The following is a 72,089-nucleotide window of genomic DNA, read 5'->3' as shown; positions in this document are numbered from 1 at the left end:
AACACGTTGTGCCATCTTAGGGAGGTTAGAGATTATTGACTAGTCCAGTAATCTCTCCCTAGGTAATGTGGGACTAAAGTTTACATACCTTCACCGATCTCCCAAATCATATGGTATTTGTTGTATTCTTGGTGGGGACACCTCACTGATCTCCCTGGTAGTCTGGTACTTGCCGTATTCTTAGGTGTCACAATTTTCTCCCATTTTGGCACAGCATCCCCGCTGTGGCCTCACGCATTATCGGGGTCTACTCTGATACCATATATAATGCCTCGGCCCTATTAACTTAACACAATATTGTCCTCTTTGGCCTATGGGCCTCAAGACTTTAGAACCCATTGTGCAATGTTAAGGAGGTTAGATGTTGTTAACTAGCCCAGTAATCTCTCCCTAGGCGATGTGGGACTAAAGTTTGCACACCCTCACCGATCTCGCAAACCCCCTGGGACTTGTATTCTTGGTTGGGGACACCTCACCAATCTCCCTGAAAGGTCTGGTACTTGTCGTATTTTTGGGTGTCGCATAAATTATTTGTGCCCATGAGTGCTCTTGTAAATGCACACGCACGCCGATGCACCCGTGCACGCCACACACGCATGCACGAGAGAGAGAGAGAGAGCCAACAAGTGAGAAATCTTACGTGTGGTGATTACACATGCACACACACACAATGCAAGCACGTATGAGAGAGAGAGAGAGTGATGTAGGGGATTTCCTAGAAGACTAGGGTCCCTACAAGAGTGACTCAATTAAAAGTAAGACAAACTTAAGGGGGGATCTCGGGATTAGGTTGGGGTTTAGGTATGCTCAACAAAACAAGATTCAACATGCAATAAATAAAGACAAATCAACATGTAGCCAGGAGCAATATCAATCTAAGTGGAAAAACACATAATAACTCACTAAGCTTTAAGTGGGGACATGGGAAGGAAACAAGCGTCATGCGAATGTTAGGTTCAGCACAAATCAATCTAGACACCAAATAAGATATGCAAAACAATCAATGTCCTCTAGCAGCCAACTAAAATAGAAACTCAGCAAGGGTCTTAGAGATATAACAGTGAAGAAAAAAGACTTAAAACAGTAGGTAAATTAGGCATAAACGAGGGGACAAGGGCTGGTTTCAATGCTAATGGGCTACAACATATAACAGGGATTAATGGAGGTGGGGGGGTTTAGTTTGATTACTTACCTTGTTGCTGTCCTGGTCTAAGGAGAAAAGAAGAAGATGATGTCCTCCAAGGATGAAAAGCTTGTTGTCCACGCTGTTGTTGAAGAAGAAAATCCATTGAATGTTCAAGAGTTCTTGGTTAGTTGTTGGAGAGGCCAGCAGCAGTCTTGTATCGAAGAGGAGATCAACAGCAGCCCAGTTATTGTAAAATAGACCAGCAGCAACCCAGTTATTGAAGAGGAGGTCTGCGGCAACCCAGGTGGGGATCTATCCAAGGAGCATGACCTTCAGTTGTGCAAACAGTGGCTGCAATAGTGCAGCGGCAGCGGCAGCGGCAGCAGCAGCAGCAGCAGCAGAGAAAAGAATGGAAGAAAGAGGGAGGCAAGACGAGAGAAAATCGGGAAAGGGAGACAAGAACGAGACAGAGAGAAAAAAAGAGAGACGAGATTGAGGAAGGGAGGGAAATCGTGGGGGGGTTTAGGGCTGTTCTTTGTTTTCAATAATCTCTATTCATTCCTTTGAACCGTGGCCTAGGCCATTACATAAATATTAACATAGTTACTAAAAATAAAAAGAGCCAATTGGCAAATAAATGAAGACTTCCTAAAAACTAACAACTAATAAAGTAGTTTCCTAATTAATTAAAAGATTAACAAGGAAAAGAATATTCTACAAATAAACTACTAAACTAATAACTAATGGGGCCCACAAGATCTGCTGAAATCTGGAAAGAGAGAGGGACTCGATCCAGCATTGGAATGGCTGGATCGAGCCTTCCTTTCTTCCTCCTTTTTCTTCTTCTTCTTTCTTCTTCTTCTTTTTATTCTTCCAGCCACAAAGATGGTTGTTTCTTCTTCTTCTTGCGTCTGTACACCTTGATGTCTCCATCAGAGAGAGAGAGAGAGAGTCAACAAGTGAGAAAGCTTACATGTGTAGTGACCATGGATAGCAAAGGGCAAAAGATGCTGCTATTGTGCATATTGATATTGCATCAGGAATTCCATGAGATTAAATGTGATGGTCATAGGTGATCACAATATATGTTAGTACAGGCATTAATGATATTGTGTGACTTCTTTTGAACTTGGAAACAAGATATTTGGTGTGATATCTTTTCCTCTCCTTTTTTTCCCTTTTTCTTTTTCTTGCTTTTACCTTTTTCCATATTAAAAAGGAGAGGATTGTGCATTTTTGGTCATACTAGAGTCATATGTTTTCTTTTACTTCCCAAATCTATTGTTGACTGCAAAAATTCTGCTGCTAGTTCTGTATTACAACTTCCCCATTTCAGGAACCTGTGGTTTTTGAAGAAGATATTATCAAGTTTTGTGAAGAAACTGGTTTACCTGCCGCTTTAGATGAAACTATTGATGGTATGCATCAAGATCTTCTCAATAAGCTTTCAGTGTACAAACACCCAGGCATAGTTGCTGTTGTAAGTGAAAAACTGTTTCTTTGGAAATGATAAGATCATTGAATAGGGATTTATTCTGTAATATTTCTGTGGATATGGCTTTATTGCTTCATTCTGGCACCAGGTAATCAAACCAAATGTTGTTGGTGGGTTTGAAAATGCGGCACTGATTGCAAAGTGGGCTCAGCAGCATAACAAGATGGCAGTTATCAGTTCTGCTTTTGAAAGTAGCCTTAGTTTGTCGGTATATATTCAGTTTGCAAACTATCTTGAGCAGCAATACACACACATATGCAGAGCTAAGTACAAAGAAACTAAGCCAACAATAGCTCATGGCCTTGGGACTTATCAATGGCTTAAAGAAGATGTCACTGCTGAACCACTTAGGACTTGTGTTCATTCCCATGGGGATAAGGTTGAAGTGTCGGTGCAAGATGCAGCTTTGCTTCTTCAGAATTTTCGGATCAATAATGAAATCATCCAGAGAAGCTACAAGGAAGAAGAAATTCAGACATATCGAGTTTCAGTCAATTGTCAGGAGTTCTCCTATTCCCTCAAAATTCGAGAAGCTGGAAAATACATACATGTAAGTGTCTCAGCAATACAAGTGGAACTTTTTCTAAAGGAGTAAGAGTTGTTAAACAGAATAGTGTGAGGATATAAAAAATTATGTGATTGCCTGTTAGTCTAGAAAACTAAAACATGTGTGTAATGTGAACTATATCACCATTGCTCACTTGGAAAGCATTGGTTTCTTATGATATAAAACATGATTTTGAATTGACTTGATCAATCTTCCTCACTGTTCTGTGTGGTCCTTTTGTAGCCTATGCACTTATGGTGAAAATGTCGATGTGAATATTTTAGTAAGAACTGCCAAAAGATGCTTTTGTCTGGGTAGATTGAAACTACATTATAAAGGGTCTGTACAACCAATCATAGTTGATTGCTACAAACTTCCACCATGACCATTGACCGACACTTGTATTGAGATATAATAGCATGGAAAATGGAAAAGGTAGCTTCAACAGTAAACTTCACTCTGAAATGTCAGTGCCTTCAGTCTTCACTTACAGTGATGACTTTGACTATCAGTATTTGGGGGATACATGGCATGGACTATTCATACACCAAAGATAAAAGAAGTAATGGGGCATCCAGTCAGTCCTGTAATGGAATTATCTTATACTGCAATTAGTATGATTTGTAAATATAGGGAGAGGGATCTAGGCACTAGCATCTTTTTAACTGTTGGATGGAACGACTACCGTTCAATCCATCCACTGCTGCATTTCTCTCCCTCCACCACCACTGCACCCTGCATCTCCCCCTTTCGCTCTCTCCCATACTTACCGCCCTGCATCTCTCTCTCTCTCTCTCTCTCTCTCTCTCCCAAACTGCCCCACCCCCTGCTGCCACTTGCCTCCTACTATTTCTGCTTTCTCTATTACTCTCTATTGCTAGTCTGACCTCCACCAAAACTTCTCTAGAATCCTTTGTGTTTCGTTGAAGTGCTAAGAAGTCTCAGACAAAAACCACGAAGATTCCTAATTGAAAACTTAAGTAAAAAATTTCCAAAAATGGATTGTCACTGGAACCAATTCAAACCTTAAAGGTAAATCTCAATCCCATTTGTTTAGAAATAGTATGTCAGAATTTCCTTCCATTTCATTCAAACTCAACAGAAATCGCTTCTTATCCAAATAACCAAAGGTTAACATATATATGACCCTGAAATTGTTCTTTGCAAGTTCTCAGGAATTTCCAAATACCAATTGCCATACCTAATTCCTTAAAAAGAGAAACAAAAACAAAAATGTTTCCTGTTTTAGAGGGATTTCCTATCCAAAATTTCAGTTCAAATTCTTTCCAAAGGAAAAAAATTTCAAATTCTAAGTGAAATCACAGAAAAACTTGATGAATTCACTTGTTAAATCTCCTTAAAACTTGATTATTTGCTTTTAAATTCATATTACAGCCTCTTATGACTTGATTGTGCTCATGTAATCATATTCATATTCTGATAATCGTCTTTGAAACATCAAAGGTTGAAAGTGCTCAAAATAAGAAAGTAATTAATGTACCAATGAACCTGAGAATTTAACTGAAATAACTCTGCCACAATTTAAATGATGTTCCTTTGAGGTTCTCGTCAGATTCAACCACGTTCTAACCTGTATGAAGTGGAAGCCTTTGTACTTTCTGTTTGTGCATGTGCAAGGGTTCTGTTTGTTCAATTAATGAGCATTACTCATACCATAATTTAGATGATGCAGGACAAGGTAATCATATTCCTTCATGGCCTTCTTGGAACTGGAGAAGACTGGATTCCTATAATGAAGTCCCTTTCAGTCACGGCAAGATGCATTTCAGTTGATCTTCCAGGCCATGGGGAATCACAGATACAAAATTGTGCCAATAAGGAGGGAAAAGTGGAGTTCGGTGTTTCAATTGAAGTGGTTGCAGATGTGCTGCATAAGCTTATTCAAGAAATTACTCCTGGAAGAGTTGTCCTTGCAGGATACTCAATGGGAGCTAGAGTTGCACTATACATGGCCCTGAGATGCAGCAAGAAGGTATGTCACTATTCTAATAATCTATTTTTCTTTCTCTAGCTTAATTTTCTTAGAAAAATTGTATACTCCAATCGCTAACAACCCCATGCTTCTTTAAGATTGGTGGAGCAGTGATAATATCAGGAAGTCCAGGATTGAAGGATGTGGCAATGAAAAAAATTCGCGCAGCACAAGATGATTCAAAGGCACGGTACCTTAGAGCTCATGGTTTACGGAGCTTCTTAGACATGTGGTATGCAGGAGATATGTGGAATAGGTGATTATTTACTTTCCTTGTCAAGTTCTTAATTTAATGCTATCCTCATGGGTACACGCTTTAGAATGGATGAAGATAATCACTGTACAGAGTGTGCAGGTAGCCAGTAGTATATGCAGAGATGCTTCTTGTTTCTTTAGTCAGTTAAAGGTCATGCATAACTGTATTTTCTTGTGACAGCTTACGAAATCATCCATATTTTGGACAAATAGTTGAGAGCCGTGCACATCACGATGATGTATCTGCTCTTTCAAAGGCTATGTCAGGTTTAAGCGTTGGGAGACAGCCGTAAGATTACTATATTCTTTTGAAGTTCTTATACAAGATGATTTTTTAATGTAACCACTAAAGCTTAAAAGTGAGTTTCGAGTCTTTTGACAATTTTTTCCTCCTAGTTTTCTAGTGAATACATCTTTTGGAAGTTGAACCACCCTTCAGGCACCTGGAAATGTTGAGGCTGGAAAATTATCACTACTACAATGTCCATTAACCTCTACTATTTCATCTATTATCAGAATTCAATGGATGTTTGGTTTCCAGCCATAGAAAATTTTCCTGTGCCACCACGTTAAAAGATAGGGTTTGTGCATCCTTTATAGTGATGTCTACACCTAGGTGGTACAGCCAAATATGCTCAGGAGAAACACATACAATAACTGTATCATATTTTTTTTTGGATGAAGAAATAATGCATTACCAAGCTAAAAAGGAAAAAAAAGATTACAGCACCTAGAAAGAGGAGGAAGAAATCAGAACTATCTCAGAGGAAACTACTATTCCTGATGGTGGAGCTGGGGAGCTCCTAGGAGTTTACAATATGACAGTTTCTAGGAGAGGGATTACAAGTGGAATTATTCCGAGAGATTTTTGCTTTAACATCAAAGTAGATGGAGCCCCAAATCTTATCAAGCGGGTGAAAGTTGGAGGTCCATTTCCTATGATTTCTTTCCATCCAGATCTGGTTTATTGTAGCATAGAAAGCCAATCTTCCTACAATATCACATATAGTTTTTCCCTGAAAAGTCATATCCATCCAAATCCACTCCCTTTGAAAGGGAAGGATTCTCTTGTTGTCAGACCAGCATTTGTGAAGGATCCCTTTGCAGATGGATGAAGAGATGGTGCAAGCAAAGAAGAGGTGCTCTATAGTCTCCATCTCATTGCCACATAGGATACACATAGGGTCAACATAAATGCCTCTCTGTATAAGGAAGTGGTTTGTGGGCAAGGAGTTGGTAAACACTCTCCAAGCCATGAAACTCGGTCGGGGGATGCAATGCTTGAACCATATGAGACGATGCCATGGAGAAGCCGGGCCCTGAGTCCTGACAAATTCCCAAGCCGCCTTGGAAGAGGAGGGCATCCATAGAGTAGTGTTGTGGCCTTGCTGCTGAGATATTGGGATGGCTGGCAAAGAGTTCCATTTATCCGCAAGATGAGTCAAAGTATAGGTCGGGGGAGACCAGTTCCCTAAAGAGAGAATACTCGCCACAAGGGTAAACTTGGAGAGGCCTGGATTATAAATTCTTCTGGCACTTATAGTGTGGTAAAGGACTCCCTTGATGTGCCAAGGGTCAAGCTAAAGGTAAGTGTTGGCTCAATTGCCTATTTGGGAGGAGCAAGCTAAAGATATAGAGGGTCGGAGAGCAACGATTTTACCCCACACCCATGAGGCATCTGCAAGGATTTTTACTGTCCAAAAAGAATCCGATCTGAGGGATTCGAGTAAACCCATTCGACCCATATACTCTTCTTAGAGATGATCTTCCAAGCCAACTTGATGATACCGGCCAGATTAACATCCTTGATCCTTCTTAAACCAAGTCCCCTTTCAGCTTTAGGAAGACAAACTGTAGCCCAACTGATAGGACGAAAAAATCTAGAAACATCACTTCCTTTCCAAAGGAAAGAGGCAAAAATGGACTCCAACTTGAAAATGATGGATTCCGGTAGACCACAAATACCCGACCAGTAAATGTAAGAAGCTTGAAGAACAGATCTAATAAGCTCAAGATGACCTACAAAGGATAGAAGCTTTCCTTATCAGAGCTGGAGGTGCTTCCTAATAAGGTCAAGCATAGGAGTGCAATGATGGGCAGAGAGCCTAGCAGGAATAAGAGGGAGCTCCGGATACTTTACTGGAAGATGCCCAATGCTGAAACCTGTTAGCTCTAGCAGGGATGCTTTGGCAATCTCAGAGATCCCAACCAAGAAGATAAAAGATTTTACCAAATTGATATGAAGCCCAGACATTGCAGCAAATTGAGACATGCATAACATAATGTTCCCAAGAGAAGGAGGATCATCTTTGGAGAAGATCATCAAGTCATTAGCAAAAACAAGGTGAGTAAGCTTCATAGCCTCGCACTTAGGGATGGCAGAGATGAGGTGCATGTCAGTAGCCTCTTACAAACTTCTAGAAAGCTTCCATAGCAAGGCAGAATATGTATGGAGAGAGAGGGCATCCCTGCCTGATACCCATTGAAGAAGAGAAGTAACCAGTTGGACTACCATTCACCAACACTGAGAATTGGGGAAGCAATGCATTGATATACCCAATTAGTGAAGACTGGGGGGAACCCCATGCTATTGAAGACCAAGACAATGTAATCCCATCTCAGAGAATCAAAGGCCTTATGGATGCCTATCTTTATAGGGGCAGTTGAGGGGTAGGTTTTTCTATCAAACCCTCTAACAATTTCATGGAAAAGGAGGATATTATCCTCAATACTTCTCCCAAGGATGAAAGCCGATTGGTTGTTGCTAACAAGGGAGTCAACCACGAGCTTGATTTTGTTAACAAGGATTTTAGCTATAAATTTGTAGAGGAGATTGCATACAGAAATTGGCCTAAAATCCTTCATCTCATTAGCTCCTTTCTTCGGAATAAGGCAAAGAAAAGTGTACTGACCCCTTTGATTTGGCCAAGGTTGAAGAAGAAGCTTTTGACTGCTTTAATCATGTCCACATTGATGAGATCCCAAGAAGATGAAAAGAATCCCATGCTAAACCCGGAGCTTTGCTTGCCTTGTGGGAGAAGATGGCCGTGGTGATCTCCTCCTCGGTGGGGATAGCCATTAGAGGACCCGATAAGTTGCCAGGGATGAACTTGTTTAACAGACCTGCAGGAATAGAAGGGGGAGGGCTTGGATCCATCCTAAACAGGTTCTTAAAGAAGTCAACAACAACACCTTTTATCTCATCCACTTTGTGCACCTGATTACCATCTGGGGAAGTCAACTTGGTGATAAAGTTGAGATTATTTCTTGCTTTGACTGATCTGTGGAAATATGCAGTGTCTGAATCCCTAAGCTCTAACCAATTGATCCTAGATTTCTATCTCACAAAAATTTCTTCCTGAGCAAGGAGGGTAGAGAGGTTAGCCGCTTGAATTTTCTCTTCGTTTGCCAAGGAGAGATTGAAATGATCAGACTGCAGCTGAATCTGGATGGAGGAAAGTTTGTTCCTGCATTCATTAACTAAAGAAGAAATATTCCCGAAGGAGTTAGTATTCCAGGCCTTGAGGGCAATTTTGACATTCTTCAACCTTCTTGCCATGGCAATAAGAGGGGAGGAGAAGGCTTGGGTGGGCTTAGCCCAAGCTTCCCTAACAATGGAGGGGTAATCAGGATGGAGGTCCACATATCAAAAAATTAAAGGGTTTAGGCCCAAAGGAGGTGTACAGATGGATTAGGAGGGAGATGGGGTTATGGTTCGAGATGTCTTGGGTTTCAAAAGTTGCATGAGAGGAGGGGAAAGTAACAAGCCTTGCTTCATTGACTAGGACCCTATCTAACTTGCAAACAATGTGAGCCTGACCTGATCTTTTATTGTTCCAGGTGAATTTTATTCCAGACCATCTAAGGTCTTCAACAACAATATCCTCAATGCAAGAATTTAGATGGTCTACGTTAACATTGTCCAAGGGACCCCCTCCTTGCTTCTCATGGGTGAATCTAATTACATTGAAGTCTCCACAGATTCCCCAGGGAAGATTTCCAATCTGGTTGGCAATATGCCTGAGGCCATTCTAGAGAATGTCCCTATCTGCCACTCTGATAGAGGCATATATAGGAGTGAGAAAAAAGGTAATAGTTGCAAGCAATATCCAAATAGATAAATGGAGGAGCTAGATGGAGGAGGAAATGAGAGTGATATTTAATTTTGAACTGTCCCATATGAAGCAAATGCGGCCATTGGAGTGGGCAGAGTGGTGGGACAGAAATTGCCCACCTGGAGTAATGGTGGCGACGATTCTGCTCATGTTAGATTCTTTGAAATAAGTTTCCAGAAAACAAAAAGAAGACCTGAGCTCTTTGAGGAGCGACCTTACAGCAGCATTCTTGGAAGGGGAGTTGAGACCCCTGGAATTCCACACAATGCCTTAGGACATTAGGCACAATCAAAGGAGGGCAACAAATGCTCCTGAGAAGCGGGGCCAAGGGAATCAGGGGTAGGTTGAGATCTGCTTTGCCTCTGGTAGGAGCAAGGAGCAGATTGGAAGGAGGTCGCAGGGACAATAGGTTCGGCGGAGCAGTAGGTTTCCATCTGCCTTTTCTCTGGAAACTCTTGGAGTTGGCTGGGAGAGAGGGGCTGTCGGGCAAGGAAAATGAGCCAGCAGTGATGTGGGTTAAATTTTTATCCAGATTCGGGTCTAACAGAGACTAGCCTGGGCCGAGGACTGGCAGAAGGAGTTGTGGGGCTGAGAAAGGTTAGGAGGCTCAAAAGGGGGGTTCAAGTGGATGGGCTCAATACTGGGCTCAGCCAGGCAGGACGTCTTCACAGAAAAAGGCCCAGAGTCATGGGACACATCAGCAGGAGTAGCAAGAGGCAAAAGGCTTGTGACAGAAGCACGTGCTTCCTCCGGAAAAGCAAGGCAGGTGTTGTCGAGGACATCCGTTAAAGGGGGAGAAGGAGCCCTTTTAGAGGACGTCAACTCCGAAGCCTTCTTCAACAGTGAAGGAGATGCGTCAAAGCTAGATTGTCAGAATAAGAGGGGTTATCATCAGTAAAACAGCCTGAAGAACCAGAAGAGGACTCCATAGAAGAGGAACTACCATCGGAGCTTCTCGAGGAATCCTCATAATCGCAGCCTGCAGACGTAGCAGGGTAAGTTCGCACGTCACCATCAATCGATTCTTCAAGCAATCGAGGATCACCGATGTTGTCGGTCTCATCTTCCAAGACAGCAAACCTATTGTGACCAGCATGTAAGGACCAAGCCATATCCGAAGGATTTCCGACGGAGGATGATGCCAGGGCAACAGCAACATGCAAAGTAGGTTTTCTTCTACGATTCCTCCCTCTTCTTCTCGTTGGTGGCCGGAAAGAAGATCCATGGCCAGTCTCAGTCTTCAGGGATCGATCACAACGATTCATGGGCCCGATAAATTCGCCAGCTTGCGAGTCGACCAATGGGGCAGGGGAAGTTTTCTTCAAGCTTGCCCTGGTATCATGTCCAAATACATTGCAAACAAGGCATTGGAGGGGCTTCCAGTCATAATGGACTTGACTATTGGAAGGAGAAATCCTCACCATCTTGGACAGATGGAGGAGGGAAGAGCGTCCGCAGCAGCAACCTCTAAACATATTCGTGTGAAGGCAAGGCGATCTTTCCTATTAGTTCTGACATCGGACCAGACAGGGGTTCCCAGAAATGAACCAATGGCATTTAATCCTTCCAAACACCAGAAATGCTAGGGCAATCTAGGGAGGGAGACCCATAAGGGAATGGTGGAGAAATCAACTCGATTGGGCAGCAAATGGCGGTGCCAAGGTCTGAGAAACATTGGAGTACGCCGAACAAATCATGGTACCCTTCCAGAATTCTCACCTTATCCTGCTCCTCAGAGAACCAGAACAAGAAGAAGCCATGGTCAAGAAGGAAAGTATCAACCGAGCCCATAGGACGCCACTGTTTCAAGAGGGACACCTTGACCAGGTGGAAGGGAGGTCACTTTCCTAAGAAGTGTCTGACGAGTGAGTTATTCCATTGGGATTCTTCAGAGTCCAGAAGGCCCTTGGGACAGACAGCAACAAGTGATTCTCCAAGCTTGGTAGGGGGGACGAAGTGCAGAGAGAGGCTATCAACAGGAGGGGAGAAAGGGTGTTTGAAATGGGCATTCCAGGGGACACCAAGAGGGGAGGCTAACGGTGAAGGTGGTGCAGGAGAGGTAACGATGGTGGGGATGGAAGTCTCCTGGCAAGAGGGGAGCCCCAGCCGGAAGGCCGGCCATCAAATCAGGCCAGGGGACACAAGAGGGGAGCAAGGAAGACATGCCTTTATTATCTGTTACAATTGGAACTCGGAAGTGTTGAAGTCCTTTCATAATGTAGGAAGTTTTGCTTACGAACTGAAAATTTTGACTATTTTTAACTTCATTTAATCACAGCCAAAATTTCCAATATTTAAAGATACAATGGTTCAGTTAATTCTGTTCCACCCAGAACCACTAGGCCAGCTAAATAGTGGTATCCAATTCCACAAAATTATTATAAAATCTCAGAAGCAGTTATTCTTTTCCTAAGGCAGCAGTGTACTCAGATTTCATTTGTTCTCTTTCCCATGGTAGGTCCTTGTGGGAAGACTTACAGCAATGCACAAAGCCCCTACTGTTCATTGTCGGAGAAAAGGATGGAAAGTTCAAGGAAATTGCTCATCAAATGTGCTATGAATTAAGTAATAATCCAGGTAACAAGGATAAAGAAGGGAAAAAGATCCATGAAATGATTGAGGTATCAGACTCTGGCCATGCTGTCCATGTGGAATGTCCTCTTTCGGTGATCAGTTCATTGAGTAAATTTCTGATAAATTTGGAAGAGTCACCTGTTTGATAAAGAGAGCCAGCCTCATTTGGTACCATGTAGTTCAATGCTGTATTTAGAGTGCAGGGGGAAAGGACATGGATAACCTCATGACAACCTTGGGCGCCTTCATTCTCATGGCATTTCGGATGAAATTACAGTCACAAATACCACCTTGGAGTGAAGAGAATAAAGTTCCTTATTGCAGAACTGCAGGCTGGTAATGTCCAACTATACACTATCTCAAGATTCTCAATGTAGTAATATCCAACTGTACACTCTACATTTAGAGTATAGAGTGACCAAACCAGCTTAATTTTATCACCAGTAAAAGGATTGGTGTTGGTTTGTTTTATCTAATATGTATTATAAATGAACAAGGGGGGAAAAAATCATTTCTTGTCAAACAAAAACAATGCTTATTCATGTAAACCCAGTTACTCCTTTTGCTGGCTCAACAAAAATGCCACATCCTATATTCATTGAGTAATCAAAACAACAAAGTCTTATACCTTCTCACCAACTGTGAGAACTGTGAGCCAATAATCATTAAAAGTCTTTTTTATTTTTATTTTTTTGGGTAGAAAGAGTTTGTTGTCTCTTGGGAAAGAAAAATAGGGAGTTGCCACCATCTAGATTAAGGTCTAGAACTTGCAATAAAACACTTACTCAATTTTTATATTGGCCCGACCAAGAGGTTGGGTTCATGTCAGGTTATGGGTTGAAATCGTCTGCAATTCCGATCTCGTACGATTCTGTGCAATACCACCTTCAGGCGGTGACACGTGTATTGATACCAATACAATGGCCCAAATCTGGTACAACTAATAAAACATTAAATCCGTGAAAAGGCATTTAAATCAGATCTAGGCCATTGTATTGGTATCAATACACGTGTCACCGTCTGAAGGTGGTATTGCATGGAATTGTACGAGATCGGAATTGCAGACGATTTTTTTCCGTCAGGTTATGGACCTAGCAAGGTGTTAAGCATCCTTGTCTCCACCCGATTAAAGTGGTCTTTCAATTTTACATGGTTATTTATGAAATAATAAATATTCTGAACCAACAAATCTATCATAATCAAAGCTAAAAAAAAACATGGAAATGATCAAATTAAAGGGTAGGAAGAAAGACTGCAAAACAAAGTGAGATTAAGGTTTAATATTCTCGCTAATCAACCCTAAATTCAAACAAGAATGTTAAAATTATGAAAGGGCCATTTTATGTATGAATTAACTATAAGCACCAAATAAAAAGGAAATAAATTAATTCAACATGGAAACATTCTCAACTGATGCCACATCATCCTTAATAGAAAATAAAAGTACAATATAAATTTTTAATTTCACAAAATGTAAAAAATTACTATAATTCCCAGCTATCGATAGAACCCTAAATTGCATGAAAATTCAAATCAAATCACAAAATACATTATATACCTTCCCGATGCTAAAACAATCCAATTGCAGCTTCTGAAATGCGTATGAAAATGGTATGCCAAGAATTACGAGAATGACATCCAAATGTAAATCCAACCCTAAAATGCAAAAATATGCAGGGAAAAAATTATTCTATGCAAATCAGAATTAAATTACCTTAAATCATCTACGAAACATACAATTAAATAAAATAAAATGTCAAAAAAAATCGAGTAAAGCATGAAAAAAAATATTAAAATTTTATTTTAATCAAGAACTGACCTATTATAACATGATTTGTTCTAAAATCTTGAAAAAATAAATTAGAAAGTATAAGAAATTTTCATAAATTATTATTAATTTTTTTAATGAATAAATAAATTCATTACTAAGGAGAAGAATATACAAGGGAGGGGGAGGGCCAACAAGCCCGAAGGAAAACGAAACTACAAATCAGCAAGCCATGGCACAACACCGGAGGAGGCTCGAACAAAGTAAACTAGCCTAGGGAGGGGGATTGGGGAGATGATAGATGGAAGAAGACCCCAAGAGACAACAATGAGATGAATAAATAAATTGATTACCAAGGAAACAACAATCACCGTAAATTATTAAAACGCCATTATGATGAAAAATGATTAAAAAAAATAAAAAAACCCTCTAAAATGATGCAATATCTAAAATGCCATTATGATGAAAAATTATTTAAAAAAAATTTTTTTTTAAATAAGATATAAAAAAAAAAAAAAAATTCCATGAACATCAAAGACTAAAGAATGATCCAAGTACGAGATTTAAACCTGAAAACTATTATCCTAACATGCGAAAAATGATTTGAGATAAGTATACCATTTTTTTAATAGAAAAAAGAAAAATGAATATATATTAGAAGCGTTTAATTACATGCACAGAGGTTCCTTTTCAGAAATCTTAATGTTTATGTGCATAACAAAATAATTTAGGTGCTTAAATAGAAGCACAAGATTGTTCAAAGGTTAGGGCCTAAAATAGATCAAAGAAGTGGACTTATAGACATCAAATAATAAGGGCTCCAAGGCCACAAGCAGCTGTTAGTATTTGTAACTAGGTTATGCAAAATCTCTAAGTCGCTCCAGACTTCAATCACATCTCATCCATCTTCCTTCTCTTTCTTCAAACCGTGGAGAAGGCTCCTAGTATCTGCCTCAATAGCTTTTCTGTTATCAAATATTCTGCATGGATCAAGACAGATTACCCTGAGAGAGAACTTCATATGCCCAACCTGAAGTATCAAAAACATTGTTAAAATACTTGTACAAACTAAAGTTGGATGGTAAAAAAAAAAAAGGCGGGTTTTGGGAAAAAGATGGATTGTGAGGGTTCAATAATTGTGATTGAATTTCATGAGGTTTTGAGAAGTCATTGAGAAATGACGATTCATTAACCCATCAATTAATGTTGGTTAGGATTTGACAAGGGTTGGGTTTAGTTTTAGAGTGCATGACTTGGTTTCTGTGAGCCCAAATGAAATAGTAGGATATTACAAAAATGCTAAAGAATTTTGGGTTTATCACAGTCATGAATCAGAGTAGAGTTAAATAAATACATAATAAGAGCTGGGAAAGAGTTATCAGTCTAGGTATTCTTAACCCCAATAATCCAGCAGCCCAAATTCATTTTGTAGACTCGCATGAAAGGAAGACATGCCAAATAGATCCACTTTGAATCTGACAAAACCCATAGGTAGGGTCAATGTCAATCCATTTCCTAAGGATATCCTTTGTGGGAATGTCGTCAAGGATAAGTTTCCAAAAAAAAACTTAAACATAGGATGGATATTTAGTGAGTGGTCTCAGTTTTTTCTAACTAAATAAGAAAGGCCTGCTAAAAATGAAAACCATAGAGTGCCATACCAGAGAAGCGTACATGTTTGCATAACCTAACTTCCACATCCAAAAGTTAATTTGCCCCAGTTTCAGCCAATTAATCTCCTTCAAAATGATTCTAACTGATATGACCAAGTTCAAAAGGGCATAGAAGGCGTTTGCCTTTGAGCTAGAACCACAAATAACTATAACAGGATGGGATCATGGAAACCCAGTAATTATAGTAAGATTTCATGGATGCACATCTCCAGTGTTGCATTTAGATAGAATTCAGACTTCATACCAAAATGCTTATACTGAGGATCCATCAGGAAGAATTTGGACCTGTATGAGATGTCTTATGTTCTGATCACTATTTATTGGATCATAGATTCGACGGTGCAAGCATCACTTTTGACACATGCCCAAGATAGTGAATAAATTCTTGACAATATCAGCATGTCCAAGAACGAAATACCCTACAGTGGCACTGCAGAAACACATTTGCGGAATTATCGGAAGTACCCTCCTATTTTACAGTAACTGTGAGATTCCAAGTTTACAAATTGCTACAAGATAGCTTGAGGGGGGAAAAAAGGTCAGAGTCCATCTGAAAATATTAGTCTAAATAATTTACCAAGTTTCACCCAAATCCTAATTTTCTGTGGATAAATATTGCCAATATTTTTTATCACTTACATTGGTAGTCACTTTTTAAGCGATAACTTTAAATTTTCTGATGCATGCTTAATCATATGAAGCCATATGGACTACCAAAAGAATGCAAGCTCTTCACACTGCTCATGTTGTTCCGCTTCCTCATCGGCAAGAACAAAATCAACATCAGGTACATAACCAACCCACTTCATCTCTCTGATCAGCTCATCAAGCATCTCATATATCTCTTTGCATTTCGGATGAGCCTTGTCACCAACAAGAAATATATTCATCTTGCTTTGTACCTCAAGCCAACTGCAACCAGGCTCCTTCTTTAGCCTGTTCTGTTTCATCATCTTCCTTATCTTTGAAACCTCACCCCACATTCCTGCTTCAGCATAAATATTTGAGAGGAGAACATAAGCAGCAGAGTCTTGAGGGTCCAGTTCCAGAATAGATCGGGCTGCTTGTTCTGCCACTTCTACATTCCTGTGGATCTGGCAAACACTCAGAAGAGTTCTCCATATAACAGCATCAGCTTCAAATGGCATCTCAGATATTAGCTTCAATGCCTCATCAACCTTTCCTGATCGTCCAATTATATCAACCATACATGAATAATGCTCCAACTGAGGATCTAACCCATAATCCTGAAGCATCAAATGGAAATAGTGTAACCCTTTCTCAACCAGGCCAACAAACCCACAAGCTCGAAGGACTGCAACAAAGGTTGCATGGTTTGGTTTTACATTCTCAAGTTGCATCTTTTCAAATATCTTCAGAGCCTCTTCTCCCAGACCATGCTGTGCATAGCCAGATATCATAGCATTCCATGAGACAAAGTCCCGCTCGGGCATCTTCTCAAACATAAGTCGAGAATCTTGCATGTTTCCACACTTCGAATACATGTCAACGAGAGTGCTGGATATGAAAACATCGAAGATTAAATCTTGCTTGATAATCTGAGCATGGATTTGCTTCCCAAGTCCAATGGTGGCCAGATTGGCACAATTATCAAGAACAGTTGCATAGGTAAAGTTATCAGGCTGCAGGCCCATTTCTAACATCCGAGAAAAGAACTTCTGGGCTTCCTCACTTTGTTTCTGCAGTGAGTATCCAGAAATAATAGAATTCCATGATACCATTGTTTGATTTTCTATTTTGTCATGGAGCTTCTCTGCTTCGTCCATAGTTCCACATTTAGAGTACATGTCCACAAGAGCACCTCCAACAAATAAGTCCAAGCCCAACCCTGACTTGATGACTCTACCATGGATCTCCTTCCCATAGTTCAGGGCTGCCAACCTGCACATGCCTTTAGTATGCTGCCATAAGTGAATTCATCGGGTTCCAACCTTGAATGGAGCATTGAACTGAAGAGAAACAGTGTTTCCTCTTCACATCCATTCTGCTCATAAGCAGCAATAATTGCATTCCAAGAGATAGCATCTCTTCTGTCCATCAGATCAAACACACCATGTGCTTCGACCAGAGCTCCACATTTCCCATACATGTCCAAGATCGCATTTGTCACACAGATATTGGACTCAAAACCACTCTTAATTGCTAACCCATGAATTTGTAGCCCCTCGAGCAACCCTTGAGTCACTGCACAAGCACTAAAGACACCGGATAGACTGATCTCGTCCATGCCAACACCAGACCTCTGCATGAGCTGAAATAGTTGTAAAGCTTCAAAGCCTTGACCATTGCGTGCATACCCAACAATAATGGCATTCCAAGACTGCAAATTATGCATTGGCAACCTGTTAAACACCCTTCGACCATAGATTAGAAAATCACATTTCGCATACATATCCAAAATGGCAGTTCCAACTATGACATCGTATCCAAAATTATTTTTCAAAGCATGTCCATGCATTTGAGAGCCTAGTCTCAATGAAGGCAAACCTCCACATAACCTAAAAACACTAGCATATGTAGACTGACTGGCCCCAATTCCAGCTTTTTGCATCTCCTTAAACAGATGTAAACCATCAACAAGTTGATCATTTTGAACACAGCCAGCAATTATCGCACTCCAAGAAACCCAATTCCTTTCAGGCATTGCAAGGAAAACTTTATGTGAATCATTCAAGCTCATACACTTCGCATACATATCTACAAGAGAACTACCTGTCACTACATCACAGTCAAAACCCATCTTGATGATGAGACAATGAATTTGAACGCCAAGATCACATGCCTCCAAAGCCGAACACGATTTAAGAACAATGGCAAAAGTGGTACGATCCAGCACCATTCCCATTACTCTCATCTGTAAGAAGAGATTAATAGGTTTCTGAAAGTTACCATTCTGCAAGTACCCAGAAATCAAGGAATTCCATGAGATGACATCTCTATGGAGCATCAAGTCAAAAATGGACTGCGCAAGGGCCATGGCTCCAGACCCGGCATAGCCAAAGATCATTGCATTCCAAGAAACTGTGTCTCGTTGACGCATAAGTTCAAATACCTTGGAAGCATAATCTATATCGGAGCATTTGATGTACATGTAAATCAAACAATTGGAGACAAAGATAGTCGGACTGAAACCAGAGGTGATCATGTACGCATGGGCTTGTTTCCCTACGTCCAGGGATCTCTGGTCTGCACAATCTTGGAAAATATGAGAGAAGGTTTTCTTCTTCGTGGGTGTTGACTGGTTTGATGATAATGTAGAGAGTGTGGTGAAGGGAAGGTTGATTTGTGGAAGTTTTGGGCAAGGGCAGAGCACCCTGAGTAGAGAAAAGCGATAGACGAGATGTGCCATGAGCCTTATAAGTCATATTGTCAGTGGCTTGCGACCGTTGTAGCAAATGTAACTTTCAAATTTCTGTTACCAGACATGGCATCCAGAAGTCCCTTAGTCAACCATCGTTTAATATGTGGTTCTCGTAACTTACCTGTTCTTAGGCAGAATAACAAGAATCTTTTGTTCGGACCTGGTTTTGGACCGTAGTAATTCAGGTACAGCAGAAAAAAAAGGATATGGATACATACATGTATTAAACAGACCAAGACGTCAACAATACTTAAAAATTCGGAAAAAAAAATATATATATATATATATGTATGATAGTCAAATAGTATACATTTAATATTAGATAATTTACAGCGCCACCCTTAGAGAATGCCAGTATTATAGGAATATCCCCTTTCTTTCACCAAGTTACAACCCCTTACTATCAGTCTCCGTTAAGTAAGGATTTGAAATTAACTAAAACAAATAATAAATCATATTTTACCTAAGTTATTTCTCACTGACCGTCCGCAGCAGCAACTACCACCGGCGGTTCCAGCTTCTTCTCCGGTTGGACCTCTCTCTCTCTCTCTCTCTCTCTCTCTCTCTCTCTAAACCTCGAGGTCGACTATCCCGACAATTGGGTCTGGGCGACCTCGGCAATGACTTTGGTCATGGCGGCCAGTAGTTGTGGGTTCTTTAAATGAGGAATAGGGTTTTAGAGGGAGATTTTCACAGGTTAAAGAGAGCTTTTCAGAGAAAGGAGATCGGGAGTTAGAGAGTTTCAGAGGGGGAGTTCGTTGGCCAGAGAGGGTTTCACCCCAGATTCGGCGGGAGAGACAACAAAGAATGAGAGAGTGAGGTTGAGAGAGTTTAGGAGAAAGAAAATCGCTGATTAGAGGTTTCAAAGATGGGTTCTTGCTTGTTGGAAAGAAGTTTCAGATATGGAAATCGCTGGGGGAGGGCAAGAGTGAGAGTTAGAGTCAGAGAGGAGGTCTTCTTCCTTTGTTTTTCTTAAGGTTTTTTCCCTGTTCATGAGTTGCAAAAGGAAAAGGAGAGAGGTTTTTGTTCTTGTCTGGGTTGTTGTTGGATCTTGATGCTATTAAGAGCAGGAAAGGCTAATGCAGTTGGATTGGGGGATCTTTTGCTTGGGAGCTTATCAAGAAGCATTCAAGGAGTAATCGACCTCTCTTCAATGCATATAGATTTCGTTGTTGTTGGAGTTTCTGGCTGTTGCAGGTAAATCCTTATCCCTTCCTTTTCCATTAGTTTTAGCTTCGATTCCAAATCTGATATTGATCCCCCATGTGGCTGAACCTATTTTTCTTTCCTATTCCACGTTATTCTGGCCATGATCAAATCCATTTTCTTTTCTTTTTTACTGAAATTGTTAGTAACCGATTGCACCTTGCCTCATTAGTTCTTTAAATAAGGCATCTCCTCCATCAACGGCAGCGGTGGTTGTTCGATGTCAATGTGGAAGGAGGTAGACTCAGAGCTAGAGCCAGAGGCAGAGCCGGAGTCAAACATGCCCAACCCTCATCGTCACTACCGGCCTCTCCAATGATGCCACCATCGTAGATCACCTCCTCGCCGCAAGTTCCTGTTGGGACTTATTACATGGCATTTTAGGTACTTCACATCTAGTAAGGGCATTTTGGTATTTAAAATAAAATATAGTAGTTGACATCAACATATAAGGTATATTCCTTAACGGAGACTGACGGTAGGGGGCCTGAGTCTAATTTGATGAAAAAGAGTGGTGTTCCTATAATACTGGCATTCTCCAGGGGTGCCGCTATAAATTACCCTTTAATATATATGTATATATATATATATATATATACAAACGTGTGGCTTTAGTTGGTGTGTTTGAAAGAGAGAGACTCAACACGAAGTATAATTTTACAATAATTAATAATAAATTAGTCTGTATTTTAATTTCACCGATCAATGTGTCCTTAGTCAAGATCAAGTATAGTAGTTATTCTTCCCACCTTTTATCATTTGTGTAAATTTCAACTTCTAGTCCCTAGGCTAACAGATAGAATGAAGCAAGGATCTCAAGATCTATGCTTATTTTCAATTCCCCGAAGCATTTCGTAGCTTACTACTCCCTTCCTCATCTCTAGGTGCCTAAGTATCCACTGTAAACCGGCACCTTTCGCAACATTCCGCAATGCTGAAGAATAAAAATATTATTTCGAATAAACTTTGTCTAACTTATTGAAGTGTTGAGCTTATTTGGTCTAGCTCATTAGTTAATGTCGTGGTCTGTAGTAAAATTGTAAAAATTCAAAATCAAATCCCTCATGCAGAATTCAGTTAGAAATTGCAATGTTTTTCCTATCTAAAAACCAAGATATTCCCATGACATTACCATTGAGATTTAAATGAAAATATAGATAAAGGACTTGGCGGATTCAAACCACCATCCTCTTGAGTTATGGAATCATTTCCTATACCACAAGTACTCTACTAATTGAATTAAAAACCCATATTTAAATAATAAAAGCCATGATGAAAAAAAAATATGAAGAAAACCAAATTGAAATATAATATTCCATAGCTAATAAAGCCTTTTGTTTGTTTTTTTTTTTTTTCACTACGATACTTTTATTAAGGGGGAAATGAAAATACAATCAAGAGTAGTGAATTTACTACCCTACCTAATAAAAAGATACAAGAAGCATCCACAACCACCATCAAGTGATTCCAAACTTTGATTTATTGAAAATTTATATTGAACGTTGAAAGCCACAACCTCTATGATTTGTGATACTTGAGAAATCAGGAGAACAAGTGTTATAAATTAGATTCCACCTCCCTGGCCCATCCTGAGTTCTGAAAGCCAGCAATATTAAAAGAGAAGTTAATACTCACCAATTCATAGACAATGAGATGTGATGATGAGAAGAGAATGTAAAGGAAGCAGAATTCCCCTAACCTGTTCACATCTTCTCAAGTTTTTCTTGTCTCACTTGTATAGCTATGAGCATGTTATTACAAGTACATTATAAGGTTTTTACCAAAAAAAAGTACATTATAAGGTGAATGGAGTAAAAATCCTATTTAGTCTTGACCACAAAGATAAATGATATAATGGATGGAATTGATACGCCCATGAGTATATCAAAAACTTAACCCTTACCTAATAAACATAATAATCCTTAAAAATACTAATAAGGATATTGTAATAACAATGATTAGTCAAAAATTCTTCCCACCTTAAGCAGTCGTATGTCCTCTTTTGTTGGACAAAACTTAATGAGGTTATCAACCTGATCACCATCTAATGCTGAGTAATCCAACATAAGAACTAAACTCAGTAAAAATCTATAAAAAGGCAAAAGTGAGAGGAACCATGAAGTAAAATTCTCTGCCACTACATGATCTGCTCAGTAATTTAACATAATTTGTATTTATTTGATTGCAATAACATACATCTCAGCTTCTGACGACAGCAATTGTAAGAACAATGTAGTAAGAGGGTTGAAATCGTCTACAATTCTGATCTCGTACAATTCCGTGCAATACCACCTTCAGGCGGTGACACGTGTATTGATACCAATAGAATGGTCCAGATTTGGTACAACTAATAAAACATTAAATCAGTGAAAAGACATTTAAATCAGATCTGGGTCATTGTATTGGTATCAATACACTTGTCACCGCCTGAATATAGTATTACACAGAATTGTACGAGATCGGAATTGCAGACGATTTTTTTCCTGTAGTAAGAATGAGACACAAAATCAATCAAAACTCAGATTACCAAATCATAGACATTAAAGAAAGACTATTCATAGCTTTTAAAAAAAAAAAAAAAAAAATGTGATCACTTTTACATTTCACGAATCCCAATTCAAACTAAAATGGTCAACTCATTTAAGCCTTTGTAAACCTAAACAAAATATATAAATGAATGTACAGAAGCACTTGTTCAAAACTGGAAAAAGAATCTACTTTCTTACCAACAGATCAGGCAGTGGCACCTTAACCTTTGAAACCATGATTTCACAACAAAAGAGCATTTTGTATTTAATATTCACAGTGGAAAAGAACAAATTAAAGAAATTAAAAAGCGGCAAAGCCAGTCAAAAATAAAACTAATAAGGCCAAGGTTTAAATTCTGATTTCAAAAGATCCTACCTACCGTTTCATAAAAATAAAACTAATAAGCAAAAAAACTGATGAGTGATGAGGTTTAAGTTTAATTAATGTATTAAACAAGAAAAGTTAGAAACGATATTTCTATGGATCTAATCAACTTGAACATAACAAAACTACCAATGCCAATTAACATACCACAGAAACACTCAGCTCTACGCCTCTACCAGAAACTTAGAGATCCTCTACTAGGGGTGAAACAAGGTAGGGTTGGGCCGGGCTTCTTAAAACCCGAATCAACCCTAAGTCCTCAAAATTTAACCCAAGCCCAATCCAACCCTGCCAAGTTCATATTCAAACGTCAAACCCAACCCTGTCGGGTTCATACCAACCCAGCCTGGTCCTAATTGACCCTGTCAAGGCCACATTAGGTCGGAGTGGGCTGGGTTGGGTTGATCTTAGCTTCTGCAAGGTTGGATTAACTTTGATTAACCTATTTTTGTCATTCATATATTATACATTAAAATATTATAGAAAAATAAAATACCAATAGGAACTCTCAATTTTAATATAAAAATTCAGGGTTAAACTTCGGGCCAGGTTGGGGCCTCAACCCGAGCCGGCCCAGCCCTGACCGAGGGTTGGGGTTTTTCAACTCTAACCCACCCTCAGGGCCAAAAAACTTGGTCTAAGCCCGAATCCAAACCCTATTCGGGCTCAGGGCAGGTCAGGATGGGTTTGGGTTGTCTGGCCAAACTTTCACCCCTATCTTCTTCTAACCACAAAAGAAATAAGATGTAACCACTACCCGGGGGTAGAGTAGATGATCGATCAGGCAACAAATAAAACTAAATTCAGGGCATTGGTAAACGACTTAAACAGAACCCTAAGAATTCAGGGGCATCGCTAACCGACTCAAACAGAACCCTAAAATTCAGGTCATCGCTAACCGACTTAAACTGAAACCTAAGAATCAAGAAAAGCAACAGAAGATCAAACATATTGCTTGCGAACTCAACAAAAGTAACGAAATGGATAGAGATTAAATTGATGAATACACAATGTACCTCCAAAGCTTCAACGAGCCATGGTTCTTAGCTGATGACGGCGACGAAAGGCAAGACTAAAGAGAACCTGACTCCAGAGATTACGTAACTCAGAAGAGGATTTGTAGATAACAAAAAAAAAAAAAAAAAAAACCACGCACACACAATTGCAATTAAATATATACCTACATGTACATATTTCTTGCTGGTAGATTGAATTTGGTACACAAAACAGAGCGATCCAATTATTTAAGAATCCAATAATGAGTGAGAGAGATACCGGAGCTTCGATAACACCATCGAACAAGAACGACTTGATTTCCCTCTAGAGGAGAGATGCAATGGAATGATTTCCCTTTTGGAGGAAAGAAAAAACAAATAAAAGTCCATCGCTAGAGAGAGGGGTAGAACCCACAAACCAATTTTACATTTAGTTTGTGAGAAAATCCATAGTTCTAAAGCTATATAACTAGGAGTTACTGGAAGTTTGACATCTTGAAAGGACTATGAAACTGGGTTATGCAATTGAATTTTGGGAATCCCCTTCAGTTTGTGTTGCACACGAGGGTGAAAAATAAATAAAATTCTTGGCCTCACAAAAGCTCCTATACTTAAAGCACCAAGAAGCCACATGGTGAAGTACCTATGACTGCAGATTTGTTCCAGAAACAATTCAATGGGACGCAACACAACCGTAGTCATATACAGGAAGAAATATTTCATAAACGAAAAATGTTCATTCTGAAGAACATAAGCCAGAAGATAACCAAAATCGGTAATGGAAATCCAACACGATCATGGTTTGGAATCTCAATTTTCATCTGGGCCTCAACCTCTGCTCAGAACAAATTTTCTTTGTTAAAGAACAAGTTCATCAAAAATTACAATGAGTGCTACTGAAATAAAGGGAGAGAAACATTCAAACTGACATTCCATTACCCCGATTTTATCGTTCTTACTATTCTTCCAATTTGAAGGGGATTGTGTTTATGCCTCCTACGGTAACAGTATTGTGAGCCGGTTTAAAGGGCCAAGGTCAGTTGCAGATAACCTAAAAAAAAAAAAAAAATCCTTCAAGTGGGTATGTAAATAATAAAACTTACAGCTGTGAATAGCACAATAGCAAGTCTTCAATCTTGTTTGGATAAGCAAATTCTAGAGATATTTTATAAGGAAAAAAAAAAAGAGGGCCATCAAGGATAAAAATAATATCACTTACCTCCATCCCAAGGGGTATCATTAGGTTTGTAAGTCAAACCCGAAGCAAATAATGGGAATCTTAAAACAATTTAATTCCAATAACCATCAAAGCAGCTTTAAATTTTTTTCCTTTCTTACGTATACTTTTCCTTCAATAAGTAGACATAACAATACCATAAGTAATCATTAATAAAGGTGATGAAATACGATTCACAAGCAATGCAGGAGTCAAATGGTCCATAAATATCTATATGAATTAATCTTAACAATGCATCACTTCTTATAGTAGTAACTTTATTTGTCCTAGATTACTTATCTTTTATGCAATCTATATAAGTACCAGAGTCAACGAAGTCTAAAATAGACAATACATCTTCTTTCACTAACTTTTCCATCATAGATCTGAAAATATGACCTAAACATCTGTGCCACAAGATTGAGGAAACATTATTATTAGATTTGCATTTAGTTCTAACATTTACATGCAGGGCAAGTAAAGAATTTTCAAAATTGGAATCCAAATTAAATCTATAAAGACAATCATATAGATTTTTAGTAAATACTAGATTATTGTCTTTATAAACTTTTAAAACATTATTTTCAAACATAAAGTCATAACCTTCAGAATCAAGTTTTGACAGAGAAATAAGATTTCTAAAAATAAAAGGGACATAGAGAGTGTCCAATAAGTCCAACTTATATCTGATATCCATTATGAGTCTGCAAGTGTCAATTGCTCGAACTTCAGACTCCATCTGGTTCCCTATGTAGATGATACTCTTGCTGGGGCTTGGGCTCCGAGTTGGAAGGAATCCCTGCATGAAATTCGATATACCAGAATCAATCCAGCATGTATTACAAAGAACGTCAACAAGATTGTTTTTTAAAACAAACTAGGATAGAATTATTACCCTTCTTTCGAACCAGGCTCAAAGTTTCTGACAGTCCTTACGAAGACGTCCCTCCTTGCAGAAGAAATATTTCACTCTGTCAGAATTCTTGTTGTCAGTAAATGGATTGGTTGTTTGCTTATTCGGTGCAATTTTAAACTCTTTCCTTTCTTACGTTTATGTGACACCATGTTAGCAATTTGCCCTCCTACTTGCTTCAATCTCTACTCCTCTTGAACGCACTTACTCTGAAACTCATTCAGTGTTTGGTTCATCTTCATCAGTTGTGCAGATAAATTCGTCATTTCACAGATGTGATCAGTTATGCCACTGCTGCCATTATATTTCATTGTCACCAATTTGACCATGAGAGTGTCTGCAAGAGACTTGCTTGCGGTAGAGAATCGCTTTTTAAAAGATGCCAAATATATCTATGCATCATTAAAGTCAGGAATCGATCCTTAATAACATTTCCAATTGTTTTCTTGATAAACAAAAGGCATAACTAGTTCGATCGAGTCCACTTCTCATGAAGATTGATCTCATCTGCATAATTCTTATCAGTGAGATTAGCTGACTTCTTAGTGCACAAGCTATAGTCACGATTGACAACAGTCAGATAGTATATCAGCTCCTGGTGCCAGTCCAAATAGTTTGAGCTAGTAATAATAGGGACAAAATTAGGGACAACCATAGGTGACAATCCTTCTGAAAGAAATAGAAATACATGCTTACATATTAATAATATTTTGAATGTCAATAATACTAGAATTGTAATTCTAGACATAGCAACCTATTACATCATTACAATCTATCCTTTAGGATTAAAAAAAAAAAAGTAACATGCCAATGGTTCACTCAACAGGTGTTGAAAGTCACATTTAAAACTAAAAATCTATCTAAACAATAAAGCAAAGATGTGTGCCTTTGGACGCTCCCATCTCAACCCAACTGTTAAACTAATAATTTATCATAATGTCTCAAAATTTATCTTTAATTTGATATTATCACAGTTATGTTTAAGGTTAACGGTTGTCGTCATTACAACCATGATGAAACGTATACCTTTGGATACTTTTGTCCAACCTAATTGCATGACATAATGCCCTAAACTAGTTACAATATTTATGAGATTAAATTTCATTTATATTTAAGGCTAACAGTTAGATTCGACACAATTGAGAAGAGTTTGTACCATTGGATACTCCCACTCTTTTCAACCATGTGATTGTCTTTAATGCCTTAAAATATTAGGATTTTTATGATGTCATTTATTTAATAATTTTTTGATTCAATTATTTTTAGTTCAATAACTTTGAATTTTCATGATTGATCTGCTTCGGCAGCAATCAAATCATTAATTTTCTTAGTTTTATCCCTAAAATTCCTAAAATTCTGACATCTAGTAATTTATGATATCATTAAACTATTAATTTAAGGAAAATTTACAGCGCCACCCCCTAAAGAACGCCACTATTAGAGAGACATACCCTGCATAATATCAAATTATGCTCGCATCATCTACCATCAGTCTCTATTAGGGAATATATCTTAAATGTTGACATCAACTCAGTTACTTTTTTTTTTTAATACCAAAATACTCTCATAATAAGTAAACTACCAAATATGCCCTTATCATTTTTCTTCTTCTTCCCTAAATCAAAGAACAAACCCTCTACTCTAGTGGAATTGGCTTCGAGTAAAATTATTTGGGCATTCTTATAATGAAGAATCGCATCATCAACCAAACCCATTCTTTGGCTTGAATGGAACTAGCGATCTCCTCCTTGGCCAGATTGAAGTAACCCTTTCGCTTATAAACGATCCTTTCGTTTGAAACGGAAGGCTCAGACACACCTTCCATGGTTCTATTGCGATTCTTGGCAATATCAACAGGTGTTGCTGGGTATGTTGGTACATTAATAGGGCTCAGACTAGAGAAAACTCCCCCAAGAGAATCAACAAGTCCTTTCAAGAAACTTATCCCTCTTAAGACATAGAATTATAATAGAATTAAAATTATATTTGGAAATTTACAAGAAGAAAAGTAAAATCATAGAAGGATATACGTCACTGGTGTTGAATTAAATTCATCATGGAATCAACTCCTGCTCGATTGTGATTTGTAATTGGTAAATTTTGTAGGAAAAAAAAATCCTAAACGATTGAATATACTCAAAAGAGCTCTTCGTGTCTATGGCCAGTCTTCCTTGGGTGGGTTCTCGCTACTGGTGTTGATGATATTAGAGTCGAGAGGGATGAAGTGATGGGATTGGGCTCCAACCAAACACCACCAATGAGCTTGATAACTAGCTTCAAGCTCCAAAAGGCAGTGCATTTCTTACCCTGGAGGGCACCGACGGTGATCAAGATGAGTTGGCAATGACAATTAACATTTTGTTTCCTAATTCGCAAACCTCGAGAAGTCGTTTTTTGTTTTCCATGGTGAAGGTGAAGTTGAAGGGTTAGGGTAAAATGGGATTGACTTTATGTGTTTTAGACAAAAGGGTAAAAATGTCAATTCAAACCCCCACTTAACAGAGACTGACGATAGGGGGTGCGAGCGTAGTTTGGTATTATTCAGGGGGTGTCTCTCTAATAGTGGCACTCTCTAGGGGTTGGCGCTGTAAATTTTCCTTAATTTAATTATCCCAAAATTTCATGCAACTAAAATCATCAATATATTATATAAAATGGCAAACATAGGAGAAGATGGAATCAAAATCATATTTAAAATGAATATAGAATCACAACGAAAGTGATTATATAATAATTTTGTCATACATAAATTTCAGTCGTTAAAAGTTATGTTTCTGTCCCTAATATGTGTTTTCTGGTCACTTAAAGTTCCATCAAACATGAACATGTTTGCTTTCATAAACAGAAATAGAAAACACATATTACCAGAAATAGGACACAAATGAATAGAAACACATGTCATAAAAAAAAAAAAAAAAATTGTTTAGGTCATAAAGAATAGAAATAGAAAGAAAAACTGCTTCCGAATAGAAACAGAAATTTGTTCCAGAATAAAAACAGTGAAATTGTTTCAAAACAGAAACATAAATAGATATAAATCAAAACAAACAAATTTATAGGTAAAATTTTCATTTCAATTTACATTAAAAAAAAAAAAAAAAAACTAAACAGGACCTTGCTAAAATATTCCGATCAATGTCAGTGAGCAATGATCAAATTCCGATGGTGGAAAATACAAGTCAACGGGTCGGGTCATGTCTTGACTCACTGGGTTGGGTTAGGGTAAACCCAGTTCGGTCCGATCTAGCCCGCACTTATTTGGTCCAAAATTGTTCATTTTCTTTTGGTTTAATACGATCTGGTCTTGTTTCAAATAAGCCCCTTAAAGGGCTACAAAGCTTAATGGGCTCCATTAATGGGCAACTTTTATTTAAATGAAACATTATATGGGCTAAAGCCCATAACTAAATCACTTAAAAGAAATAACTCCAACCGAAGAAGAAAAAACAACTTAATAGACTCACAAGTCCTTAATCAAATGTGAAATAAAACTACTAAGTCTCTTTCTTCAACCGTGAGACCATACTGTATGAACTGAACCTTATGAGTTCTATCCAATTATTATAGCCTCTTTAGAAAATAATTTTAACCTATGTTATGGTTAATTTTAACAACTTTAATGGCTTATCCCAATAATAAATAACTCAAAATTTAGGATTTGGCTCGTCTCCAACAATTAACGCTCTAACGATCCTCCAACGAGTTCTCACAGATTAACATGTGGCACTTTTCTAATCCAACGGTCTTAAACCACCAACCTATTTGGCCACCAATTGGGTACACTTGGCCACTCAACCTGATCCAAATAGAGGAAACCTGACTCTCTCTCCCTCTTTCCCTGCCGATCTCACTAAAGCCTAACAAGAGAAAGAGGAAAGAAATTAAGGAGGAGGAGGAGGAGAAAGAGGAGAACATAGGGTTTCTCGTCTTCCATTAGCAGAGGAGGAGAAGAAAAAAAGAAGGTAGTTTACTGTTTTCTCATCTTACCAACAACATCAAGACCAATCAATAGAATATGCATCTCTTTCTTGGCAAAAAGCCTACTAAAATTCTTAGTGAAAGTAAGCCCTATGTTTCAATCTCGCTATAGGATCCCTTCAAAGTTCAAACATAAAGAAAGCGGCTAAAACTCCTCGTACGCCTTTAATAAAGCATGAAACAAGCCCAAGTAATCCATGGAAGGAGAACTTCCAGCAAAAATGTCATCCATGCGAACATATCTGAGCATCAAGGCGTGAAGCTCAACAGCAAAAGTAAAATGAAACCCTAACATCAACTCCCAAGTCTCAACTGAAACAAGCCCTAATTAATAAATAAATAAAATCCTCTTTTACGAATGATATTTAGATAAGCAAGCCAATACAAAAAACATCAAATAGATCCAAACAACAATGAACATTAAAAGGATTCACCCGATGAATCAACTCAGTCGAGGCATAATCTAACCCTCCAACCAAAAATCAAGCAGAAAAATCCCTGAATTGGCCTCCAGAAACCCCAAATCGCCACAAATCATCCAAAATCATCCTCTCCTTCTCTTCCTTTTCCCTTAATTTCGTTTTCCTTCTCTACTACAACTATTTGAGATTTCTCCTCTTACCACGAAAAATGAGAGATTAGCTACCTTCCTCCTTCTCTGCAAATGGAAGACGAGAAAACAAGAACCTACCACGATTTGGTTCCCATTCTCCTCCTTCTCTTCTCTTCTACAACAAAATTGTAACGATTGTCTAGGGTTTTTTCTCAGGAGAGAAAGGGAGAAGACTACAAATCGAAGAACCCCTATTGGATTAGGCATCTCATATTTTCTCCCAAGCAAATCGGGTCGTGTATGCTTTCAATTTGGTTGGTTGTTGAAGACCGTCAGATTAGAGAAATGCCACATGACAATCTATAAGAACTCATTGAAGGATTGTTGAAGCGTCAGTCATTGGAGACGAATCGAATCCCAAAATTTATTCCAAAACCAAAATATTCAAACCAAAATCACTTTAATTATTGATCTTAATTTTTTGAAACAATCCATAACCTATTAGAAAACTCATGCTCTGTAATGCCCCCAAATCTGAGTAAGATATGGGTGCAAGCCCTCGCAGACCAGCGTTAAATAATGGCATAATCTTCCAATTCTGTTACCGAAACACATATATGCCATGGAAACTAATCTGAAAACATATCATAGATACTACAACAGAAGCTAAGTCGTGCTTATATCTTCATTACACATCGACAGTCTTAATATGTCTATACCTATCAAATACATGAAATGTACTGTAATACATTATGAAGTTATTACAACATTCTTTCAAAAAGTTTAACAAAGTCTGAGATGGTGATATCTTCAGATTATTCCTTGGAGGAAGGAAAATCAGAACCTTTATCACTAAATACATATTGTGCACAACGACATGGCACATGTTCTGACTCTGTAAAATAGTTATATATCATGAGGTAAGCTCAACTAGCTCAATGAGGAAAACACAATCATATCATGAAGTAAAACATGCATGACTAAAGAAACATCATACAAATCACGTGCTACTTTTGTCAATGCATAAACCTGAAAATATAATATGTCTGATCATACATATACTGACATGCATGGCGTTTAAAATCAAACAATTATCAACCTCATCATTATCTTTTTTCCTCTTTAACCTATCTTTTCTTTCTTACTCTTTCTCTTATTCTTTTACCTTTACTTTCTTACTTCTGGGTAGGATGTTTTCCCTCAATGCCTTGCCCTTGTCTTGCTCTTGATCTCAAAGGATCTGGGTCGTGTCTTGAGAATTCATCTCACATGCTCCTCTCTCAACTCCTCACCCTTTTTTTGCTCTTTAGCTTAAAGGATCTGGGTCGTGTCTTGAAAGTTGTCACCACCAATTTCAACATTTGGGTGGAGCGGGATATTGATGAAGCCCTTATTGGTCCTCCCCTGACTGTCTCATACCAGTAGGGTGGGCATTAAAAGACCCCATTATCCTTCCCAGTTCCTTTGTTGGAAAGAACTTTGACAACTTTTAGCTTCGGTCCATTTTATGCTTTAATTTTATCTTATGTCTATCATGCCTCACACTTATAACAAATCATGAAAACTATATTTTAATACATATAAAAACATAAAACAGATCTTAGAGGCAATGACATACATATATATACTATAAATGGCAAACCATGCAAGGATATAGCCGAAATCCCCTCACTTGTGTACCTCCACTATAGATGTCTTCTACTGTACTTACACAATTTCCAATGCTTTCAAACCACTTGGACTTCAAGTTCCTACATAAACAGTACATGTCATTAAATCTCTCTTTCTACGGATCTTAGCTTAAAAGGCAAGATGCCAGTAAAATCCTTTTACAATTATATCAAAATTATGTCGGTAAGTACACTGGTAACTACCCGGTACATCTATGATTTTATCTCCTTTACACATCTCCCAAAATGACATAAGGCTAACTCACCCGTAGACCATTCTTTTAGCCAAAATACAGCTTCAAATTCTAACGTCTCACTCTTATTTTATTTAACTCATTCTAGTGCAGAGAATTTGTCCAAAATCTGGGTAATGATAGTAACAATTATAAAACTAATATTTTTCGAATCCAAATGATTTCAAATTTCTTTATATATAATATAGACTTAGTAATCGGGTTACTCACCAAAAATCAAAATTAAAATCAAAGGCTTCATATATATTTTAATTAGCCCAATCCTAATGTACAGATTGCACCAAAATTCTGAGCAACGAAAATTATGAAGATGTAAATCATATTTTTCATATTCAAATGACTCTTAAAATTTTGAGAGTGATTAAAAACTCATAGATACTTATATAGACCAAATCTCTCATCCAAATTCAACTTATAAGTTGGGTCTTTAACTCCACTTTTACAATATCACAGTTTTTATCATGTTAACAGACTGGGTTCGCGTCTGTAATTTTTCGACATAGAAAATGAATTTAGATCGACCTCAAAATTTTCAGGATACATCTAGACATCATAATGATCATACTGTAAAAATTTTAACTCGAAATTCCATTCGGAGGTCAAGTTTCTATTTGCATCTTTCTTTGTCCCAGATTTTGTTCTTGACAGAACAAAACTGATTTTATTCTACATAGTCATAAACTTTAATTTTTCTTCTCTAATTTTCTTTCTTTTAAAACTTATACAACTATAGACGAATTAAGGTTTGAAAGTTAAAAAGAATTACGTCTACTTCTTCTTCTTTTCTGAAATTTCAATTGTGAAGCTCTTCTTCCACCAAAATTGTTGGAGTCCTTCTCTCCACCTCCTTTCCTCCACTTTCTTTACTTGAATTTGAGGAAGTCACAACCACCCAATAGTCCATCTCCCTCTTAACTCTCTTAATTTTTTTTCCCTTCTTTTATTTCCATTCTTTCTTGTTGAAAGAATTATATGCTCACCCTCATTTTACTAACAAACTCCAACTCTCCCTTTCTTTTTCTTTCTCCACCTATCATTTTCTGATGTCTCCCTCTCTTTCTTTCTTTCCTATTATTAAGCCATCCCAACTACTATCTTGCTTATCTCTTAGCTAATAAGTGGGAAGGTGAGTTAATGGTGAGGGTCTAATCCACCTTCTTCTCTCTTTTTTTCCCTATTATTAAACCATCCTCACTACTATCTTGTTTATCTCTTAGCTAATAAGTGAAGGAAGAGAGTTAATGGTGAGGGTATAGGTAGGTCACACCCAACCTTTATCTCACTCTTATTATCTTTTCTTCCCCACCAACACAATAGACAAGCCCCCACTCTTGTGCAATAAAATAAATATTTTATATATTATATTACTCCTTAGATGTATATGCATTTGGCCTATTTAATCCCTTAGCAAACAAGCCCTATATACAAAATCATCTCTCCCAACTCTTAATGACATTGATATATCCTATTATATATATATATATATATACACACACAAACATGTAAGTTGTAAATAGGGAATAGGGTATTACATGCTCTGATACCACTAATGGAATTTACAGCATCATAATTCTTAAATCATAATAAAGATCTTGCCAATACACTATGAATCGTTTCAATACAAGAAAGAAAACGACATGCCGTTCATCGTCGATGACGTACTATTTCCAGCGAAGTTTAATGCAGCCATTAATGTTCTTAATGTTCTTCTTCTTCAATGAATGTAGGTTTCTCACCTTGGTATTTTCTCAATGCACTCCTCTACTTGGTTAGATAAGTATGTAACCATACAAGAGAGGGGCCAAGTCTTCTTTGATAACATAATGTCCATCTCCCATTAAGATAGGCCAATCAATTAGAAAGTAAATCTTCCCTATTTGCAACCAAACTAATATGATGGATATCCTTAATAGAATCCAAGATATTTACAATCAAATCAAATATTGAGTTTTCATAATAGAACTCAATCAATGGTCAATTGGGACAAATAAGGAAAATAAAATCCTACAATATCCCTATATGATGCATCCTCCTCATACCTTATGCATGCATTATATATCTATGCATCAATCATCTTCATTCATCATCCATCCCATGCTTACACCTTACATGCATCCACCATGACCTTCCCATCATGTATACATACATGCATGTGTCCACCTCATCATGTCATATGCATAATACCATGCCAAACATGCACCATACCATGATGCATATCATCATTGCCACCTCACCAAGCATGCTAATGTCATTATATGGGACTCAATTGACACTTATCATATAGGAATTTCATGAAACACTTGGGCTTTTTGAAGTGACCACACGGAAACTGTCATAACTCCTTCATTCGAAATCGAATCAACACCATTTTATTTGCATTTAAAGAAGACTCGATGCTCTATCTTCTCCAACACAACCCTCATACCATTTCTATCACTTACCCTACCCAAATTGGATATGAAGCCAACTTATGTTCTTAGTCATTGTTTGACATTTTTAGTATTGGTCAGTCATTGCCTAACCTACCTAGATACTGCCAACTCACTTCGATGCTATAAATACTGTTATATACCCAACATTGCCTGCACTCCTAGACATTGTCTGAAGCTTTCATCTCTACCAGATCACTTGTGACCATTGCCACATCACTCTACACACAGTATACTTCGTACAACATCTACACTATCACTACTAGTTGTACTACCACTGTGTGCTTTGCCACAACATTTTTGAACTATGTCACATCACTGTTGAAACCCTACCACATCAATCTATTGATTATATACATCAATACTCATCCTACGTACCTAAACAGGTACCCAACTATGCCATCTAGTCTCTGTGCCATACAAGCACTCATTGAGCCGTGTAGCAAATGTTATGTCATTGGTGTCACCATATCGAAGTGATTCCTTTATATATATATATAAAAAAAAAAAAAAAACACTATCAAAGAATGGTTCTTTATTAGTGGCAGCCCTAGTCGCCAAAGACATAACATAATCTGTCTTAACCAAAATACATATATTGCATAGGGTACTTTTCTAAGGGGAGGAGGAGAGAGACACATACCTCGGTTTTTAAAACTCCATTAAAGCAAAAAAAGAAGAGGGAAAATAAGAATACACACAATTCACAATAGGTTCAATCTAGAGCCACAGGCTAGGGTGAACAGGTATCAGTTCCATTGCCCATGGAAGCATAAAATGACCATCTCTTCCTTCACCATTACCATTGCCCATGGGAAGCTTACAATAACCATCTCTTCCTTCACCATTTTGTCAATAATTTTAACTCTCTTTTGCGAAGTTACAACCCTCTTCTCAAACCCATGTTTTATTGTCTTCTTCTTTCTTTTTTTGGGGAATCAAATTTATTTACTCTTCTTTCTTATTTTGGGCTAATTAGTGAGGTGCAGTGAGCATAGGATTTATTCCTCGGAAGAGGAAATAGATGGCTTGCTCCAACTTCAAGAACTCAGGTTCAGCCGTTCAGGTCAGCTCCTGGCCAGGTAGTACGTGGAGGATTATCCCACAAGAATCCTTGTCCTGTGTCCTGAATAAGATGAACCCCGCTGAACCCACCCTGTGGTTACTAAAAGCTTGGTACAAGGAGTTAGGAGAATGAAGTTTTTTCTTGCTTGAACACTTCGTGGAAAATACATTCTCCAGGAATATAAATGTATTATCAAACAACACCTGATAGTGTGCATCTACATAGAATTCAGATGCATATAGACTCATCATTTTGCTATGTTATCAAAGAGTCATCCATTGAAAGTGATACTAAAACAATAAAATCTCAATTTTGTGAGAGAATAAAGTCTCAATTTTGTGACAAAATATATGGTTGAGTCATCATTTGACATTCAATGTAAAGGAGAGAAAAAAGATGATAACAACCCAGATGTGGACCAACTGTATTGCTGCCCTGTCAGGCCACAAGAACCTGCTAGACACCTTCCTTCTCATCATTAATATTTAATTGTGATATCATAGACAAATCTTGGACGCCATATGCAAAGCAATCAGAGAACCTTGAAGACCATTGTTTTATGTGCTTCCACATGAATTTCAGCTCATCATCGGCTCATCATTTTGCTTTGCCTCTATGAAGCCAGTCCAGGGTAACTTGCGAGGCACGGGAAAGGGTAATGCATAAATGGGGGAAAAACAGATTATTGATGAAAGCATACAGAAACGAGGAAAAGCAATTTGACATCTGTCTGAAGATCAGAAAAAGAGCATTTTCCTGACCAAAACTTCTGTACCAAACCAGAAGACTACTATCACAACTCAAAACACACCTTTCACCAAACTATCCGAGTAACTCATTCAAACCAAGGGGTGGAAAAGTCCATAGAAGTATAGATCTTGATCATACAATGCTATTTCTCTGCCACTTTGCTCAATTGGGACCCTGTGGAAACCCTAACTGCAGAAAAAGGCATAAGTTCATGTCCAGCCCAGTTGCAATCTGGGTTATCCATGTCTGACTTGGTTTGTTTGAAATGTCATATTTGATGAAATAATTGTCAGTCAAGAATAATCAAGAACAGAATAAAAAAGACAATGCCAAGTACAAGATTCTAAGTGAAAAAAATTTATGCGTAGACAACATAGCTCTTATGAAACCATCTAAGCTAATGCACATTATTCAAATCAATCTATAATTTATTATATCTCATCATCCCAAGTTTGAACAGAGTTAATTTTCCGAGCTGTCTGACCCAAACCTAACCCTGTTTTCATTTCGGGAAAATCATTATTGATGAAACTAGGATTTCAGATAAAATATTCATATTCTCCACTGCACTATTATCTTGTGATTTGACCATTGATACACAGAGCAATCAGAGAACTTTGAAGACCATTACATGGTGTGCATCTACATGAAATTCAGAGGCATAGACTCATCATTTTGCTTTGTTATCACAAAGTCATCTTTTTGAATGTGATTACTGATACCATAACTATAAAATCTCAATTCTGAGACAGAATATATGGATTATAACTGTCAATTAACATTCCATGTTAGAGAGAGAAAACGAGGCTCACAACCAAAATGTGTCACATTGTATTGCTGCCCTGTCTGGTCACAAGAACCGGTCAGACACCTCTCCTCTCATCATGACAGAGACCATCTTGGATGCCATAAGCAAAGCAATCAGAGAACTTTGAAGACCATTGTTTTATGTGTTTCCACACCAATTTCAGAACATTAAACTTCATCATTTTGCTTTGCCTATATGATTCCTGCCAGTCCAAGGTAACTTGCAAGGCATGGGAAAGGGTAATCCATAAGGGGGCAAAAAATAAATTATTGACTAAAGCATACAGAAAATGAGGAAAAGCATTTTGAAATCAGTCTGAAGATCAGAAAATGAGCAATTTCCTGACCAAAGGAAAATAGATTTAAGTAATAACCACTACCAATAAGTAAAGGTTAGTCAATTCAGACTCCTAAGAACTCATGAAAAGTCGAGCCAAAAAATTATTTTTGCAGTATCATGGGTGTTATTCCTCATTGGTTTTGTGATTTTCATTAGACAAAGAACTGTCATCCAAAAATCTAGCTGACAGTGAAGAACTATTTCTATGGCACCATGCTCGTATAATCTGTAAATCAAGTAACATAACAGACCATGTATTTTGGTGCTCAAGGCCTTAATTTCTTTTTCAAATTGGTATTTTGGATCAGAAAAACATCAAAGGTTAACAATTACAAAGAAAAGTTTTATAAAACCCACGTTAAAATGTAAGATCAGTTACAATACACTAAAAAAAATTGCTCTACAAAGAATAATTTATAATCCATTCAGCTACGAGTTAGAGGCTGCTCACAGATTGAATATTCCAGATCGATCTCCTAAAGATACAGGGCCTGAATGACGAAAAAGTAGGTTCACTAGCTAGAAATTTGTGGAGATTAACAGAATGATCCCCGGAGTTTGAAATTATGGTAGTGGTCGTGAATGGAAATAGTCGAAGCCTAAGCGTACGAAGTGAGAAGATGGATAGAACAGAATGAACCAATTCCATTGTTCATGTGAGCTTCCCTGGCTTTAAAAGTCGATCCTTCTCATGGGCGGCTTCTCCTTCAAGCTCCAGGGTTTCGGAACCTTAATTCCATTTAGGATTTTATAAGGTTAGGGACTAGGGTTTCGTTGTTGGAAGGAGTACATTTGTTTTTCGCACCCTAAAGGGCGTTTGCGGGAGAAACCCATCATAGGGTTACAAAGCCCTATATGGTTTTACCATGTTTCCAAAATACCCTCCCGATGAACTTTTCTTTTTCTTTTCTTTTCTTTTTTTTTTTTTTTTTTTTTATTTTTATTTTTTATTTTTTATTTTTTATTTTTTATTTTTTATTTTTTATTTTTTATTTTTTAATTTTTTTTACCTATATAACTCAATCTTGGCCGTTCACTTAAAAGTAATGCCACATATCGCCTTCTGAAGGTAGCAAAACAAGAAAAACATGGATGAAGAAAAACAGACGATTTTTTTCCAAGGAAAGATGGGTATTTTAAAATTCTCCCAAAAAAGTGCCCTCTCCTCAAAATATCTTTTTAATGCAATTGCCCTCATTTCCCTCTACCACCAATTTTCCAATCATCGCCTGTGTGGCCACGGTTTAAAAAAAGGTTAATCACATTGCCATCTTCTGCACTTTGTCATATTGTTATAATTATCCTCTGCAGTTCTGACAATTAGTCTATACCATTTACAGTTGACTATGTCTAAATAAATTGAAATTACAATTTTATCTCTACACAAAGAATAAATATAAATAGAATATAATCGTTGGATCCAAGATAGAGATATAGTGTGATCTTAACCGTTAATGCTAGGGTTTCATCACTATAGGAAAAAGTTTAAGGGTTGCAATGGAGTTGCCGCACCTCTCTCGGGAAGAAGCAAACCAGCAAACCATGGAAGCGTTTTTGAAGGTAAGATCCGAACATGAAGTCAACCAAAAGCCTAGGGTTTCATCACTATAGGAAAAAGTTTAAGGGTTGCAATGGAGTTGCCGCACCTCTCTCGGGAAGAAGCAAACCAGCAAACCATGGAAGCGTTTTTGAAGGTAAGATCCGAACATGAAGTCAACCAAAAGCCTAGGGTTTCATCACTATAGGAAAAAGTTTAAGGGTTGCAATGGAGTTGCCGCACCTCTCTCGGGAAGAAGCAAACCAGCAAACCATGGAAGCGTTTTTGAAGGTAAGATCCGAACATGAAGTCAACCAAAAGCCACTTCTAAACATTCAAAATACAACGCCAAATCCAACAAATAAAATCAAAACCAAAAAAGAGATAGAACTAAAAACCCTAGAATTAATGGTCTGTGCAAAGAATGATAAAGAGGGGTCTAGAATATCTCAGTAGTCGAGTTACAACAAATAAGAACAAAAAGATGGGGATTTACTAGTGGGATAGATGGATTAACAAGATTTCAATGGTTAGATGACTTAGATTGAGAACGAAAGAAAGAGAGATAATGGCGGAGTGCATTGGCTTTCTATTCTATTTTCATTTGATGGGTAGAAAACCTAGGTTTTCGATTATTGATTTCTTCTCAATCATATTTGGTACTATTGCATATCATTGGAGTGGAGAAATTCTTGCTTGTAGGTCAATTACCAAAGATGAGAGGTTCTTGCTCACAGGTCATCAGAGATGATAGGTTCATAAGAAAGAGATGAGATTATAATAAAAGAGAGGTCATCAAAGAGGAGAGATTCTCTCTCACAGTTCATCAAACCGTCGGTTTGTTGACAGTTTTAACATCGGTGGATGGGGAAGAGAAGGTAGAATGTTGGGTTTGGGTTGAAAGGGTAGAATAGGTAGTTCAGGTACCTGAAAAGGGTATTTTCATCTTTTGAAAAAAATCTACCGCGTGATTAACAGTTTATGTTTAACAGAGTTGGTATATCGTCAACTGTAGGGGGTACAAAGTAATTGTCGGTTCTACAATGGATGGTTATAACATTAAGGTGAACTGCAGGGGAGGCCACTGTAACTAACCCTTTAAAAAATAGTGGATCTGAGAAAATTTAAAGAGTACTGGTGCAAAAGTAATTGGAGGATGAAAGAGAAGAAAGTTGCTGAGGTTGGAATCTCTCTCTCTCTCTCTCTCTCTCTCTCTCTCTCTCTCTCTAACTGTAATAGATTGTTGTGTAGAGGGACATAACATCGTTAAAAGAGTCTTTTTCAATTATAAGCTAACGGCGGTACAAGGGTGTGATCGATATTATTAGCAAACGAGGGTATTACATCATATAATTTTTCTTAGGAGTGGTACAAGAAAATTTTCCTTACATTTATTTTGGATGATAATATGTCTTTATATATGCATATAAAATGTTTTGGTAAATACACATGAATATGTATGTCAACTTTGATTTTCCAGTTGTCTTCTATCAAAATCTTGAATGGGTCCAGTTTAGAGGAATGTAAAGAATCTCCAATATATCGATCTCTCACAATTATGAGATTGGGCTTTGCTATTAGAGTTGATGAGCTTCGGAAGCCAACAACTGAAATTTGATAATATAAAGGTTCTTCATGAAAAGTGAGATGAGTCAAATCGATTACATCTAATGATCAAGAAAAGTGTCACTCCGACTAAGAACGCTAAGGACTACCTTGTAGCTACAAGTAAGAAATTCATTGTTCATGATCAAGCTAAGGAGACTTAAACATATGAAGTTGTTTATATCCACTCGTTATAATGGTCTGAGTGAAGTTCATGGTTATATTTTGAAAATGACTAATTATACTAACAAGTTAGGAGAAATAAATGTTAAAATATCAAATCCTTTCTTTCTATGGCAAGTTATGCAATTACTTCCATCATAGTTTGATACTATTCATATCTCATATAATGTTCAAAATTAATGTGGGGTCTTGAAGAGATGACTTCTATACTTGTACATAAAGAGGAAAAGATGCAAAAAAACAAAATAAATTATTTTTATTTTATTGCTTATGAGGGGAGAGAATAATTTCAAAGCAAATCAAAAGGATAAGAATCTTGGTAACAGGCAAAGAAAACTTAGGAAACCTGCTTAAAATTTGAAACCTAATAATTTTCAATGAAAATGAAACTTTTGTAAGAAGGTGGTCATAAGAGATTAAAAGGTAGGCTATTATTATTTTAAGAATTAATTTGGTTCATAAGTAAGATGAACCAAATGAAGAAGAGATGGTGATCAAATATAAGAAATGGAAAGAAAACCAAAGTTGAATCCATAAGAATAGTTACATTACACTTAGCTTCTTTTTTTTTTTTTCTTTTGTTAAATGATGTCATTTGGGAGCAACCTAATTTCAATTTCTAAACTTGATAAATGTGAAGTTTTGTTTGAATATTGATAATGGAAAACTTATTCTACATTCTGATTCTTTTATAATTGGATCTGTGTTATTGTATGAATACTTTCAGATAATAGTATATGAAAATCAATGAAATTATTAGTTCTTTTAAATTAAAAGGAATGTATTATGTACTAGTGCATTTATCTCAAGGTCAGTGGAAATATATTTATGTTCATTGTGTATAAAGAACATTCATGAGCCATAATTTTTCTGTAGAACACAATACTACAAATAATATTATAATGATCCACTAACAAATAAACTCCAAATATTTTTTTTTTACTAGCACATTACTAATATGAAATTAGTTAAATTGTTTAATGTTTTTGTTAGTAGGGGTTTTCTTATTAATGTTACCATTGCAACTGACTTTCTGGGATTTATGTTTATATTTATTCTCGATAATATCTATGCATCATCTTCTTATGAACATTTGTTTAAGTATGCACCCTTTGTTACTTGCTTCATTCTGGTAATTGAGGCTATATGGTGTATATACATCCTTTTGTAAATGAGGTCTTTCAATGACACACGCACATTTGTTTATTAGTAAAGTTATGTTTTAGATTGAAGACTTACGAAAATGATTTGTGACATTTTGACATAATGTCAAATGTAAGGGTGTTAATCGATTTGGTTTTGGTTTAAACAGTGCGGATTGATTCAATTCACATTTATTTAGCTGAACCCATAACCGCACCATTTACTAAATGGTACCACTTTTTGAAACCGTGGCCGTTTAGTAAACGGTTTCGATTTCCACAATTTTTAAACAGTATCGGTTTTACTATTTTAAACGGTTTCAGTTTTGATTTCTTCTATACGGTTTGTAAAACGGTTCACAATCGGTTTGTTATAACTTGCAACCATCCCTAAACTGAAGATCATAAGCTTACCGAAAAATAATTGGCAACCACGAATAAGCGATTCTATGTTGACGATGGTATGTCTTGATTCGAGAATCTAGTGCTATTTTTTTGCATGGCCATTCTCAAACATATGGAACTAATATCATACAACATCCAAATCCAGCCTTCTACAACATAAAATATTAAAATGATAGGTGGTTCAGTCAAAACCACCCATTTGTGATAACATAATAACATAGTAACATATATGGATTACAAGTTTATGAACTACAACCTAAACTAGAACTGAATTGCAAGAAATCATACCAAAGCAGGATGGACACTTAATTCTAACTTGGTCTACAACCATCCATATTCCATAGGCATTTCAATCTCCACGAGTACAAGATAGAACAACAATTACTAGCATTCAAATAGTCAAATAGCAAAAGAAAATATTTCATTGAGAAAGTGAAATACAAACAAAACTACTAATAAACACCGGCAGTAATGGTGGATGATGCTAAAGTAGGAGAAGACGGCTTTGAAAACACATCTTCCAAAGCTTCAAATAATCCCTCTTCATCTGCCTCAGCTAAATAAAGGCAGAAAAAACTACTTACAATATAAAACTAATGTCCAAAGAATTTCATATGAAGTTAGAAGAAAAAATATTACCTCCAAAAGTCGCATTGTACATCCAATCACAAAAAATATTACCTCCAAAAGTCGAATCGTACATCCAATCACGCAAGCATACCAAAGCTTCAACGTTTTTAGGGACCAATCTACTTCGATATTTATCAAGCACCCTACCCCCTACACTAAATGAAGATTCAGATACAACTGTGGACATAGGAATCACCAAGATATCACGAGCTAGTCGAGACAAATCCGGATATTGGGCCTAACATAATTTTCAATATGCTAGAACATCATAATCCTTTTCATATGGTTTTCTTGGCTCTTCAAGATATTGGTCCAATTCAAATTTTCATCATTATTGGTGCTTTTCTTTTTTTCCCATCTGGAGAATCGATCCTACAAAATAGGCCAAAAGACATTTATATTAAAAACAAAAATAAGATATTAAATCAAATTGCATGTCAATGAAATCAGATATAGACATATAGTAACATACCTCTTGAGATAGACTTGAACCATCATATGCAGCACTATTCGAAGACCACTTCTCCTTCGGCATGCTTTTATATTCCTCATAAAGACGGACTAATGCTGACTTCACATGCTTGACAAACTCATCAATTAAGACCTCATTTCCCTGATGGATCTCTTCACATGACATCTCAATAATTTCCAACTTGTAGCGTGGATCCATAACAAAAGCAATTGATAAAATCAAAGACTATTTCTCCCAATACTTATTAAATTTTTCCTTCATGGAACATACCATCTCCTTCATAAAATAACCCCCAAACAATGATGCATCATTTAAAGCCAAATGAACTTCCACCACACTTGGAAAATACAAGTTGGCTGTTGGATACTTTGACCCAAACAACAACTTTGTGATTTCATCAAAAGGCTTCAAAAAATTTGTAAGATGTCCAATCTTTTCCCATTCATCATCAATAGGACAATCTCTGTAGTTTGTATCTAAGTTCTCTGAATTGTCAAAAGCTCGCTATAAAACAAAGCACCATTAAGCATATGGAATGTGAAATTCCACCTTGTAGACACATCTCCATGCAAACCCCTTTTAGTGGTTAAGTTCACGTGCTCACAACTCTCCATAAACCTTACCTTCCTAGCTTGGGAGCTTTTGACAAACCTGACACTATCTCAAACCTTCTGAACTGATTTATCAATCAATTTAATACCATCTTGCACTATAAGGTTCAAAACATGTGCACAACATCGGACATGAAAGAATTCCCCCTTACACAACAATGTATTTTTTGCATTCAAATTTGTTTCAAAAAAGAAACAAATACATCAATTGCACTTGCATTTTCCACTGTTACAAAAAACAATCTTCCTTCAAGTCCCCACTCCATCAATATCTTGTTAACTGTCTCACTAATGTGTGCAACAGTGTGTGGAGGGTTCAAAACAATAAATTTAATCAATCTCGTGTAAAACCCACTTTCTATCAATGTAGTGGGCTATGAGTGTCATATATCCATCATTGAAGATGGAAGTCCACAAATATGTTGTCACTGAAACCCTCCCAGTAGAGTTTTTTATTTCCTCTCTGATATTCATTTTCTCCTTCTTGAATACTTTTTGAATATCATTCAACAAAGTGAATCTACTTATAGTACTATAATCTGGGTAGATATATAGCATCAAATTTCTAAATTCTTTATACTCCACAAATCTTACAGGGAATTTATTCTTTACAATCAAAATTAAGATCATCTCCCTCACAACAGTAGGATCAATATCCAAATCTCTTATAGCCATTTTTCCACTAGACTGTTGAATGAACATCTATTTTATGTCCTTGGAATCACGCTTAGGACACTATTCATGTGATGGTTCAAGCTGCTTGTCCCATTTATAGAGTCAGCCATGAACAATTGTAAGCACTTAGTGTATTGAGCCCTTGGCTTTCCATCTGGACTATCTTTGAGATCGATTTCTTTAAACCAATTAGTAGTCCAACATAATGCTGACCTAGACCTAGGCCTTTTCGTAGATTCATTAATAATGACTCCACTTCCGCTTCCACTTCCATCTCCACCTCCCAAAAAGTCTAACCCCAAGCCAATATTAGGGAATTGTCGGGGTACTAAACTACCATCAATTGACTCACTAACTTCAAACTCACCATCAGCAGTATCCATTATTCCAAGATAACTGATGATTAAATATTCAAAATACCTACCAAATGATGAAATAAAAATAAAAAGATAAATATGAAAATGTAAAGGCCATAACTAACGGAACATAACAGCTTGGATGGAACATAATAGACTACTTAGGAAGAAATCTTTTTTTTTTTTTTGGGGGGGGGGGAGATTGTGAAGAGTTGGAACAAACCTGAGATGTTATCTCCAGCAACTTTGATACAAGAAGAAAAAGTGAATCTACAGAGAAAACATAAGCAAAACATGTTATGCCTTTCCTACTGGTTGGAATTTGAATAATTAAGTTAAAAAGTGAATATCTGAGGTTGGTGTAGGCTACATTCCCAGACTGGAAACACTCTCCATAAATCTTAAAAAATGAGCAATTAAAGGTTGGTGTGTTGTGCCTATGAAGAAGCTCTTATGCTTCCTAATAATTCCAGCCTTCACAATCACAGGGTGGATAGTGTTGATTGTCACTCTTGCATTCCTTGTCTGTATGGTTGTATCCATCTAACAAAAAATCATGATCATGGAAATGAAACAGGAGACTAGCCACCAAGTACAAGATATAAACCAGTCTCATAATACATTGATTATGAAAATTCTTCTTTCCCACAATAAATTGTCTAATGCTGTTATAACAGAGTAAAAACATAAAAACAAAGAAATCAACACCAATAGTGCATAAGAATTCAAATTACAGCAAGCTGTCCATAACTACAGCTTCTTAAATCAATATAACATAGGAAATTCAAAGACTTTGAATAGGAAACAAAATTTATTATTTTTAGCAAACCAAAATGGAAAGAAACTAAGACAATGTCAGAGAGGGTGGAGAAGAAAGAAAACAAAAATAATAAATTACCTTAAAGTTGCTCTCTCTCTCTCTCTCTCTCTCTCTCTCTCTCTAGTCTGCTAGGAAAGCCAGTGGGACATTCGTGGCCCGCACACTAGCTTTAAGACAAGTTTTAAAACCTTGATTAGGACCTGAGAAAGAGAAGCAAGAAAACCAAAGTTCCACTTGTAGTTGAAGTACCTGGCTCTACGATTTGAAACCAGACTTCCACTTGTTTTGGTTTTAGATTCAATTGTACAGAAAAAGCTTCTCTTTGCCTCACAGAGAAACAAAGTTAGAAACTTGAAATTAAAGACGAATAAAATCCGTAGAAGAAGAGGGTGATCGTTATTTTAATCATACCTGATTGAGAAAATTAGGGGTTCAAACCATGAAAAGGGGTTCAATCGAAGAACTGAAGAGTTGCGGCTGAGTTTGACGGTTTAATGCTGGGTCACAAATGCATTTTACTCCAATCGCTTTTACCTTAGGGTTTTTATTTTTTGGAAGTGATATATTGATTCTGCCCCTGCCATATTTAATTGTTATATGGATTAAACGGTTCGGTTTTGACAGTTTTAAACGGTTTCAATTCGGTTTGAAATCAATGGGTTTTGCGGTTAAAACCGACTCGACCCGTTTAGCTAATTGACCTGAAACTTGAAACCATAATCGCACCATTTACTAAACGGTTTTACAGTTTCAGTGTAAACAGATTGATTTGGTTTCGATAAATGGTTTCGGTTACAAACTCACATCCTTACCCAAATGTGCTTCTTTGGATGAAGCAGATGCATTTAGGAAGACACCTATTGTTGATGAGACCTTTTGCATTTGTCTCATAGGGCTTATTTTATTTGAAGCCTAGACCATTGAAAATGGGCATGGTGATCATTAATTCATGCATATAATTTCCATACCACAGTTTCATACTATATAATCCAAGTCAGTGATGATATAAGTTATTTGACATGTTTAATCTCATATATTTCGAATGGTTCGCTCAGTTGGATGTTTATAGTCTCGTTGGACCGAAGCGTTTGCTCAAGGTGTATATTTCATTCAACACTTCTCTTGCGTAGCCAAATTCTATTGGTCTTTCTACCAAAAAAAAATTCTATTGGTATAATCTAGAGAATCGTTTTAATAAAAATATTTTAAATTTTAAAGTCAGCGGCGCATGTTACCCTAGTAGGAGATTGTACAATTCCCTTTTCTCTGTGGGCTAACAGAATCTTTAATTTTGTTTTATAAAATCGGATTGGTAATTGACTATTGTTGGGGCAAGTCAGTTTAATCCAATAGTAGAAGGCGACTAAAATTGAGATATTGGCCCTTATATAAACACACCTTAATTGATATAAATATTTTGAATGTGTGTGCACCTAATTCTTACATATATATACTTTAATAGGAAATAAGATTTTGTTTTCTTGCAAGGTTGGTCCATACCCTTATTTCATATATTGTTCACATTAGCCCATTAAATGTACTATAAAGAAACCATGGTGTTTAGAAATGAGAAGATGGTAGATAAGACCAACAGTCGTCAAAGATAGGAGATCATTCGTATAATCAGTCTTCTCTTATCATGGGTTCAGGTTTGCCTAAACATTGATCTCTGTATGGTTTGCATGTTCATATGAATCTCAATGTTTGTTGTATTGAATGTATGTACCCTATCAGGAACCTCATTAAACATAACTGTATTGACTACAACCGCAATTGGAAACAACTCCATTCTCAAATTGTCAAGCTTGTCCTTGAGTACAACCCCCTCATTTGGAACTATGTTGTATCTAGGTCAATTTCCCATGCCCGCAATCTCTTTAACTTGAGTATTGAATTAGATATTTTAACCTAGAATAGGACGCTATGAGGGTATTCAGATAACAAAAACGGCAATGCAATTCACAAACTATTTGATAGAATGCCTCAACGAGATGTTGTCTCATGGAATACAATGATAGCAGTCAAAGTTCGAGTGGGTGACTTCAAGCAGGTGATTGCAATATGCTAATGAATGCAAGACAGTGAGGAACCAAGTGGCACTAATTAGTCCTTTGTCTGTTGTCGTCCATCTGAGTGCACTTGCTCAAGGAAGGTGGATTCATGCTTACAATGACAAGCATGGGATTGAACATGATGAGGACTTTGAATCAGCACTCATTAACATGTACGGGAAATGTGGGTGCTTAGAAGATGCAGTTCATCAATCGTTTCGCCAGAAAATTCAGGAGAGAATGGACACTTGGGAATGCAATAAGTACATGACTAGCAATTAATAGTCAAAGCCTAAAGTCTCTCCAACTCTTTTCGGAGAAAACTTTGCTTATGTGTTGAATGCCTGCAACCATGGAGGATTGGTTGAAGATGTTGCTTGTTAGTCACTTCCAAAAGTATGAGCCAAACATATGGAATTTGATACACCAAAGATAACCCGCCAATAGACAATTGACACGTGGTGTGAAAACCGTTGCTATGACTAAGACGACCCATAGAGGAAGGGAATCCCCACCAGATCGTGAGTCCCCAAAAACATCACCTTCTGTTCGTGGCATGCTCATACTCATACTCATACTCATGCTCAATCTCAATCTCTCTTAAACATGAAAACATGGGTTTCCCACTTAAGGGAAAACAGATCAGCTGCTCCTACGATCACCTTGTCGTATGAATCAGCATCCAACACCCGTCTTTTTTGTTTCCAAATATACCCATCTTTATCCTTGTAATGTTAGAAGATGTGACAAGTTTTGGATGCTTTCTCCACTTAAGGTATAACTTCTCATGCTTGAGGAACGAAATCAGTCAGTAAACAACCATGATCCGATTCTCTCGCCACCACCTTGGAAAGTGAGTAACCGCCTTAAGTGAGAACCAACACTATAAATAGAAGAGAGGACTCTAAGGTACGGACAATTCACTATTTTGCCCTCTATTGCTCTCTACTCACCCCCTCTTCATTACTGTTGCAAGGGAGACTGACACACACTACTTATTTGATGGGGCTGGTCTGTTTGATAAGATTGAGAAGATCATTGGAGCCAGGCTCATGAAACCTGATACAGTCAAGTGGAAGGCTTTACCCAGTGCATGTAGAGTCCAGATGAAATGGAAGAAAGACTAACGCTTGCTGGTTCTAAGCTTGACAAAGGAAAAGTTTTGCTGGACACTGACGAAGAGGAGATGAACTGATGAAGTATATTTAACTAGGGAACCATAGTGAAAAGTTAGTGGTCGCCTTTGATTTGTATGTACTGACTTTCAATAGAGATAGATGATGTTCTTGCGTGGATTATTGGTAAATTTCTCATCTGAAAATCATTTGATTCTACAAAACATTCCCACGTACGTAGGTCAACATATTTTCCCAGTTTCTCATGAACATAACAAATGGAAGATACAAGATAGATTCCCTAATCCCTACCAAACTAAATGAATGACAGAACCAAAAAGCCAGCATTCCCTCACCATTGTAGACTGCCACTCTTCGTTGGAAACCACCATATACACAAAAAATAAAAGTTCCTATAAAATACCCATTGATTTTCTAAGCTCAGCTCTAGCTAGCTGAGTGACATAGTAAGGGGGAAAAAAACTCCCTATTACTTTTTCTACTATAACTGAAGAATGTAAAGCATGTTTTGTTACAAAAGGTTATTTGAGGTAAAAACTGTGGGGTTCAACTGTTTAAATAATTTGAAAGTGACGTATCATGGTCAATGAACTTTCCCCTTGAATTTATTATTCACCAAAAAAACAAAAAAAAGATATTCCCTGTCAAGTATCAAATTCCAACTTAAGAAACAAGAAAGTAAGAACTTCATTTATATACAAGTGTCTAATTACATAGGCAACCATTCCACATCTGGGTTATACATGCAACAACATTTAATTTCCATGCAACAGATTTGGGGGAAAAAAACAAATGATGCTTCTTTTTTCCTTGGGGGAATTTCTGTTTTTCATTAATTATAAGCTATACTTCCATTATCTTTTGCCTAAAGTGTCAACCTTCTTCATCTTCTTAATTGAATCTAACAGAGATTGCTTCCCCTCCTGGTTAGTTGATGCCTTTGCAAATGGATTCGATGGCCGATGAAACTGCACCTGACCAATCCCATCCACACTATTTGATTCAATCTGCCCTCCCACTTTAGCCTTCTCTTGTGCTTTCTCCTCATCGATTGATGATGCCTTTGCAAATAGATTAGATGGTCGATGAAACATTACCTGATTCTCCCCATCTTTAGTCTTCCCAGGACCCACAACTCCATCTGTTTCCATCTTCTGCCTCCCTGCAGTAGCTCTCTCTTGTCTCTCCTGGTTTGTTGCAAATGGATTTGAAGGTCGATGCAAATTTACCTGATGTGCCTCATTCTTCATGCTCCCCATATCTACAACACTATCGGTTTTCTTCTTCTCCCCTCCCACTTTGGCTGGCACTTCCTCTTTATCATGCTTTGAAAACAGAGGGGAGGGAAATTGGTCAGCCGCAGGCAACGCCTTGTGTGCTACATGTGCAAAGGCTGTTCCAGAGGTTGGATTTTGATTTCCTACAGTCCCTCTAGTTTCATTCAGCAACCTTTCCTGTAAGTAGGCATAAAAGCATATCAAACCATTTCTTAAACATCAAAAACAGTACACATCATTAGAAGAATATGTTTGGCAGTCAAATACTATAAAGCCATGGAGAGGGGATGGCATAGTTTACCTCCAGTACGCCATTGAACCGCTCTGCTAAAATTGGAAGCTTCAGGGCAGTGACAAGCTTTATGGCACCTCTCACAGACTTATCCAATGATAAAAGCTTAACAAGTTCAGTAGCCCTCACAAGCTTATCACCTGCAATAAAACTCATGATCATACACAGCCGCAGAGGTATATTATTAATTAAATAATGTTATTCTAAATAACTAGCTTCTAACCATTGCAGCAAGCTGCAATGAGCCGCAAGATGCATTTGTCAAGAGCCGCTTCAATATTGAAAGCCTCATCATCAAGCAAAGTAGTGTCAAACCCAGAAGCAGACATTTCATCAATTCTTTTCAGTATCTGCAAGGTCCACATGTTTAAAAGACCAAGAAAACAAGAAGCAAGTATAAAAAAACAACTCAATTCTTACCCAAGTTTAAATGAATCCAAACTATTCTCTCCCTCCTCCCCCCCCCCCCCCCCCCGGGCGGAAGACTGGCCAGTTATACTAGCAAAGCCTACATCACTATTGAATTTAAAAAGGGGAATACTTTACCTGTGAGAGATATAGGTTGTTCAACATAAACTCATTTTCAAGATCACCTGCTCCCAGATCAGATGATGCAAGAGGAATTGAAAGGTTTAGTAAAGTAAGAACAGGTTTGGGTGTCACCTGAAAAAAGGAAAAGAACATATTGAAGATGTAATTTGCAATACGTAAAGCACCAAAAAAAAAAAAAGAGCTGATGGCTACCGGTGGGAATGTATCAGGCGATTCGCAGACAACGCAAAACAACTTGCTTGTGTTCAGTCCAACCACCCAATAGTTCTTTTCAGATTCCTTCTCTTTACTAGAACTGCATATCAGATCTTAGCCATTTTAAAAATGCAAGAATGTAGATAATTAGAGGATTATATGCACAAGAATCTACTCCACATGATTAAACAGGAAAATTGTCAACCTGAAGATTGGAAGCCAACTGCCACCATACTGGTTCGTAAACACTCTTAGAACACCCTACATTTATTGTCAATTAACTCAGATCCAATTCAGCTCAGCAACAAAATACTTTTGAAAGTATGAAACCAGAGCAATACACACCTTAGAATCATAACTACTCAGTTGGCCTTCTTCACTGAATCCCAACCATGTTAGACATGAACCAGGAGTCAACGGTAGCGGACCACAGAAGGACTGAGTTGCATCATAAATTTTGAAAATTTTGAACTCTAGCATCTGCATAGGAAGGACATTATCTTCAACATCAATCTGGACAAAAATCATTGAGGTTGGATTTGATCCCAGAAAATCCATTAAGATAATTTGAACTTTCACATTAAGATGCCGTTGCACCAGTCTGCCATCTAAAAGAGCATACCCAGTGCACTTTCACCATAAGATGGTGAAATAAAGATTTTATGCTTTAAAAGGCCCAACTGTTATTGCCAGAGGGCTAAATCTGCTTCCTAATCATTTGGTCTCCAATGTTTAGCCTCTTAAAAAAAATTCTTAATAGAAAGTGAGATACAATATCCTTTAGGGGGGGCCTGTATAGGTTCACATTTATCATCATTATTAGTATGAATTTCAAAAATCTAAACCAGTGTTTGATGGGGTCATCAGGGATGGCTGTCTGGGATGCTTGGGATGCTTGGCGGCTGTCTCGACCGTTCCAACTATTGTTCTCCTTTTTGCCATTTGGAACAGTCTGAACTGTCCTGCGTTTTAAAAAACACCTGTCTCAAGCACCCAGGACACCTGAGGATTTCCCAGACCATCCCGAACTATCGTACGTTATAAAAAACACTTGTCTTAAACAGCTATCTTCTTACCCTACTTTACTATTAGTGGTTGTTGACCTTAACCTTATTAATCCTTGATTCCGAAACAATTTCTAAGGCTGCATAAAGTTGTCAGTTGTCTCCTGGAATAAAATGGGTTGGCCTTGGTTTAACACAGCATATAAGTAAATATGTTTAATGGTTGTACAAAAGATAAGACTCATTTCCCTTCATCACAAAAATACAAATAAATAATAGAATATTTTCCTTTTGTCCAAATCTAAAATGGCCTTATTTCTACATTTTATTTGTGAACCGGTGTCCCTTGCGATGAGTCCATTTTGAAGCATCACCTAATACTCATAAAGGTTATGGAGATTTAAAAATAAAGTCATCGTACTCCAGGTGGCAACCAAACAGGGAAGTATCCATGCCAACAATATCCTATAGAACTTACCAAGGCCAGAAAATGACAAAAAGTAACAACAGTTACAAAATTTAAGGTATAAGGGGTGCCAAAAGGGAACCTGATCATTTGAAGGAAGACAGTGGGAAGCATGATTAACAATGGCCAGTTCATCTTTAAAGCCTGCTGCAGTCACTACTGGTCCATTGATGGAGAGAACATGCTTCTGCCATAAAATGAATCCAGAACATCAGAAATGTTGCATCCAAAACCACAATCAATTTATCAAGTAAATAAAATTATTTGACTTGTCAAACTTAGAGAACAAAAACATTTTTCTAAATGTTGATTTTTTATGATTTGATGTGGTTTGATGTTGATTTTTTATGATACAAGGTATATATAGCATACAAAATAATGGTAGAAATGAGGGAAAATAAAAAATAACACTTAGGCGACTTAGACGCCTTGGCAACGCCTATGCGGGCAACTTGTCACCTAAGTGTTTAGACACCCTCCACCGCCCTGGTTCTCTTTGGCACCATGACAACTATAGCTTACACATAATTTAAATCAATCAATCAATAATCTATCATATCTCATTATCCCAAATTGGGACAGACAGAGTCAATTTTTCAAATTGGCTGACCCAGACCCAACCTGGTTATCAATTTGGACAAATTATTTTTAATGGCATACCCGGTGCACACGGCTCCCACATGTGCGAGGTCCAGGTGGGGCGAGAACTACACATCCTTGCCTCGAGAATGTGTCAAGAGGCTGTTTTGACAGCTTGACCACCAGGGCCAAATTATTTTTAACAAAACACGGATTTCAAATATTCTTATCTGTTAGTCTGGACATTGTTTTGACTTTGGCAAGACATATTAGCCAAGAGAGCCAGTAAAAAATTTCCACCCTCATTTGATTTTCATGATACTCCCACAAAACACTAGAAACATATTATAAAAGGAAAATAGAGAACATCATGCAGTAAACATTACAAATATTGTGGCATATCACAATCATAAGAAACACATCAAGATAGCACGGGAAAAGGAAAAACAATAATGATTAGGAAAATATTGTCTTGAGTGTTATATATTTTGTTCCTCATTGGTTTTGAGGATGTTATTGGACGAAAAAAAGTCAACGAAACATCTAACTGACAATGAAGAACTATTTTTATGGCACCATGCTCGTAGAGTCTGTAAATCAAGTAACAGAACAGACTATATATTTTGGTGCTCAAGGGCCTGATTTTCATTTTCATATTGGTATTAAGCTTCAAAAATCCTTGTGTTAAATCAGAAGATCAGATACAAGGATATGCACCTTCCTAAAATAAGAACAATAGAGAATTTTCCTGTTCAAACGATGTGAAATCCACCACTAGCATAGGAAAGTAGCAACAGATTTGATCCCCACAGGGACACTGACCAAATTTCCCCAAGAGCAGCAATTTAGCATATGGCCTTGGTTTCTTGGTTAAGTATAATTTTGAAGTATACAACGAATGAAATAGAAGCACAAATAGGCTTTCATATTCCATGCTCATTTGTTGGTTTGGATGTGGGTAATTTATCCATGGATCAATGTTCAAAATTTGAGTAGAACCAAAATTTCATGAATTTTTTGGTTCCGACAAAATTTGAATCAAAACTTCGCTAAATGTTTGGTTTCAACAAAATGAAACCAGGTGCGCTATATGGGTCTTTTAGCAAGTTTCGGTCGAAATTCATAGTTTCGGTAAAATTTCAACAATGTTTTGGGTTTCAATCCTTTGAAAAAAAAATTTCTAGTTTAAAAATGTAACAAAGTATAGTAATAATACCCAACAATCACCAAGAGAACAAGAAGAACCGAGACTCCAAGGTCACAGAATCGTGACTTGCAGTCTCCCTTGTCTTTATTATTTATAACTAAAACCAATACAATCAAATAGGAAACTAGGGAATATAGAAACTTACCCAAATTAGAAACAAGACAAAATAGGTAAGAAAATAAGTAAAGGGAAATAAAATCATATACTAATAGGCAAGGGGAAATCATGGGAGCTAAGGATCCCACCAACCCATTCAAAGCATGTTGTCTCCGTACTTGGGCAGCCCCTCAACTTAGTTTTCACTTGAGGTATGTTGAGTGGGTTTCACGTAAGTTGCTTGCCTTTACGATCGAAGAAGCACTAGTTCTTGGTACCACCAACCAAGACATTATTGTTATATATCCACGGTCTCCCAAGCAACACATCAGTTAGCACCAGAGGGATGACAACACACCACACATTCTCTTTATACCTTGAGATCTTCAATGGCACCATCGCTGATTTACAGCCATGTTGTTGTTGTTGTCAAGAAGTGACGCTGATTTACAGCCATGTTGTTGTTGTTGTCAAGAAGTGACACCTTGTAGGCTTGTAAATGGGGTTTGGTCTTGAGCTGTCCCTCAGTCACAAAAGCTTGAGACATCACATTCAAGCAACTCTTCCCTAGGGCATCTCACCCAAGCTGTCTCTCACAGAACTGCATCTCACAGTTTTCCAGCACAAAGCTTCCTTTTTTTCTTCTTCTTTTTTTTTTTTTTTTTTTTTTTTTTTTTTTGAGTGATTCCAACCCTGTTCAAGTTTGGTTTGAAGCTTAGTTACAGGACCCAACACTTGCTGCCATTGCAAGGTCTGAGAAGACCTGCGGAATCTTTTTTGTTTCAGTCTATCAACTAGCAGCACCTATGATCCTGTTCTGGAATTAATTCCTAGTTATCTAGCTGGGAATTGGTTCTACATTAGAATCTCCAATCTCATTCTGATTTCTCTTGTTCCACCGAAGTCTGCCTATTTCATGACCTGCTATAATCCTACATCAATCCCTGTTAAGGCCCTTCACATCTGTTTACTGATCTGATCTCAGTAATCATAACTTGGGTATCAATAGCTGTATTTTCTCAGATCTGGTTTCTCTTGGTTTGAATCTGTTCATTCTATTATCCTATCATGTCTTTGGATGTTCTTTGATCCTATCCTGCAAATTGAGATTAGGTTGACTTTGTCAATCTCAGTTCTACATTATACCATGCCACCTCCGGCTCATGTGGTGGTAAACAGGTAAAGCATGAACTCTTAAATGGGCTCCCAATACTGATTTTATGACCAACAATATTCAGAAAATCAGAAATCCATGGTATTTTTTTGTATTGGAAAAGGGTACACATGCATTCTCTCTCCGTATGGCTGTCAAATAACAGACAAGCCATAAAAAGTCAACAATATTTACCAAGAAACTAATAAAGATATAATGTCAACCCACTAGTACTCTTGAAACACCACGGTAAAACTCATGACTTGCATAATTGTAAAATAACAAAGTTTTTGGTTGGACCAAAATGGTTCTGGGAGCTTACATTAGTTAAACATCTCCTCAAAGAAATGCAATTCAAGAAACTCTAAGTAACAAAAAGGTATCTCCATAGTAAAGCGAAAAAACAAACTAATAGTCTAATACCATATAACTAAAATATGCTACATACATACACTACTAACACTGAAACAGGATATGTCAACACTAACCTGCAGACCACCCTCAGTGAAGATGCGAAGAAAATTAAGATTAGTAACAGCAGCAACCCAACCAGTACCCAGAGCCACAACTTTCACTTCCTCTGCTTCAAACCGCATTGACCACTATGTTCACATAACTTAATCAAAATCAGCTAACTAAATTCAGATAATTTCTTCCACTCAGTCATTAGAAATGTGAACCACATCTTAGTAATACGAAATTCTAGAAAAAAAGAGTAAAAGCAAACCTCGCTGTTATTTTCCCAGCTACTGAATGGTCGATACATGAGAGTACTCATGTTCTTATCACCCTTGCATTGATTTCCAAAGACACTTCCATTCTCATTCAATGAAGCCATTGTGAAACCAAAATAATCAGTCATTGCAGGAACCCTAGGGCCTGTCCCACTGTCATGAAAATCAACCTGCACCAGTTAAAAGTACACAAGGTTACTCCAGGATAAATTAGGATGCAAGACATTACAGAGACAACCAGAAAAAATGAAAATTAGAGTGAGATGTAGTGAAGCTGATGTGAGAGCAAGGGGTGGAACTTGTATGGGCTTGGTTGGTTTTTTAATACTGGGACCCAACGTGAGGTCACTTAACATCAACTCTAGCCTGTCCTGGCCCAACCTTGGGAAGGTCCCAGCCATAGTCTAACCCATCAAGGCTCAACTCAGCCCAGAACCCAAAATATAGATAAATAAATTAATGAAGGTACCAGAAGAGTGACTTGTACCCTTACATGAGCAATGGCAACTGTCAAAGCACACCTTCACAACACCCTATGCCTTCATCCACATCTATAGTATTAGGAAGAAAAGGAGTGGACGGCCCAAGCTCAGGATCGGTTTTATTTGGGTCCCACTTGCAATCATGAAAAGTGATTATTCTCTTGCTATTCTCTAGGTTTTCAGAGAGGGAAACATGAATTGGCTCATTTTTCCCTCCCTGAAAAACTCACTCTTACCACATGAACTTATTCTCTTTAATGTACATGAAAGTGTGAAACTGCAAATGGCAAAAAGAACAACAATAGCACTGACCTCTATGTGGGAGTACCCATCATGTTCAATTGTTGTTATGCACCCAATCATATTGTAGCACAGGAAGTGTCGCTTCCCTGCCTGTACAGTTGTAGAACCTGGCTGAAAAGACTCTTGCATTTTTAGCCTCTGAGAAGTCGTGGCAGTCCTAAATCCCAGATTGTCATTCTTATCAATTAACATTTCCTTATGATTAAGAGAACCTTTTTTACGCACTTCAACCATAGGTAGTAACGCTCCATGATCATTTGTGTTTTCATCCAAATTATCATCAAACTCAGTCTTTTTCCGCAGTCGTTTCCGGCTAACTGGTTCAGATTCACCAAAATTATCTTCACCAATATCACTCGAAGTACCTGAAATATCAGGCACTTGATCCTCTTCATCAAACAACAGAAGCCCATTACTATTCTTTGACCGTAAACTAGAAGCACCATCTGTAGGAGATTTCATTGATAAAGGTATGGTAGACTCCAACACACCAAACCTTCCCATAACATCAATGACAGCCAAAGCATTCCCAATCGGCTTCCAAGCCATACAACATATTATATCATCGAACTTCTGTCTATCAATATCCTCTCTCCTATCAACATCCCAGATCAGAACTTGTCTATCCAAACCAGAAGTGGCAATGTATTTTCCATTAGGAGACCAAGACAAGAAACAAATAGATTGCCTGTGGTCACCTCTGAGTGAAAACTGTTTTTGAGCTGTATCTCTATCATACATCACAACATCATTCTTCAAGCCTGGAACAGCCAATATTTCCCCATCAGGGCTCCAGCTCAATATATTTAACACAGAATCTTCTGAATACAAATCAGGAGCCACGCCCTTGAGTGTATGTATGATTTCCCCAGAACAGAGACCCCAATATATAACTGTTCCAATTGAATCAACTGAAGCTAAGTACTCGCTATTAGGATCAAAGGATAAGCCAGTGACAGGTCCCTTGTGCCCCTTCAGAACCCTCGAAATTGAACCATCAATGGTATTTATTAATTTAATACCCTCGTCATCACCAGCTGCAGCTAACAAACTGCCTGATTTATTAAAAGCAAGAGCACGAATTGGCAATGTGAATCTGGTTACATTGGTCTGAAACTCTCCACCTGACCAATAGAGGTAAAATAACTCTAGTCAACGTAGGGAAGTTAAAATTAAATTAAGGATACGATATGAATATTCACATCCATGCGGCTGATGACATTTACTAGATTCAATTGGATGGTAAGGAAAAAGAAAGAGTACAGAGGTATGGCAATAGCCCAAATAAATCACACAACACAAATGATAAATTTCATTTAAACAGGACAATGTTTTGGAGCAGGAGATCTCCAATTTTTGAAACCATTTCCACGAAGATTATGGAGTTAATAAACAACGGTTATGAGCTCCATAACGTTGATATCATAACGTTGATATCTAGATCACTGCAAAAGAGTTGTACTGAGTCTAATTACACAGCAATGTCTGCACTATAATTTTTCAATTGGTTAATGAGATTATAAGTCATTTAACCTCATCCATCATATACACCAAAAATTTGCTATAAATGTTACACCAAAGAATCGTTTATAAGCCATTTAACTACAAGCTAGAGGTTCCTCATAGATTGAACACTCCAGGTCGACCTCTTAAAGATACAAGATCCATTGGGACCAATGTACCACCGGCTACTAAAATTTTTTGAGGAAAAAAAACTGAAAAAGTAAGCTTAATACCTGGAAATTTGTAGAGCTTAACCGAATGATCCACGGAGCCAGAAGCAAGACATGTCGAATTAGGGCTTAGAGCCAACGCTGTGACACCATCTTTGTGATGACTGAGTATCTTCGGTGGCTTGGACGTATGAGAGAGATCGTGAATGGAAAGAGTCGAATCCGCAGCGGACGAAGTAACAAGATGTTGAGCTTGTAGATCCCAGAGAATGGAACAGAATGAACTGACTCCATTGTTCTTGTGAGCTTCCTTGAGCTTCAAAAGTCGACCTTTCATGGCGGATCTCCTTTAAGTTCCCGGGTTTCAGCAACCTTAATTCCGTTCTATGGTTTTATATGGTTTGGGGGTAGGGTTTCGTGTTGGCGGGAATACATTTGTTTTTGGCGGCCTCTCGGGGTGTTTTGCGGGAGGTTTTTCGCATGTAGGATCATGGTTTCAAAAATCGGATCGGATCGGCATCCTCTATCCACTTGTAAGGTGCAAGGGTAAAATGGTCTAGAAAGATCAATTTTTTCTTTTGAAAAATAATGTGTAAATCTATTCAATTCAATCGATATCATATTGGTCTGTATCAGTATCGATGGAGAATGATCCTAGGTCTTAAAACCTTGAGTAGAATACTCTTCAATTCAAGAAAAGAGAGGGGATTCCCAAACTATTGTTTCTCTCTTAGAAACATTAATGGGAGAAAGAACTCCGCCCATCATCATTCTCCATGCCCAGATACATGGGAAAGTGGAGATAGGTTGTGAAAAGATACCCTTACCACTCCACTTCCCCATGTATCTGGGCGTAAGGAATGTGGATGGGCAAAATTTTTATTCCCAACATTAATATAATAATGGGGATAAGAACGTTCCTTGGTCATGCAACCTTTGCGTTGACAATAGGGACTCACATGGGTATAAACGGTGGTGGGTTTTTTTGGTGTTTAACAAGGGTGGGGGCGTCATTTTTCCTTCCCCTTATATCCGAGCACAAGGGTTGTGCGATCAAGGAGCGTTCATTTACTTTGTAATAATACATGTGAGGAGGCGTAACGTACGCCTTAGACTTAGGGGGCCTTCTCCCAAAAACAATTTAGGGGGGAAAGGGTTTCATATAATTTTGGGGTCTATGTATATTTACAGTAGGATAGAGAAAAAATAAAAATATTTGAGAAGGAAATTGCACCTTAGCAACTTCGGGAAAAATTTCACTTAAATTATATGGGAAATTACCCCCCTCCCATGTACTTTGTTCAAATGACATTTTTACCTTATGCTTCAACAATTAACCCCTCCCTTGGGAAAGTACGCCTCTGCCCTGTACTTTTTTTGAATGACATTTTTACGCTTATTGTTTTAACAATCAATTACGCCTTCTCCCCTATTTTTGACGGTGTTAGGCCTAGTTTTAAAACACAAAAGGCCATTTTATCCTTAAACCAAAATAAGATAAATCAAGAGACCAGTTTACTCTTTTGTCCTTCTTTCATCAAAGGGATATGCTTCCTCTTAACTATCATAGGAACAGAGATCAGAAGCTCAAACTTCCTGGTATGGATTCTTCCTTCTAGCCTACGATCATCTTTGCTAGCGGAATCGTCTTTTGCCTCATCTTCTCTGAAAAGGTCTCTAAACCATTAATCATGGGAGGACCTCACTCAATTCAAACCCACTCCAAACCAAGTTCGTAAGACCACATGCGCGAGTCTTGTTTCAGGGCTCAGGCCAACCCTGACGAGTGGGTAGTTGTCGTCCAACTCAAACGTCATGTTTCAAACAGGAGTGATTTCTTCTATTTGGAGCAGGTTACTGATGCTACTGGTTCTTGAATAAAAGTTACACAGATGGATTAGGGTATCGACTTCTTTTTCGCTAATCGGAGCCATGCTGTAAAATTTGTAGAATTCTTGGGGAAAATTGCCCCTATGAAGAGCCGAAATGATAAACTACTTGTTTCCTATGATTCTAAGAACAACTACAAGCATAAACACACATTCTTTGTTGAAATCTGTCCAATTTGTAGGGATCTGATCTGCCTTCCACCCTACCAACCAAATCTGATTGATTACCATAATCGAGGAAAAATTACTCAAAAGGGGAGACAATTAGCCTTACACAAATCCCACCTTACAGCGTTATCTTCCTCCGCAATTCGGATGGAGAGCAAGAGCTGCATAGACTAGATAAACACCTTCAAATTAGCTTTGATTAGGGTAAGATCTCTAGACTTTTCAACTGGGATCGTGTGGATTTTGTTAGGACTTTTATGTGAGCTTAACTAATACCGATTGATTCATTCAGCCCAAACAATTACAGATCCACTCTAATTAGAAAAATCCTAGCTCAATCCATTGTAGGAGTGGAATAGGGTTTTAGGGATTCTATTATAAATAAAAGTTAATAGTCCCTATAGCCGTCACTTTTTACCTTCATGGTTTTGGAAACATAGACTCCCCTCACAGGAGTAGTGCGTATGTGAGAGAATTCCAATGATGAAAGGTTGCACAAGATCTTAACAATTGAAACTCCATTGAGTAGTTCTTCATTGTCATCTTTATGGGACCAATCTTTAAGCATGCGGGACAGAGGTTTGTGATCAATACTCATGGGGGTTTCTAAACTTGCACATAACTACTACTTTATTCTCATTTATGGTTCATGTAATGGGGTGTCCCATTGATTATCATAGATACGGTAAATCTATATGTTTATGTGTTCTAAGATCCATGAATGAACTATTATTAATCTTGGTTTACGGACTACACCCACACTCAATGGTTATATGTGGTTAATCTCTTTTATGATTCCTTCTTGTATTCTAAACACTATGGGGTTGTTCATATGATTCTGTGGAGTAGAATCCCTAACAAATTTAACACCACCCATGTCCCTGTTTGGAGAGAGCATCTTGACTTCTCCATTTGGGTATTTCGATTTATCTCTTCATCAATACTCAAACCTAACTAATCAACCAGAGAATATCTTTAAAATGGAGTGAATCGTAGCAAACATGCCATTTGAAAATACGTTTAGGTTTATCCTACATCGAGGATTGAATCTCACCGACCCAGTATAACAGGTTTGAAGCTTATCATTCAAGTTTCACCCATTACCTACTTCCCTAAACCACTTACTACAAAAACTTTACAAGTGACATTAGAGCTGAAGATAAAGCCAGTGGTTGAAGATGAGGCCAGGTTCATAAGGTCACCCTATACGAAGGACATTTTGCCCATTAATGGGTTTATTATTAGGTGATGACATGACATCATCCCTTAACAGGTTCAACTTAACAGACACCAATGGACTGGGTCTTCTTGTAAGAATCTTTAAAACGTAAGGGAAGGTGGTATAATTGCTTAAACAATAGGTGTTAAAAATGTCATTCGAACAACAAGGGAGGGGGTATAATTTTCTAACTCTCTTTCGTTTAGCTTATATTTATCTAATTTGTCTTTTTGCTTGTCTTGGTATGAATTTTTGTCCTTGTTTTTATTTAATTTAAATTAAAATTCATAGGCATTGGAGGAGGTGTTTATAATTTATTGCCATAAAGCAATGGCAAAAGTTTTCCCTCACCTATGGAGGAGGAGAAATCCTTTATGCCACTTTTTTAGGTTTCATCGGATCAAAATTATTAAATCAATATCACTAATAAAATCATATAGTATATAGATAATATATATTATTATAATGGTAAATATACATTTAAAATTATTGAGCATAAGAATTATGTGAATCACATTTTGCACATGTTCTAGATTGTTGGATTGCAGGAGTCATACCTTCTAGTTATAGATGATATCAAAGATTCTCAAATATTCTCCCACTCATATTGTGAGAATACAATCTTGTATTTAGAATAATTTACCTTGTATTGAGTATCCATATATAGGAAGTCCAACTAGTATCATTTTATAAATACCCATTCATATCATCAATGAAATTCATTCAAGTTTCGTGATCTAACATTGTATCAAGAGCCTAACAAGCTCCACCAAGCTCTCTCCCTCCCTCCCTGCTCCAACTCCAACGAGTTGTGTGCACCCCATGGCCGCTACACCACTATCCTCTCTAGACGTCAACAAAACCCACCACCCGCCCTCTCCTCCATTGCCCCATCCTCTCCCTCCATCAACCAAGCCCATCACTACATTTCCTTGAAGCTCACCTCCAAGAACTTTCTCTTCTAGCATACTCAGCTTGAGCAGTTTCTTGACAGCTAGAATCTCCTTGGCTACATTGATGGCACTCTCACTTGCCCCATCAATCCAGCTATCGCTTTGGCGTGGCAAAAACAGCACTTCATGATTCGGAGTCTTCTTATTGAATCTTGTATGTGAAAAAAAAAAAAAAACAAGTCGTGATATTTGGGACGACTTGGGCAATGTGTTCTCTTCTTCATATCTCGTAGTATGTCTTTAAAGATGGCCCTCCAAGAATTAACTCTAGATCCCGATGAATCTATCTCCTAGTTCATGCAACGAGGCAAAACCATCTTTGATGAACTTAATGTTGCGGGTAATCCACTACCCCTAATGACTTTAATATGTATATTTATCATGTCCTCATGTCTAACTTTCATGACATCGTCTCTTCCCTACTCACTCGTAATAAACCAGTCTCCTATAAGGATCTTCATACCATGCTTCTAAGCCATGAGTTTCTCCATGGTATGTCTATGAACAAGTTAGTTATTACTGACTCTACTGAATCTAATGGAACCCCCACTGCAAATACGGCCTAGCATAGTTCCACCAAAGATTCTTCACCAGACCCCGCTATAGGTTTCTCTTCCAACAGTGGCCGTGGTCGTGGTCGTGGTCGTGGTCGTGGTAGGAGTGGTGGTCAAGGTTAACAGGGACGTTTCTAGTGTCAAACCTGCAACAGTTGCTACCACACGGTTGCTACATGTTATACCTTCCCTAACCCACCAACCACCCACCCACTGCCTATACCACCTATCCCTCGCCCAAACCCGCCTACTCTCCATATCCCTACCCTACCGCCTATCACACCTACCCATTTCCCAACCCCTATCCCACCATTACCACTACCTGGTTTCCTGATACGGGAGCCACACACCATGTTACCCCCAACCTCCATCACATATCCTCGACTGAGGCTTATACAGGTTAGGATCATCTCCAAGTTGGCAACAGTAAGGGTTTATCAATCTCTAATATTGGATCCACTATTTTTTCTTCTTGTTCTCGCTCTTTTAATTTATCTCTTGTCTTGCATGTCCCTTCCATCAATCAATCTTACTTTTGGTTCATCAGTTTGCTCGTGACAATAATGATTTCTATGAATTTCACCCAAGTTTCTTTCTTGTGAAGGATCCGGAAATCAGGCGTACTCTACTCTCAAGATAGAATAAAGGGGGGTCTCTACACCCTTCCAGTCCCTTCCTCTCCATCACCTTCAGCTAGTCTTGTAGAACAGACCACTTTTGATAGTTGGCACTAGTGTCTTGGTCAACCTCATGAAAGAGTGCCACGTCAAATAATAACTAATAATAGTCTTCCATGTAATTCTCTTAAATTATGTCCTCTTTTCCCTACCTGTCAGTTGCGTAGGGCTTCTCGTTTATCTTCTTTAGAGACACATACATGTAGTTCTTTTCCTTTAGATGTTATTTTTTTAGATGTATGGGGACCTTCCTTTTTCCCATTGGTTGATGGTCATCGTTACTTTATTATCTTTGTTTATGATTGCACAAAATTTATTTGGTTTTATCCACTGAAATTAAAATCTGAAGCATTCTCTGTTTTTCGTCAGTTTCAAACACCAGTTGAACGACAATTTAATCATAAAATCAAGTATGTTTAGACTGACTAGGGTGGGGAATATCAAACCTTCCCATAGTTCTTACTCAACTAGGCATCGCTCAACAATTGGCTTGTCCTCACACACATAAGCAACAAGGCACAGTTGAGAGGCGCCATCACCACATAGTTGAAATAGGCCTTATAATCCTTAGGCATAGCTTTGTTCTGCACTGCTATTGGCATTTTGCTTTTGAGTCTATAGTTTACCTCATCAACTGCATGCCCTCCCATGTGACAAGTAACATTTCCCCATTTAAGCTTGTTTATAATAGGGACCTTGATTATAAGGTCCTAAGAGTGTTTAGATGCCTTTGTTTTCCCTTTCTCTGCCCCTATATCAAGCACAAAATGCAGTTTCATTTTGCTCCTTGTGTATTCTTGGGATATAGTCCCTCTCATGTTGGGTATCGTTGTATGGACCTCGCAACTCATCACTTGTATATAGCCCCTCACATTCAATTTGAAGAGACCTCCTTTCCCTTTGCCAAACCGTCTCTTTTGGGACCACCCCCTCACTCGCCTCCCCTTGTAACTCCTCTGTGGGTTTCCATGCCCATCCGTCCCTCCAACTTCCATCCGCCACCTTCCCCACATCCACCCCTCCCCCTCTATCCCCCTACCCTAAATCTCGTACCTCTTCTTCTATGGATACCCCTCCATTAAGGACTTGGAGTTATGCCTCCTCTCCTGCAACCAACCACTCCCCACTCCCCACTCCCCACTCCCCACCTCCTACTCTTACCTAGCTCAACATCAACCACATCTCTATCTCCACCCCCACACCCACCCCTAACATGTGGCCATTCTATGGTCCTGCGGCCCATATCCAAACCCCAAGCACACACCACCACCCCTTTACCGGTGAGACCCACATGTTTTACTAATGTTAATAAATTTCCTGAGTGGCGTGCAATAATGGCAAATGAATTCAACGCCCTGATACAAAATGTTACTTGGTCACTCGTCCCATATCAACCTAAAATGAATCGAGTTGGCTGTAAATGGGTCTATTGGACTAAAAGAAAAGTAGATGGTTCATTGGAAATATATAAGGCCCGCCTTATAGCTAAAGGCTACCATTAATAGGAAGGAATCGATTTTCAAGAGACATTCAGTCCCGTCATCAAGCCCACCACCATTCGCACTGTGCTTTCTCTTTCAGTCTCACAGGGTTGGACCACTCGCCAATTAGATGTTTATAATACTTTCCTTTATGGTATGTTAAATGAGGAAGTATACATGATCCAACCCCCAAGATTTGAAGATAAAGCTATCTAAATCATGTATGTTGTCTCCATCATTCCCTGTATCTATCCGAATCATGTATGTCGTCTCCACCGTTCACCTGTACAGTCTGAAACAAGCACCACGGGCATAGTTTCATCGCTTATCGCAGTTCCTTCTCCAATGAAGGTTTCATGCCTCTCATATAGACCCTCTCTCTTCATCTATCGAAAGGGTACAATTACTAGGTGTGTTCTTGTGTGATGACATAATTGTGACCAATAATGCCTCATCCCATATTGATCATCCGCTCAGTTCTCTTCCAGCGAGTTCTCAATCAAGGATCTAAGGGAACTTAGTTTTATCTTAGGCATTAAAGTTTTCTCTCAGCCCAATGGTCTTCTACTGTCTCAACACAGGTACATCATATTTCTTCTCAAGCATGCTGGAATGTCTGATTGCAAACCAATTCGGACACCCATCGCTACCACTATTGTTCCATCAGCCACAAGGGGAGCGCCATTCACTAATGCTACCATGTACCGTTCAATAGTTGGGGCCTTACAATATAAAACTCTTACTCTACCTAACGTGGCTTATACAGTCAATCATGCATGCCAATTTATGCATGCTCCCACAATTGACCACTGGTCCTTGGTAAAACGCCTCTTAAGGTATCTTAAGCACACTAGTAAACATGGTTTGCTTCTTTCTCGTTCATCTTCTCTTCAACTTCAACCTTTTTCTGATGCTGATTGGGCCAAAAATTCTGATGACAGAAAATCCACTAGTGGTTATTCTATATTTCTTGGAAATAATCTTATTTCGTGGGCTTCTCGGAAGCAATGAATCATGGCCTGATCACCATTGAGTCAGAATACAAAGCTTTAGTTGATGCCTCTGTTGAGCTCACTTGGTTGTAGTCTTTATTTAGCGAGCAACTTCAAATACAATTCATTTCTACCAAGGAACAGCTTGCTAACATATTTACTAATGACCTTCCATCGGCACGGTTTGAGTTTCTTCACAACAAGCTACAGATTCTAAGCCTTGAACCCCCACCTTGAGGGGTCGTATTGAGCATAAGAATTATGTGAATCACATTTTGCACATGTTCTATATTGTTGGATTGCATGAGTCATATCTTCCAGTTATAGATGATATCAAATGTTCCTAAATATTTGATACACTCATATTGTGAATCACATTTTGCACATGTTCCACATTGTTGGATTGCATGAGTCATACCTTCTGGTTGTAGATGATATCAAATATTCTCCTATTCATATTGTGAGAATGCAACTAGTATCATTGTACTAATACCCCTTCATATCATCAATGAAATTCATTCAATTTTCATGATCTAACAAAAACTAACACACATTTTTTCTATGACTAAGGGTTTCCTATCTCCTTATATTGAAGACTGTATGGGCATTTTGCTTGTGTGTATCTTGACTTTGATGAATCTCTTCCAAGGGTTCATGAACATATTGTTAAAAGGGAGGTTCTGGGTTCTGGGTTCTGGTGATATTTTTTCATTCAAGCAAACAATGGATTATGAAGATCCTTCAGTGCACTGTTCTTTTTGTTGTTGCCTTTGTCATAGTTCAGATGCTTGCACGTTTAAGGTTGATGTTACCATGGAGGAGCTTCCTATTCCAAGTGCCATTTATGTTAACGAAGAAAGTCTACATTTTCGCAAGGTCATAAAGTCCAAAGGAGGGATTGATACTAGGGCATTAGTTTTGGGTGTTAGGTATTATCAATAGGAGATGGTTCTTCGACCATGCCTCAAGTTGCAGGTGGGGGACTGAATGGTTCTGCAGAAGTTATATCAAATTTAATTTGATCAATGGTATTCGGTCTGATGTTTTTGTCTCTAATATTCCAACTTCGCCTTCTTTGGGTTTGCAATCCGCCAATGTTCATGATGGGTCTAGAGTTGTTTTGTTTTTTTTTCGAATGTAGTTGGCCAAAGATGACTATTAACGAAATGGTCTGAAATGATATGCAAAGAGTCGGGTTTGACCCTAGTATGACTTCGGATAGAGTTTCGTGGAGGACAAGGACCCATATTGCTGACCCCCTATAGGGGATATTTCCATAATGCGTCTTTTTATACTGTTGTCCCTTCTTCTATTATCCCCAAGTTTCTTCTTTTTAACCTCTTTTTTATGCTTCTTTACTTTCTATTTTCCATATCGGATCCATGTATCCGACCCCATTCAGTTGGGGTAAGGTTATGATTGTTATTTGTAGTTGAAGTTGGGATCATGCTAGTGAGGAGACTCCTATATGTGATGAAAGGTATGATGATAATATTTTATGTTGAAGATGATATGGTTTATGAGTCTCGGATATCGTGGGATTATGGAGAGAAAGGAAATATAGAAGATGATGCTATTGATATGGTCTTTCAATCGCTTAATATTCAAGCAGTTCACTCAGTGGCTACTCATGATGGAGGCCGCACTGCCATTATCAATAAAGCTTTAATGGCTGGAGATAGATTATTTACTTTTGTTATCTCTAAGATGCACATAATTAGAATGTTGGTAATGTGAAGGAGTTGATAGAACTTTTCTAAATGATTATTGATTATATGGATGCTGCCAAAACTTTTCAAAATCTAGGTGCATATCATACTACTATTAAAAAGTACGTACTCCTTGTCTTTGGTATACTTTTTCAAAAAACCCATTGACATCTACCAAAAAAAAATTTCAAATGACCAAAAACCCCTCAAAATGGAAGATGTAAAAAAATAATAATTATCTCTCTCTCTCTCTCTCTCTCTCTCTCTCTCTCTCTCTCTCTCTCTCTCTCTCTCTCTCTCTCTCTCTCTCTCTCTCTCTCTAAATATTAACTAAATATTTAAATTCAATGTTAACATTCCTAGAAACCCCCAAACGTCGGAGACAAATTGTTATTATGAAAGCCTTAATTCAACTTGCCACCTCACCTCATGGTTACCCTTATAACTAAATATTTAAATTCAATGTTAACATTCCTAGAAAGCCCCAAGCGTTGAAGAAAAAATTTACTTGGGGATAGGGAGGTTTTAAAGGAAATAAACCCTAATAAGTAGGAATCAAATCATGAGCACATAAAAATAGGGGTGCAACAGGGCCGGGTTGGGCTGGGTTTCTTAAAACCCTAGCCCAACCCTGAGTCCCTTTAACTGGGCCCAAACCCACCCTGACCCTGACTCAGGACCGCAAAACTTCAACCCTGGCCCTACCCTTCAGGGTTTAGCCCAACCCTTACCCGCTCTAGTTGGCCCTGATCCTAACCCTGACCCTAACCCTAACCCTGATTGACCTTGACCTTGGTTTGCCATCAAGGGCTGGGTATACCCTAACCCTGACCCTGACCCTGACCCTGACCCTGACCTTGACCCTAACCCTGACCAAAGAAAATATGAAATAATTTTAAAATAAAAAATATTTATAACAAATAGGAGATAAAAATAGAAAATTACAAATTTCTTGGGAAAAAAAAAAGCAAGAGAGATCTTTTTTTCAGGTAAAAAAAGTAAGAAAGATCGGTGAGAAGATGTATTAGGAGTTTTGAGGCGTCAATGACTCAATATCAAACAATATATAAAATTAGGTTAAGTTCAAGGTTAACATTAGGGTCACAACCAGGGTCAACATCAGGGGCAAAAATCAAGGCTGGGTTCAGGGTGGGTTGGGAAGGCCAAAGACATCAACCCTTACCCGCCTTGACCCTGACTCAAGGCCAAACTTGCACCCCTACATAATAACACACAATAGGGGGCGGTTTAAAAAATAATAATAATAATTGGAATCAAATCGTTTGCTCCTCCTTAAATCTCTCTTTATCCATCCATATTTAATTTTGTAAATCTCTCCATAATTACCTCCTTAAATCTCCCTATTTTTTCTCCCTCACCTTTGTACTCCATGTTTTATTATTATTATTATTATTATTATTTGTAATGGCATAATAATAAAATCCCCAAATAATGATCCCATGATTTGATTCCTAATTATTAAAGATTTTTTTTAAACCTCCCCTTTAAAAAATAATTATGGAGAGATTTAAAAAATAAAATATGAATGGAGAGAGAGAGAGAGAGAGAGAGAGAGAGAGAGAGAGAGAGAGAGAGAGAGAGAGAGAGAGAGAGAGTTGTGGAGGGTGGTGAGGGAGTGAACAATTATGGAGAGGGAAGTAATTATTAGGTTTCTCTCTCTCTATTAAAAAAAAGATGTGGAACCATTATTTGGGGATTTTATGCCCTCTCTCTCGATTGATCAATCGATTGATCGACAATTTATATAAATACTATCTCTACAGCTCCAATGGAATGTACTCTATCTATCTAGGATAGATTTGAAATTGGCGAGTTTAGGATTTGGAATCATAAGAGGGAGGAGTCTACAAAATAGAGGAAAATGAAAAATGGTAGACGGAATCATCTTGGGTGCTGTCCTAACAAAGGAAGAATAGCATTTCCTACTAACTTGGTGCAAACTCTGTTCTTTGTCTTTTCCTACTAACAGCATTTCAACTTTCCTATACTTTGTTTGTTACAGGTATATTCAAGGATAAAATATTCTTTGCAACTATTTCAAGGACGCCCACCTTAGAGAGTCTGGTCTGAGTGAAGAAAATGCAATTAAACAATTTCATTACCTTCTGGATGAGAGAAAGCCAGATCCACCATTGTTGCTTCTAGATGATGTTTGGGACGAATCAATTTTTTTTTTGTGGCATATTTTGGTTGTTCACATTCTTGGACGATTGTATCCTCTTGATCTAGCATGTTTAGTACGGGGAGCTTTGCTGTTTATTACTTGAAAAGTAAAAATAGAAACCTTAGTGACCGACAAGACTAGGATCCTACAACAGGATGAATGTTTATCTTGCTCTGGTGTCAATTCAATAACCAACCCCTCCTCCCCCCCCCCTTAAAAAAAATAATGAATAAGGGGGTTGTAGGGGAAGATGAATTCTTGTACCTGAAAATACGGATTACTCCTTGGGCCCGACCAAGTTGTAGCTCTGAATTTATTCTCTTAGTTTTTCTTTTTTTAAGCAATTAATTTTCATATGATGTATACTATACACCTCTGGAATGCATCAATTGATCAGTGAAACTAATGCATTTCTTATTTTCCGTATATTTCTATTAGGTAGGATTAAGAAGCTGGGCACAACCACATTGACGAACAAGCAAAGGATTGGAGTTACATGATCCCTTATGTCATTGTCAAATGTGCTTACTAATGAAAACTTGGTGAGGAATATGAAGGGGAATTGTTGGGCCTCTAGAGATTCTTATTTTTTGAACCTGAAGCATTTT

General features: G+C 37.8%; 3 protein-coding genes, 1 long non-coding RNA gene and 3 other non-coding genes across 7 annotated transcripts in view; 1 reads left to right on the top strand and 6 right to left on the bottom strand.

Moving 5' to 3' along the window:
• LOC122069689 (protein PHYLLO, chloroplastic) overlaps nucleotides 1-12,711 on the top strand; it is a 53,433-nt gene extending 40,722 nt beyond the window's left edge. The window contains exons 9-14 of the mRNA XM_042633757.1: nucleotides 2,463-2,606; nucleotides 2,710-3,171; nucleotides 4,853-5,161; nucleotides 5,260-5,417; nucleotides 5,598-5,705; nucleotides 11,990-12,711. Of these exons, the coding sequence (XP_042489691.1) occupies nucleotides 2,463-2,606; nucleotides 2,710-3,171; nucleotides 4,853-5,161; nucleotides 5,260-5,417; nucleotides 5,598-5,705; nucleotides 11,990-12,251 (1,443 nt within the window). The 3' untranslated portion in view covers nucleotides 12,252-12,711. The remainder of the gene's footprint in view (nucleotides 1-2,462; nucleotides 2,607-2,709; nucleotides 3,172-4,852; nucleotides 5,162-5,259; nucleotides 5,418-5,597; nucleotides 5,706-11,989) is intronic.
• Nucleotides 12,712-15,989: 3,278 nt separating this feature from the next.
• LOC122069682 (pentatricopeptide repeat-containing protein At3g02330, mitochondrial-like) lies at nucleotides 15,990-19,121 on the bottom strand. Its single transcript, XM_042633748.1, is given in 2 exon segments — nucleotides 15,990-17,444; nucleotides 17,447-19,121. Coding segments are annotated over 2 exon segments (2,658 nt in total). The 5' UTR covers nucleotides 18,917-19,121; the 3' UTR covers nucleotides 15,990-16,256.
• A 4,941-nt stretch (nucleotides 19,122-24,062) lies between these two features.
• LOC122069683 lies at nucleotides 24,063-25,055 on the bottom strand. Its single transcript, XR_006137513.1, has 2 exons — nucleotides 24,228-25,055; nucleotides 24,063-24,130 (listed from the first exon to the last, which is right to left on the bottom strand). It is a non-coding gene; the product is annotated as an uncharacterized LOC122069683 (long non-coding RNA).
• An 11,593-nt stretch (nucleotides 25,056-36,648) lies between these two features.
• On the bottom strand, nucleotides 36,649-36,728 carry LOC122069714. The gene has a single exon (XR_006137520.1). It is a non-coding gene; the product is annotated as a small nucleolar RNA R160 (small nucleolar RNA).
• Nucleotides 36,729-37,473: 745 nt separating this feature from the next.
• Nucleotides 37,474-37,551, bottom strand: LOC122069713. Its single transcript, XR_006137519.1, has one exon. It is a non-coding gene; the product is annotated as a small nucleolar RNA R160 (small nucleolar RNA).
• A 236-nt stretch (nucleotides 37,552-37,787) lies between these two features.
• LOC122069712 lies at nucleotides 37,788-37,866 on the bottom strand. The gene has a single exon (XR_006137518.1). It is a non-coding gene; the product is annotated as a small nucleolar RNA R160 (small nucleolar RNA).
• A 12,438-nt stretch (nucleotides 37,867-50,304) lies between these two features.
• On the bottom strand, nucleotides 50,305-60,079 carry LOC122069701 (WD repeat and HMG-box DNA-binding protein 1). Its single transcript, XM_042633773.1, has 12 exons — nucleotides 59,718-60,079; nucleotides 57,991-59,105; nucleotides 57,190-57,366; nucleotides 56,951-57,064; nucleotides 53,510-53,614; nucleotides 52,303-52,437; nucleotides 52,163-52,218; nucleotides 51,955-52,057; nucleotides 51,757-51,873; nucleotides 51,434-51,560; nucleotides 51,220-51,350; nucleotides 50,305-51,095 (listed from the first exon to the last, which is right to left on the bottom strand). Exons 1-12 carry the CDS (start codon nucleotides 59,989-59,991, stop codon nucleotides 50,496-50,498), a joined length of 3,054 nt encoding a protein of 1,017 aa, XP_042489707.1. The 5' UTR covers nucleotides 59,992-60,079; the 3' UTR covers nucleotides 50,305-50,495.
• Between the last annotated feature and the right edge of the window lie 12,010 nt (nucleotides 60,080-72,089).

Source organism: Macadamia integrifolia, unplaced genomic scaffold, assembly GCF_013358625.1.
Source record: "Macadamia integrifolia cultivar HAES 741 unplaced genomic scaffold, SCU_Mint_v3 scaffold69, whole genome shotgun sequence".
In the NCBI taxonomy this organism is placed as follows: domain Eukaryota; kingdom Viridiplantae; phylum Streptophyta; class Magnoliopsida; order Proteales; family Proteaceae; genus Macadamia; species Macadamia integrifolia.
Note: the sequence above shows the minus strand (reverse complement) of the source record. Positions and strands in the feature narration are given on the sequence as shown.

What these genes read in the sequence shown, in the direction of transcription:
- LOC122069701 (XM_042633773.1), bottom strand. Translation starts at nt 59,991, where the DNA reads ATGAAAGGTCGACTTTTGAAGCTCAAGGAAGCTCACAAGAACAATGGA. An exon ending in TAAGCTCTACAAATTTCCAG is followed by an intron (nt 59,106 to 59,717) that starts GTATTAAGCTTA and finishes TCTATTGGTCAG; the next exon opens with GTGGAGAGTTTCAGACCAAT. An exon ending in CATTGCAGCTTGCTGCAATG is followed by an intron (nt 51,351 to 51,433) that starts GTTAGAAGCTAG and finishes GTTTTATTGCAG; the next exon opens with GTGATAAGCTTGTGAGGGCT.